This window comes from Polyodon spathula, chromosome 17 (assembly GCF_017654505.1).
Source record: "Polyodon spathula isolate WHYD16114869_AA chromosome 17, ASM1765450v1, whole genome shotgun sequence".
Lineage (NCBI taxonomy): Eukaryota > Metazoa > Chordata > Actinopteri > Acipenseriformes > Polyodontidae > Polyodon > Polyodon spathula.
The window spans coordinates 36,065,788-36,130,715 of NC_054550.1; the positions used below are offsets into that span (position 1 = coordinate 36,065,788).

General features: G+C 44.5%; 2 protein-coding genes across 2 annotated transcripts; one reads left to right on the forward strand and one right to left on the reverse strand.

Moving 5' to 3' along the window:
* The first annotated feature begins 5,435 nt into the window (after nucleotides 1-5,435).
* LOC121330006 (ena/VASP-like protein) lies at nucleotides 5,436-47,516 on the forward strand. Its single transcript, XM_041276192.1, has 14 exons — nucleotides 5,436-5,688; nucleotides 26,094-26,262; nucleotides 26,786-26,963; nucleotides 35,095-35,158; nucleotides 38,207-38,271; nucleotides 39,402-39,482; nucleotides 40,561-40,712; nucleotides 40,999-41,111; nucleotides 43,119-43,179; nucleotides 43,491-43,551; nucleotides 44,435-44,495; nucleotides 45,758-45,824; nucleotides 46,707-46,764; nucleotides 47,381-47,516. Exons 1-14 carry the CDS (start codon nucleotides 5,666-5,668, stop codon nucleotides 47,416-47,418), a joined length of 1,191 nt encoding a protein of 396 aa, XP_041132126.1. The 5' UTR covers nucleotides 5,436-5,665; the 3' UTR covers nucleotides 47,419-47,516.
* Nucleotides 47,517-51,054: 3,538 nt separating this feature from the next.
* LOC121329567 (sphingolipid delta(4)-desaturase/C4-monooxygenase DES2-like) lies at nucleotides 51,055-63,410 on the reverse strand. The gene is made up of 3 exons (XM_041275212.1): nucleotides 63,210-63,410; nucleotides 59,805-60,547; nucleotides 51,055-51,564 (listed from the first exon to the last, which is right to left on the reverse strand). The coding sequence occupies exons 1-3, from the start codon at nucleotides 63,286-63,288 to the stop codon at nucleotides 51,421-51,423; spliced, it is 966 nt and encodes a 321-aa protein (XP_041131146.1). The 5' UTR covers nucleotides 63,289-63,410; the 3' UTR covers nucleotides 51,055-51,420.
* Nucleotides 63,411-64,928: the final 1,518 nt, after the last annotated feature.

The following is a 64,928-nucleotide window of genomic DNA, read 5'->3' on the forward strand; positions in this document are numbered from 1 at the left end:
AATGGTACGCTGTGGTTATTTTCTATTGAATAAAGAAAACAAAACTATTAGGCAGCAGAAGTGTTTTTAAATGATGTTGGACTTGGAAGAGATTGCCTTGCTTGGGAATTGTCGTATATTGAGCTTGTCACTGGAGATCACCTTGGCTTTTTTACAGATTGAAACGACAGTGCACACAAAGCATGGCCTCGCAGGCTTGAGACTGAATGACTGTGGCATGAGTCTGTCTCAGTGCTGTAAAGCAAACACAAAGTCTTTTACAAGGTTGGGAACATTTAGCACCAGGGTCGATCCGACTGAGATTCTTTGGCTGAACGAAAGGAAAACTAGTTACTGGGAAGTAAGTCATTTTACAGCTCCTAAAAAACTCATGGGGTAGTTCTACAGCCAAGAGGAAATTCACTATTCTATAATGAAATGAACTGCTGTGCTGTACATTGGGCTTCTCATTTTCAGTTTAACTGATAAAACACCCCCAGTACAAAAACAATGAAATCGGTTTATATCCAGTAAACATGCAAAAGCACTGGACATGGTGACTCAGTTCACGTGGACTTGAAGGTGTCATTGGATTATCTGGACGTGCTAATCTAGTTTTGCCTGATGGATGGTTTGTCGTTAGTCCCTGGGCAACAAACCCAAGGCATTGCCAAGGTTTAGTTGCATTGATTTGAAATGAATTGTGAATTCACATTGAAGCACAACACAGGGTGAAAGCCACGTCCGCTTGAAAGTAACTTTAATAAGCGATAGAATGTGCGATTCCCTTCCATGTTTAAATCTGCCTGCATAGAAAGAACCTGCAATAATAATGCTGTGATTCATTCCACTCATTCATTTTTTGCAATAACCATGTATTCTTCACAAGCGTGCACACCGCCCCCCAGATACTGAATCAGCAGTGACTTCAGCAGGGCCCTATTCTTCACGCTTCAGTTCCACGGTTTCCAAGGTTACCGCTGAGTCAGCCAACCAGGGTGGATGTTTCATCTTGCTGGCATTAACTGGCTATGGCACCTTTCAGGGTGGAAGTGGGTCAGGCATGCCCCCCCAGGGCAAAACCCCCCTCAAGATGGAAAAAGGCATCCAATGTAAAAGACAGGGTTAAGGGTTGAGCGTTTCATTGTGTAATTAAGCAAGCGTTCTGTTCAGTCCTGTGCCAGGCGATGCCTGTGAGACACTGCAAAGCAACACTTATGTGCAGGGCGGCCCATGCTTATTTATAGCACACGCACGGTCCCTTCATTCCTTTGTCTTAAACAAACCTGGACAGGAGCAGCGCATTGATCAGGTGTATTGTAGATTTATTGCTGTTTTCCTGTTTGAGTCCTGAATGAGCTGTTGTGGTAATATGATAGCTGTGATTAACATTTACACAGTGAAGAGCTGCTCTTTATTGCTATGTGTGATTTTTGCCCTGACAGCGACGTGCATTTAGACTGAAGTGAGATGAATGTGGGGGTGGAGCTACAGTTATTAGCTGCTGTCTGTGTCTGTGCCTGGCCAACTTTCAAACAGCCTTGTAACGCTGCGCTCTGGCCTTTCATGAAGACCTGCTCTAATGTTTAAGGCTTTGGTAACACTGCATATGAACTGGCTGGCATTCCAATGCTCAGAAGACACTCGCTCCTCCTAACCCCTCCTCCGAACTCCCTGGGCACGCTGTGTTCTTATTGTCAGACACGTCACAGAGTCAAGGCTGCGCTGCATATCATTATTGTATCAGGGGACCTGGCGTTCGTTTGGATATTTCAGACGGCAGCTATATTTCAATATGCACTAGACTGTTGTTTCCAATGAAATTCAAGTCGTTTCTTCAGGAGGAGAAGGGTGATTGTTCATTATGACATCACAGTGGTAACCCATGGCAGCAGGTTAACACATGTGCAATTCATGTTCTTATCTCTGCTGCAGGTGATAGATAACATGTTTAATCACATCAAATGTATGACCACAAATAATACAACAAATACAATGAACCAACCCTCCAAACTACACTGAGTTACAAAAAATAAAAATTATCCCCTGTGCTGTTTAGTTCAGGGCTGCCGTAGTGACTGTTTTAAACAGACTTTCAGCTTTTAAAGTAAGTGTTGTGCTGTGTGTTGTGTCTCAATTGCACGCCCGGCCCATGTATCTCCAGATCCTCCAGCAGGGTGGAGAGTCGCGCTTCAGTTTTGTGGTTGCAGGTGTTTCTCTTCAGTCACAGAGAGGTGTCTATTGTGGGCACTTTGTGCCGTTGTGTGTTTTGCTGCTTGTTTTGCATGTGGGTTTCTCTGCACAGTTCGTGGTAATTCAGTTTCTTTGAGCTACACAGAGGCACTTAATGAACTTATGTTGAGTTTCACTTTTTGTTTTTGTTACAAACTGCTTTGTTGCTTGAAGAGAATCAGACATGCAAACCAATATTAGCACCTACACTAGTGTCCTGTCATGAAGAGGTTAAACTGCTATACCAAGACCTCAAACACACTTATTGTCGATGTGTTTAAATGGTTGCATTACAACCTTATTTGGCGACTGCTATTTTTGACACATTGAGCCAGACTCTCAAAGCGATGCTGTGGCTCTTCAGTCATCTTGAGTTGTTTCTGATTAAACAGGGTTTCTCTCCCCCTCGTCATGCCGATTTGGAGTAAATACCTTTGAGAACTTGGCTCGTTGTGTCAGGGCTGTGTGCCGCGCGGTGAGAGAACAGCTCTTTAACATTGTGTCAGGGCTGTGTGCCGCGCGGTGAGAGAACAGCCCTTTAAGGATGTGAACAGTATGTGAGCGGTGCATCTCCACCCAGCTGGTATTTTATTCCTGGAACATGATGTTTCTAGTTTGATGTAAACTAACTGCTAGTGTACAATTTCGTTTCGGCTTAACAGCAAGAGCCACTTTTGATTAGAACGCTAGCAGGTGTCTAGCCTAACTGTATAGCATGTAGAGCAGATGTGGTTCTCACATGTGCCCGTATGTATAACTGCTGTGTAGCATTGTATTATAACATGTTCTCATGAGAGCTGAGTGTGTGTCTGTATATATGTATATATATATATATATATATATATATATATATATATATATATATATATATTATATATATCAGAATATTTTCCATTAAAAAAATAACACTGTAATCTTTATTGTGTCCCAATGCTGTTTGTTTTGTTTTACACCTGGTAAACACATACAGCTGTGTGTGTGTGTTTGTGTGTGTGTGTGTGTGTGCGTGTGTGTTCTGTATAGCAGTTGTCTCCAGTCAGTATTATTTTCATAGTCATTAAATCAGGGTCTCCTGTGAGATATCAAAGCTTTTAATTTAAATCCCAGTAAAGCTGGAATGTTAGTTAGGACCCTTGTGCATTTGTGCGTCTAATAAAATTGTTAGGGTTACTTATAATGTCATTTCTAAATGGAGCACCATGTGACCTCATTAAACTTAAAAAAAGAATCGCTTAACGTTAAAGAAACAAACAAAAGGACTATTCCCTCTGTAAGCAGACTACTGGATTACTCCATAGATTCATAATCAGCGAAGCAGCTTTCAATGTGCGCTGTCCTCGTCTGCTCTTGAAGCTGCCACACTGAGGGGAGAGGCTGTACCGTCTCGAAGCTGCCACACTGAGGGGAGAGGCTGTACCGTCTCGAAGCTGCAACACTGAGAGGAGAGGCTGTTCTGTCTCGAAGCTGCCACACTGAGGGGAGAGGCTGTACCGTCTCGAAGCTGCAACACTGAGGGGAGAGGCTGTACCGTCTCGAAGCTGCAACACTGAGGGGAGAGGCTTTACCTTCTCGAAGCTGCCACACTGAAGGGAGAGGCTGTACCGTCTCGAAGCTGCCACACTGAGGGGAGAGGCTGTACCGTCTCGAAGCTGCATCACTGAGGGGAGAGGCTGTACCGTCTCGAAGCTGCCACACTGAGGGGAGAGGCTGTACCGTCTCGAAGCTGCCACACTGAGAGGAGAGGCTGTACCGCCTCTTTGAACCTGCCTGTGCCGCTGGCACGCACATGCATGACTGTCATGTTAACTCTAAAGCAGCACAAAGGTTAATCGCAGATTTAATTTCTTAAAGAAGCTTCCTAACCTCTTACTTGTATCTTTAAAGACTGCACCAGATCTTCATTTTCTGTTTCTGGCTTTGTTTTGAAGACCAGCACCCTTTGCTTGCACACATTTCTTTAATAAACACATTTCAGTAGAAAGAAATCTGTACGCTGCACAGTCAGATTTGCTGTCTTTACATGATGTTTTCACATGAAAATTGCAGCTAGTTTTCCTGTGTTAGCAGTACTACAGGAGTGCAGTTCTGCACTTTCACTGGAGCGCTTTGAAATATAATCATACCTTCTAAACACCCCTGATCTCAGTCTGTGCACTTTAAAGAGTTCAGACAGTCACTATTTGCCACATTTTTGCAGTTTCTGGATCTGTTTAGTGTTGCTGTTGATATTGAAATGCTGCAGTAAGTCTAAATAGAGCTCAGCATTCAAGGCGTGACTCGTTAGTGTCCCTGGTTTTGGTATGAAGTCTCTGAACTTGGGAATGGTGACAGAGCTCCAGGGTCACTGGCCTGGCTCTGCTGAAGAAAGTGTCCCGGGATGATCTGTGACGTGTTCAAAGAGAACGTGGCTCTCACTTTGAATTCCAGCACGTCACACTGGAAGATGAAACATTATTTATATTCCTATATAGATCTGTGGATATGCTCTATATAGTTGTATAATTTTAGTAGAATGGTAATGCGTACGTTCAAACAGGAAAACCTGTTTCCCTTCATCATTGCTCTTGATGTGACATTAAGGATTATTGTGTTGGTGTACCATCTCTTTTTCTGCTGTTTCTCCTCCTCTTCATTCAGCGCATGTGTGTATCTGGTAATTACAATGAGAAGCAGGTCTCTGTTTGTAAATGATATTGCTCTCTTTCTCCTCCTCTTCATTCAGTGCTTGTGTGTGTCTGGTAATTACAATGAGAAGCAGGTCTGTTTGTAAAGGATATTGCTCTCTTTCTCCTCCTGTTCATTCAGTGCATGTGTGTGTCTGGTATTTACAATGAGAAGCAGGTCTCTGTTTGTAAATGATATTGCTCTCTTTCTCCTCCTCTTCATTCAGTGCATGTGTGTGCCTGGTAATTACAATGAGAAGCAGGTCTCTGTTTGTAAATGATATTGCTCTCTTTCTCCTCCTCTTCATTCAGTGCATGTGTGTGCCTGGTAATTACAATGAGAAGCAGGTCTCTTTGTAAAGGATATAGCTCTCTTTCTCCTCCTCTTCATTCAGTGCATGTGTGTGCCTGGTAATTACAATGAGAAGCAGGTCTCTGTTTGTAAATGATATTGCTGTAGTGCAGGCTGTGCAGCAGACCTTCACTCCTCTGAATGGATGAGCACCTCGCTGCTTTAATGGGACTGGGCTGGCATGGTCACATGGTGTGCAGGCCGCCTCTCTCCTGCCTCAGCTGCTGCTGTCTGCACACTGCCGGCTGAGCTGCGGAGCACTGTACTGCAGGCCAGCATTACCACATTCTACCTTTCTGGAGATTTGGGATAAATATGCAATATGAATTCATGCCATTTACTCACAGCCTGAGCGCTAACCGCATGCCTTTTCTTCAACTGTTTGCGTTCTAATTTCCAAAGGGGATTTTGTCCTTCTCTTTTTTTTTTTTGCCAGACCATGTATTCGTTTGATGAATTCAGGTAAGCTTGTATATATACATTTTTTTTCTGTTTTGTTTAAAATGGTAACTGCCTGATGTTATTTTCCATTGTGTTGTCGTGTGCAGTATAACATAGGATCTGCTACCATAGAGAGATGTGTCTTTTAGAAAGAGCTTTTAATGGAACAATGGATTTTGTCAGCATTTCTGTTTACCTGCATTGTTTTTTTTTTGTGGCACAACCCCAGCAGCTGCAGACAGGCCACAGGGTGCATGTATTTGGCAAGCATTTCTGAAGGGGTTGTTTTTAAAGGGCTAATATAATTACAGAATGAATCAGCATCTGCAGAGAGGATTCAGCGCTGCAGCTTGTTATTGTCCTCATTAAGCTGAACGATTAGCTGTGCACACAGAGGAGTGACAGCAGTAACATGAATGAATCTTTGTGCAGGCAATGATTGTTCAGTACAGCATCATCTTTAAATAAGTAAATGTGGGTTATTTTCTGGTGCATGGAAAACTGAAATATTTGAGAACAAGAACACAGCCCCCATTCACAAGCACTGACTGCAAAGAAAATGCAAGTGCATCTATTGCTCAGATGCAAGGTAGTAGAGTACGTGTTTTCTATGCATGAGGCTGCTTGAGTTAATACAACGGTGTTTGATCCCTAATCTGAACTGACATCAGATGTACTGTAACAGGAGTAGATAGAAATGTGATCAGAAAACAAGCCAGGTGTGTGCTGTGTTGGTTTCCATCGCTGTTTACTGGTGAGGCAGACGATGTGGCCTGATGAAGAAGCAGAAAACACTGTGCTGGATAAAAGCAGCCCCCAGTCTGACACTGCGATGCAGTGTTACTGAGCACACCTCACTGCTCTCACTCACTGCATCCCATCAGAAAACACTGTGCTGGATAAAAGCAGCCCCCAGTCTGACACTGCGATGCAGTGTTACTGAGCACACCTCACTGCTGTCACTCACTGCATCCCATCAGAAAACACTGTGCTGGATAAAAGCAGCCCCCAGTCTGACACTGTGATGCAGTGTTACTGAGCACACCTCACTGCTGTCACTCACTGCATCCCATCAGAAAACACTGTGCTGGATAAAAGCAGCCCCCAGTCTGACACTGCGATGCAGTGTTACTGAGCACACCTCACTGCTGTCACTCACTGCATCCCATCAGAAAACATTGTGCTGGATAAAAGCAGCCCCCAGTCTGGCACTGCGATGCAGTGTTACTGAGCACACCTCACTGCTGTCACTCACTGCATCCCATCTCATTTAGTTTTATTTCTCCTCCCGTGTTCAGTGAGGGGCGGACTGACTGGAGGAGGATTTCAATGAAATGATTGCTCGTCTCCGCTCGCTCTTCTCTTTCGTACCCGGGGGATCTCAGCCCCTGACCTTGGAAGCTGTGTATAGACCTGTGGATAGATCAGCTTAGAGACAGCTGCCATTGACTGTATGGTCTTTCCCCTTGAAGCCAGGCTCGCGCAGGGCTCGCAGTTATTTATCAGGGGAAGTGCTGGTTGATGAATGCATTGTGGTTGCCTGCCCCTACCCAGACCTGTGAGCATGCTGCAAAGGAAGTCATCTTGGAAATGCAAGCGTATCCCTTTAAGGATTACACTGTATAATAGAAGCACACTGTAGATGGGAGTGGGGGATGATTTTTTTTTCTGGTGTAGAGCTCACACCTGTGAAATTGTAAATACTGTTATTTTCAGGGGTGTCTTGAAGGTCAATCCAGACATTCCCATAAACGTTTTAACAATGTTGATTCATAGTCCAGAAATTGAAATTCTGGTTTTAGACCCTCCCAGTCCCAGTGAAACAGCCCAGGTTTTAAAACCGTGTCACTACTAAACGGCTTCCTTTCTTTAGTGTATGTGTAAAATGTGCCTGTGCAAACGGTTTGCAAACTTGTGTTTTCAATAGAAGAATTGCACAATAGCCAGACACTGCCAGCTGGGGGTGTTTCTTAATAGGCAGATTGCTGGAAGTCGAGAGTAATTCAGCAGTAAGCAATAAATCTGCACCGCACATACGCTTGCTGATTGCATTCTATGGCTTTGAGGGTACAGCCAGTGGAGGGAATGTGCTTATTAAGATGTTTTGTGTATTGTATTGATGCAGTGTGTATTGCAGCTGAATTGATTATGGAGTGTTTTGTCTTTACTCCAAACTCCAGTCTGGGGCAGTAATAATTCCTCCTGTTGGAATGCACAGAATGGCTGCCTTGCTTTATTGATTCTGAGATCTCTATCTGTGTGGTGAATGCATACACGCAATCTGTGAGAGCCTGAGAGCGCTCAGGAATAGAGCTGTCATCTATCTGTGTTTATAATACATACACGCAATCTGTGAGAGCCTGAGAGCGCTCAGGAATAGAGCTGTCATCTATCTGTGTTTATAATACATACACGCAATCCGTGAGAGCCTGAAAGCGCTCAGGAATAGAGCTGTCATCTATCTGTGTTTATAATACATACACGCAATCCGTGAGAGCCTGAGAGCGCTCAGGAATAGAGCTGTCATCTATCTGTGTTTATAATACATACACGCAATCTGTGAGAGCCTGAGAGCGCTCAGGAATACAACTATCATGGTATTTATCTAGAGGCCAATGCCTGTCGGTCCTGTGGATTCCAGTACAGGACTGTGACACCGGTCCTGTTGATTCCAGTGCAGGACTGTAACGCCGGTCCTGTTGATTCCAGTGCAGGACTGTAACGCCGGTCCTGTTGATTCCAGTGCAGGACTGTAACGCCGGTCCTGTTGATTCCAGTGCAGGACTGTAACGCCGGTCCTGTTGATTCCAGTGCAGGACTGTAACGCAGGTCCTGTTGATTCCAGTGCAGGACTGTAACGCAGGTCCTGTTGATTCCACTGTAACGCAGGTCCTGTTGATTCCAGTGTAGAGGACTGTAACGCCGGTCCTGTTGATTCCAGTGCAGGACTGTAACGCCGGTCCTGTTGATTCCAGTGTAGAGGACTGTAACGCCGGTCCTGTTGATTCCAGTGCAGGACTGTAACGCCGGTCCTGTTGATTCCAGTGCAGGACTGTAACGCAGGTCCTGTTGATTCCAGTGCAGGACTGTAACGCCGGTCCTGTTGATTCCAGTGTAGAGGACTGTAACGCCGGTCCTGTTGATTCCAGTGCAGGACTGTAACGCCGGTCCTGTTGATTCCAGTGCAGGACTGTAACGCCGGTCCTGTTGATTCCAGTGTACAGGACTGTAACGCCGGTCCTGTTGATTCCAGTGCAGGACTGTAACGCAGGTCCTGTTGATTCCAGTGCAGGACTGTAACGCAGGTCCTGTTGATTCCAGTGCAGGACTGTAACGCAGGTCCTGTTGATTCCAGTGCAGGACTGTAACGCAGGTCCTGTTGATTCCAGTGCAGGACTGTAACGCAGGTCCTGTTGATTCCAGTGCAGGACTGTAACGCAGGTCCTGTTGATTCCAGTGCAGGACTGTAACGCAGGTCCTGTTGATTCCAGTGCAGGACTGTAACGCAGGTCCTGTTGATTCCAGTGTACAGGACTGTAACGCCGGTCCTGTTGATTCCAGTGCAGGACTGTAACGCCGGTCCTGTTGATTCCAGTGTACAGGACTGTAACGCCGGTCCTGTTGATTCCAGTGCAGGACTGTAACGCAGGTCCTGTTGATTCCAGTGCAGGACTGTAACGCCGGTCCTGTTGATTCCAGTGCAGGACTGTAACGCAGGTCCTGTTGATTCCGGTGCAGGACTGTAATGCAGGTCCTGTTGATTCCAGTGCAGGACTGCAACGTTTGTTGAGGCTGAAGACTTCCTACTCTACCACGACAAGCATGGCCTGTGGAGGGAAAAGATATGAAGTCAGTGGAGAGGGGGTGGGGGCAGTATGGCTCACAGCCCCCAGCCACCATCTTCTGTCTCAGCTTCTGCTGTCACCAGGAGGTGCAAGGTGGAGGCGCACTCTGCCCAGGGGCTCCGTGCAGCAGACACTGTCAAGCCCTGCGTGTCAAATTCTGGCACATTGCGTGGCTTGTCTACCTTTACACATTAGAATAATTCTCATGTGGCCAGAAAATAGTCTTTCATTGTTTACTTTTTTTTAGCATCAGTGTCTGAGTTCGGCGCTGCTTGTTCAGAGGCTCCAGCTCGAGGAGGGTCACTAAAGAAAACTGACGGATTGTTTCTTAAGATTTGTTCTTTGCACCGGTAAATGGTCCTCATTGGATTTGTGGAAGTAGCTTATAACTGTGGTCTGATCTCATGCAGAGACTACTGTTTCATCTTTTTAAGGCTCAGGTTTCAATGAAATCACCTTGAAATAAGTGGATGCATACTTCTAAAGCAGATGACTGAAATAGAAAGAATCAAATAACCTCTTTCTAGTTTGCAATCAGCAAACGCGAATGGGCATAGAGTTTATCAAGAAAATATTGACATGCATGAAAAATCTGTACTTGTGAATCGGAGCAATCAGAGTGTCTGAAGAGGCTTGATGCGATTGATGAATTCAATGCCAGACTGATTACACCATGTAACTTTTTTTTTTTTTTTGGTTCCTGGGTAGTAAGTGTTATTTCCTAATTGCTTATGCCTCAAAAGTATAGAAAATGGCTATTATTCCCCACAAACTTTGCTTTTGTGACCAGGACAGTGATATTTCTAAACCTTCTAAATCTTTTGTAGTCATTTTTGTATTACTTTAGTATAAATACATGTTAATTTGGATTCATATGTTGTTTTTTTCTGACTTTATGTGAACGAAAAGACACAAATTTGCCCGTTTTCCCATTGGAAATAGTGATATTTTGAAATATCACTGTCCTGGTCACAAAAGCAAAGTTTGTGGGGAATAATAGCCATTTTCTATACTTCTGAGGCATAAGCAATTAGGAAATAACACTTACTACCCAGGAACAAAAATTGTGTTACATAGTGTTATGTGTTTCCAACTCTTAGGACATCCGTGCGTATGTCGGTACACATTAGAGGGGTCTCTTCTTCATGCTCTTTTGAAAATGTGTTACATCGAGGTCCTGAGATCATTTATCACGTGATCCTGACACTTTTCTATTTTTTTCCACTGCCCTTAATGAGCCCTGGTAGATTTTACTGCGTGCATGCATTGTTCATCGTCCCTGCAATTTAGCTTCGTAATTGCACAGTTTCCCTGTAAATTAAAATAGAAAGGAAGCAGCACTTGCTGTGGAGCGACGTGGAGATTCCATCAGCGTCTCCGTGTTACAGCTGCCTTCTAATTTAAACTGTCTCCTGTCAGAGTTTACAGGCCTTCCAAAGGGGAGCGCAGTCCTGGGTAATTCAGGTTTAAAACTGGAACAAGTTAATGATCATCTGGAAGTCCTCACCATAATCCTAAATCTCACAGCAAAAACAAATTCTCTTCCCACACAACCAGAGATTTGTTTCACTGAAATGAGTACTGGCCTAAATAAAAGCTTTAAGCCACTGTTTTCTCTGTGTGTTTGTTTCTATATTTGTTTGATATAATGTCTTGTGTTCTGGCACAGTTTGCCCTGTGATTTCTAACTCTGAAGTGTGCTGAGTGCTTGTACTTTTCTGAAATAATTTTTCTTGAGGGAAAGAAATAGTGACTGGGACAGTGATGCAAAATAGACAAGTCCTGGGGCATTGTTTGTTTCAGAGGACGGGACCTTCAACAGACCCCCTAACACCTTGGGTGCCCGAGGGCCGGAGAGTGGCTCTTCAGAGGGCCCCTCACTGAGCTGCCCACTCCTCTACTGAGACTGGGCTCAACCCTGCTTCTCTACAGCCATCTGACAAGGTATTGCCTTGGATGCAGATATTAAAGAGCGAAGGGCTTTTGTCAAAGAACAGGATTAGAGTCTTAGTCAGATTCCTTTTAGCTCAGACCTGAGTTTACCCTAGACAGAACAGGGCCTCTTTCCAGTGAACCAGCGTTCCAATAATGTTCACATAACAGCCCATAATATTCTGTTTATATGAGCGAAGGTCACATAGCCTTTTCCTCTACGGCCACGTTCATTGTGTAGTCAAGTCCCTATAAAATGTGCCCTTAGTAAAACCATCGCAAAGTGTAGGAAAGCGCAGTGAAAGCTTGGTAAAGCACAGATAATTGTAAAAGGCATTGTGCACGGGGGCAGATTTTAACATGTGACACTGTTTAAATGATTGCATGTGTCTTAAGGAATCAAGTTCCGTGGTCATAAGCTTGTGAGTCATTCCGGTAGTCATAGCTCTATATAGCAGCCCAGGAGAGCATGTCTAAAGGCTGCTGTATAACTGCTAAAGGTTATCCACAGTCATAGCTCTATATAGCAGCCCAGGAGAGCATGTCTAAAGGCTGCTGTATAACTGCTAAAGGTTATCCACAGTCATAGCTCTATATAGTAGCCCAGGAGAGCATGTCTAAAGGCTGCTGTATAACTGCTAAAGGTTATCCACAGTCATAGCTCTATATAGCAGCCCAGGAGATCATGTCTAAAGGCTGCTGTATAACTGCTAAAGGGTGTGACTTGTAAAGGAGAAGCTATTTTATCTTTTACATTCCAAATGGCAGAAATGAACCTTGCGTGATGTGCTTGGGTGAGCTATGCGGGAGATGTGGCCCGTGGTATTTTTATTGTGGTGCGGGGGCGATGGCTGCATGGATATATTCTTTACAGGCAGTTTCCACTCCACTGTTGCTAAAGTCTCACCGTGTAGCTCAGCCGGGTATCAGAGGCTGTGCAGGTTGTCCACTTAATTGGGATCAGAGGACACAGACAATGTTTTTGTGCCACTGCAGAGCACTGAAAACAATAGGACTGCGTGCCAGGCTTGATCTGAACACACCAGAGCGTCCTAGCACGGTGAGGACAGATTTACAATGGAACGTGAGCCTTCAGTCAACCTCTGTAAAAACAATGACATTGCAGACAGCCAGGCTGACTGGAAAGCACAGCAAACTGTGATAAAGCACAGTGATAGCATAGGCAAGCATTGCAAAGTCCAGAGGGGTATGGTAAAGCATATAACAAAAAAAAAAACATGGCAAACCAGGGTAAAGTGTTGTAAATGCAGAGTCTAGCCATGGGAAAAACATGAGTGCAGTCAACTTGTATAAGGCGTGCTGAGACTGGGACTCAGTGAAGAAGTTAGTGGTTACAGGTGAAGCAGGTGTAAGCACTGACAGGGCTCACTGACCCACCGGAGCAGCAGAGGGAGCTACTGAGTCAAACACAGCACACTCCATTAGTGGATCAGAAAGCTGTTCTGATACTATCTGAACCCCATTATTCATGAGTACTGATGCACTGAGGCAGTTTTTTTGTTTTTTTTGGATGTCATACTGTTTATTATAATGTCAACCAATAGAAGGATTCTATGAGAACAGGTGCACATCGAGTTAGTGATTTTTCCATGGTTGGCCAGACTGCAGAAATATTTCATTTATTTAAAAAATATCAGATTGCTTCCGGACTAGAAACATTGCATTTACGTGTGTGTATTAATGTTAGGAGGATCATATTTTCAAAGCTCAAAACCGGGACACATGGTCAAATAATCGATCAGACTAATTCAACCATTTCAATACAGGCTAATGGTTCTTTTAAATAGCCATCCTCTATCTTGCCAGCTCACTAATTTCAGGGTGTGTAATTCGTGGCAAATATTATTGTGTTCAACATTATACGTATAGCTCCTGTATTGTTATTATTATTATTGTTATTAATGAATAGTGAATTGTGCAGATCGTTCTGGCATTTTTCTTTCTTGCTTTATTATACTCCCGGTTTCAGGACGGCTCTGTTTCTTGACAGTTTTGCTGTGGTTTAACCTGGTGGATTGAGAGGCTCACCCTCTCACTGCTCTGCCTGCTGAGCAGCTACGAAACTCCTGTACTGCACATAACTGTGGACGGATATGGAATATAGATGAAAGCGCATGGCACTGAGGAATAAGCACGTACAGTGTGTCTGAGTTAATCACTTTATAACAATAATACCCTAGTATCTTGTAAAAAAATGTTTTTACTGCAGGTGGCATAAAGCAAGTTCTATAGGAAGCGTTAACAAAATGTGTCTGAAAACCATAGGGGCAGCTCCTGATAAAGGGGCTTGATTCTCTCCACACTGAAAGGGACTGGGGCAGGGTTACAGCTACAGATTGCTCTGTTTCTCTGTGGAAAGCATCTTGTTTGCAAGGCTTTTTTTTTTTTTTAAGTTTAGTCCTCAATATCCCCCTCACAGACCCATATCGGGGATCCCCAAATATTCTTTCCAATAAAAAAACCCAAACAACTGCTACTCTCAGTTTCATCCGTACAGTCGGTTGGGGGGGCGGGGGAGGCGGGGGGGTATACCCAGGTATGTTAAGGTAGGGAGTTCCGATACAGTGGGAAAGCATTCACCGCAGTGACTCATGAAGAGGGACCCATTGGCTGGCATGCTGGAAATTCTTCAGCTGAAATTCCAAAAGCAGCTTCTTGTGGTATATGGCACTAACTTACAATCATTACCAGGTGTGATAATTAAACAAAAACAATGATCAAGTGAGGGCTTTTCAGCCCGTGGACTACACTCTCACGGTATATGTTTTTTTTTTTTTTACCATTTCAATTGTGCTCTTTGATGCATCTTGGGTCAGGTGATCCCTGAAGCCGTTTGCTCGATCAAGAACCTGTTTGCTGGGATATGTTTTCATTGGGGCAGCATGTTTCCAGGCTGATGCAATTAGAACCCCTTGCTGGAAGCAGACAGGAATCTGCTGCAGGAACATGCATGCATAGAAAAGTCTTGCTCTTTTAAAAACTAGTGTTTCAGTTTGCTGCTGGCCAGGATCAAGGGCAGTAGATAAGGGTTGTTTTGCTAAATATTTCTGGCAGCCCCATCAAAGCAAGTTCTCTGTTCAGCTTCCTTCGCATGTATTTCTGAACCTGTGCTGCTTCCCACAGCAGCTAACTCTGCCGTGTATTCGCAAAGCAAAGTGAAGTGCAAAAGTTAATAGAAAAAAATATATGTGTAAAAGGATTAGGCCCTGAGTTTAACAGATTCCCCTTGAGCTGTACACATATTTTTTTTTACCGCATCTGTAACTCACAACACATTGAGAACAGAACCCAGCGACCTGCACCGCACACCATCTCCCAGCGAGATCAAGGGCAACTGCATATACAAGCCTGAATTAGCTAAAGCATTTCAGATCGACATAAATAATACATTTTTACTTAAACATTGCACTGAGAGTTGCTGCGGTGTCGCCATCTGACACCAAGCGCACAAAGCGGAGAACCCAGATGAATTCCTTACAGTTGTGTCAGAGTAGAAGGCAGGTGGAAATGCACTGGGGACAAGCAAGCCGCAGTCAGATTGAAGCTAACCCGAGGGACAGAGTCATAGAAAACCACAATGATTGAGGGTTTAATTAAGTCTGCAGATCTAATAGGACTGTTTTAAAGCATCAGCTGAGTTCAGACCCCTCTAGTGTTCTGCAGTTCAGTGGAGAGACGGGGCGAGAGATACGCAGAGAATCTGATTTATTATTGAACGTCTGCGACAACGTGATCTGGCTGTGGAGGCGAGGCAGGTCCTCTGTCAGTAGACTCACCAGAATCACAATGAAGCTGTCATCCACAGACATTGCTAGTAGACCATCTGCAGTAGCTGCCTGAAACCAGTATGGTTCTTTGTAAGCGTGCAACCTGGAATATACACACGGCGTGCGTGTGTGCGAACTGTATAACGCGAATCAAATCCGAGCACTCTGTAACTGGCCAGGTTATTAATTCAGTAAGGGGTTCAGCATTTGCCTCTGTTTTATCCAGCGGCTTTATCAAAGACACATCATTCATTATTCATTTTCCTAGCTTTGGCTGCATAGCAGAATTACTGATTGTGTAGTCTGCCAAGATAATGTAGTTTACTTAGAGGATAATTGATGTGTGAGCAAGCACAAGCCAGGGCCCATTTTAGATCCTTAATATATTACATTGCATTGATAAAGGGGATTAGATACTGTATAATCATATTGATTTTATATATCATTCTGCATATTGTAGCAGTTCTGAATGCTAAACTCACTATTAATCCAATACATTGTGTGATAAAAACAAACAAAAAAAGCATGTTTTCTGAACCTTGTTTAAGTTTTTTTAAAACAATTTTGAACAGTGGTGCATAATGCACATTTAGGAAAACAACGCATTTCAAATCTAAATAAATCTGCTTTTAGCCAGCTGCTCCAGCTCAGTGAAATGGTGGCGTGGCTCTTTGTGCAGCGCTGTCATTGTCCTTGTTTTTAAGGTGAAAGGGAGGATGTTCCTGCATGTTCCAGTAACCCTGCAGCCCTGTTCAGTGTGAGTGCACTGCTCTGTCTGATCTCACTGTTCCCAGGAGAGCCCTGCACCTTTCAGTGTCCTGTTTCAGTTCACAGAGCAGTTCTAGCGTTTCCAGGAATGTTTCTTCCATGTCAGCTTCCCACATCAGGCTTAATGCAGTGGCATTTAACAGTGTGGAGAAATGACACATGAACCTTTGTGCACATTCACTATTTTTTTTAATAGATTTTAACCCTTTATCTTTTTTTCCTGTAGCATGAGTTTCCAGTGTTCTCTTCCCTACTGTTTTGTCACGATCTCTCGCACTGTAATTCGTGCACTTGGATTGTGCAATGCAAGCCAGCTTCAGGCTTGATATGATTTATTGAAGAGGTGATATTTACAAACTGTACAAACTGCAGTGTCTCTGGCGAGGTCTCTACGCATGGCGCTCGTCATTCTGCTGTGTCTCTGGCGAGGGCTCTATCGTTCTGCTGTGTCTCTGGCGAGGTCTCTACGCATGGCGCTTTTTGTTCTGCTGTGTCTCTGGGGAGGTCTCTACGCATGGCGCTTGTTGTTCTGCTGTGTCTCTGGGGAGGTCTCTACGCATGGCGCTCGTCGTTCTGCTGTGTCTCTGGCGAGGGCTCTATCGTTCTGCTGTGTCTCTGGCGAGGGCTCTATCGTTCTGCTGTGTCTCTGGCGAGGTCTCTACGCATGGCACTTGTTGTTCTGCTGTGTCTCTGGCGAGGTCTCTACGCATGGCGCTTGTTGTTCTGCTGTGTCTCTGGCGAGGTCTCTACGCATGGCGCTTGTTGTTCTGCTGTGTCTCTGGCGAGGTCTCTACGCATGGCGCTCGTCGTTCTGCTGTGTCTCTGGGGAGGTCTCTACGCATGGCACTTGTCGTTCTGCTGTGTCTCTGGCGAGGTCTCTACGCATGGCGCTGTTCTGTTGTTCTGCTGTGTCTCTGGCGAGGTCTCTACGCATGGCGCTCGTCGTTCTGGCTCTGGCGATCGTTCTGCTGTGTCTCTGGCGAGGTCTCTACGCATGGCACTTGTTGTTCTGCTGTGTCTCTGGCGAGGTCTCTACGCATGGCGCTTGTTGTTCTGCTGTGTCTCTGGGGAGGTCTCTACGCATGGCGCTCGTTGTTCTGCTGTGTCTCTGGCGAGGTCTCTACGCATGGCGCTCGTCATTCTGCTGTGTCTCTGGCGAGGGCTCTATCGTTCTGCTGTGTCTCTGGCGAGGTCTCTACGCATGGCGCTTGTCGTTCTGCTGTGTCTCTGGCGAGGTCTCTACGCATGGCGCTTGTTGTTCTGCTGTGTCTCTGGCGAGGTCTCTACGCATGGCGCTTGTTGTTGTTCTGCTGTGTCTCTGGCGAGGTCTCTACGCATGGCGCTCGTCGTTCTGCTGTGTCTCTGGGGAGGTCTCTACGCATGGCGCTTGTTGTTCTGCTGTGTCTCTGGGGAGGTCTCTACGCATGGCGCTTGTTGTTCTGCTGTGTCTCTGGGGAGGTCTCTACGCATGGCGCTTGTCGTTCTCGTGTGGTTTTGCATCCTCTTGTAATGAACCGTATGACTGATTGCACATTGAGTTTGTTGCTGCTGCTGCTAATTGAACAGGAATCAGTGAAGCTGCTCGAACCCCCTTGTGGTAGATGTTGCCAGACTCCAGAGCGGATTTGAAGACGCAGTATTATCCGGTTCCAGGTCAGAACAGAGACTGTGGCTTTGTAAGCTCATGCTGAGTCCAGGATTATTTGATTTGATCTTTATGGAAGTAAAGCTGCTAAGTGTGCGAGGTCACGTGCCATTGTGAAGACTACACCGTCTGCATTCATGAATTATCCATGAAATAAGCACGTTGTGTAATACCAGGAGGCATGCTTTGCTGGGTCTGCTCTTTGTGATCTTTAGGAACGTTGACAGGTTGTCTTCTGGCAGCAGACATGTCAAGATCACTAGCACTCGAATTCATGCACTTGGATTCTGCAATGCACGCCAATGCCAGGGTTAATGGGACTTAATGCAGTGGCATTTACCAGTCTGGAGAAATGACACATTAACCTTTATGCAAATTGCCATCATCCATGCAGAAATAAAAATTAAAGAAGAATGTGTAATGCGTCACAGCGTGTCTGCATCTGTTTAAAAGGGTTTACTCGTGCTTCACTAATGTTAGGGTTTCTAATTGGGTCATGTATGCAAACGTGGGTGAGTTCACTAGAGTTATGGAACAATCCAATGTCACTCACACCCGGTGGACTTCAGTGAAAAAACAGCCTCTGTAAGCAATGTGGAGACTGCATGTAGGGTTAGAGATATTATTTGAGTCATTGAAATAGATTTTATTAGAAGACATCAACACATGCAGGCCTAAGCACTGGAAACATACAGCAGGCTTTTAAAATACATGAACTAATGCCAAAGATGACAGCGGATTTATTTATACTTAGGGTTCAGAATGGCTGGATGTGGTATGCCAGGAATACAACAGTAAAACAGACAGAGAGGTGTTTTTCAAAGAAAGCTGGAGAGTGGGATAGTTGGTAGAAATGTGCAATTTATTTGCTAAAATAATTCAAACATTATTTTCTGCTAGATATATCTTACAGCATTCTGTGTCTGTGGATATAATTGTTACTTTCATAGTTCCTTCAGGAGAGAAGAGAAAGCCACACAGCAGAGTTGTAATATGGAGGGAGGCAGCTAGAATCGTTGTCTGTCTGCAGAAAGGAGGGCTTGTTTCAGTCCTGGTGAAATCCATTGCTATTTGTCATCCTGTGAGTCTTGCTGTATGCAGTGAGGTACAGTGCTGTGATTCTGCAGATAGAGCTGGAGGTCACAATTATTAATAGTCCAGCAACCTCAGGCTACCCAGAAAACTGCAAAGTCCTGTCTGCTCTGTGAACAACCAGGGAAAGGAATTGAAGCAGACAAACAGGCTCACTTTGTGCAGCAGGGCTCGTGTGAGTTTCTAAACCCAGGACTGGGTGCAGCAGGGCTCGTGTGAGTTTCTAAACCCAGGACTGGGTGCAGCAGGGCTCGTGTGAGTTTCTAAACCCAGGACTGGGTGCAGCAGGGCTCGTGTGAGTTTCTAAACCCAGGACTGGGTGCAGCAGGGCTCGTGTGAGTTTCTAAACCCAGGACTGGGTGCAGCAGGGCTCGTGTGAGTTTCTAAACCCAGGACTGGGTGCAGCAGGGCTCGTGTGAGTTTCTAAACCCAGGACTGGGTGCAGCAGGGCTCGTGTGAGCTAAACCCAGGACTGGGTGCAGCAGTGAGTTTCTAAACCCAGGACTGGGTGCAGCAGGGCTCGTGTGGGTTTCTAACCCTTTCCTTTGAGATTTGGGCTCATGAAAGAGTGTTGAAGTTAAGAGACATGCAATGAAGCTTGAGCCGTTCGAATGAGCAAAGGGTGTTTAACACGCTTCTTCAACCTGTAGTTTTGTTTTTTAACCATGACATGTTTCCTGTTGTGTTTCCTGTCTTTTAATAATACATTTATTTTAACAAAGTAAAGCAAGGCTGCAATAGCCACATCCTTCCAGTACGCTCAAGGTCTGCCCCTGCTTATACTTCTCTATAGCTTTATCTATCTATCTATCTATCTATCTATATATATATATATATATATATATATATATCTGTTACACAAACACCGAGTGTTCCCCTTCTAGAGGAAGCATTTGCCAGCGGTACAGGGCACAATGGCACCTTGGTAAGTAACATTGTTACTGCAGTCGAGATTTCACAGCATGCTGTTTCTTTTTTTTACTTTTTACTGTTGTGCAGCCTGTAAGCTTCCGGTAAAATAATAAAAAAAGTGCCTGTGCATTATTGATCATAACAATGAAAGAAGTTGTCTTATCTTGATATGACTAACTGAAGGTCATTATCAGACAATATTGACTGATTCTGAAAGTGGGTATTATTACAGACTTTATTATATTATTATAACATGTATTGTTTTTATAATTCTCATATCTAATGGTCCTATTATTAAGCATCCCTGTGAGTGGAGCTTGTGTAAATATGCAAATCTGATGCCGTGGGTATTTTATTGGTCCTAATGGTTGGTTCATGGCTGTGTTCTATGATTCTCTCTGTAAAGTTCAATTGCAGGTGAATGCATGAAAATGAACCATTTCACTGTTTTAATAGTGCTAAGGAATGTGTTTTCATGTCCACATGTTTACATACCCTTCGATCTGATGCGTCATTTCCTCTTGGATTATGTGTGGCTGCCCCAAACTCCACAAAGCAAGTCAACTAAACATTATGAAAGAGACTTGCAGCTTCCCACTCACCTGTCTTCAGTCTATCAGCTCAGAGATCAGCTGGGGCTTCTCTGTGTGGTGAACTCTCTCTGTGGTGGTTGACTGAGTGGTACAATGTAAAGCCTATCTGCTCTAATGATAAGAATTGTATCTTAGCATAGACCAAAGTTCACTCTTCATTCCCTACCTCCAATACTACCACTGCTGTGGTTCCCATCACTTTAAGATCCATTCTGCTCCAGATATTTACTCTAACCAGGTTCTAAATTACTGAACAGAGCAGGATAATGTAGGAGTGGTCTGGAAGGAGAACCAGGGTAGAGAAGCACAGTGCTGTTAGACCCGACAGCCTGTTTCTGTTCAGACAGTGGCATAGCCACAGGCACTGACTCACACTAGCTCCAGAACCATCATTCAGGTCGTTGGTGCAAATGCAGGTGTTTTTTTGTTTTGTTTTGCATGATTGAATCTTTGTTCCTCTACTGGGTGACATTTAACCCTTTCAGTGAAGGATGCAAAATCAAGTTATATAATTATAAAAGGAACACCTTTATTGAGCACACATGAGAACAGGACAATGTTTGCTTTTCACATGTGTTTCTACGCTAGACTGGGACCTGGGAGTCCCATGAAGATCCAACGTGATTTCCCACGGCATGCGTTGATAACATACGGCACTCGGAGAAGGTGGGACCTTGAGAACTGAAACTCAAATGAAGAGCAGAGCTGTGTTTAACACCATGGAAGAGAGATGGCTCTGGCACAGTCCAGCTTTATAGATAGGAGGAGGGAGAAAAAACCTTTCAGTACCGGGGGGGTCAAAGCTGGTTCCACTCCTGCTCTTTGTTCCAACCCTGTTCTAAATTGAACCAATTGAACCTCCATCCAGACCCTGCAGTAGTTCATTATCTCATTTTACCTATGAAACCTGGAGTGGAATAGCCCCGAGGACCGGGATTGAGCCCCCCTGTTTAGTAGCTTCTTTGCTTGATCTGTTGTAATGAACATTTTATGTTGAATAAAACACCAGGGCATTGCGGGTGTAGTTGTGTTGCATGTATTTGCATAGAGGGGAGATCACATTGCTGTTAATTAGGAGTGACTGTGTTCACCTGGAGCCTGCGTTCTTCTTGCAGAGAAGTTCTGGTGGATCTTAACGTATACTGTAGGAAACTTTTTGAGGGGTCAGTTGTGTCAATGCCTTTGTTATTTTGATGCTGTGTTTTTAAGTTCTTCAAAGTTCTTCAACCTGTCAGCCCTAATACATCTTTCCCTGTAAGCATTCACTGTATAAAGTTCCATTAAGTTTTAATCTCCGGGCTCGGTTACTGAATGAATACACCTGTTTCCTAATAGGTGTCGGGTTAGGGTTTTTAACAGGAAGCTTTTTCCCTGCGATGCTCTGTTATCATCAATGCCAAGTTTATCATGACCTTGAAGTTAACTGTGTGTTAATACATCATCATCATATATATATATATATATATATAATATATATATATATATATATATATATATATATATATATGTGTGTGTGTGTGTGTGTGTGTGTGTGTGTGTGTGTATAGCATTTTATTCACACCCTGGTCCTGTGTCAAGTTACTACAGCAAATGCACAGTAAAGTATATCAAAAACATACAACCAGGTGAAAGCACATTCAAGTAAAAGCATTGTAAAAGCAACCTTGCAAATTCTACAGGGCTCAACACCAGGTCTCCCCCACGAGCCACCCCCATAGCTCCGCTCTGAATGCAGCGTGAGGTCCACTGTGTAACCCTACTGGGTTTACAGGAATGGGATGAGATAAAAGCGTTCTCCACAGGCTGCCTGCTCCTTGGGGAATCCCTCTTCCAGGACTGTGTGTCAGTCTCCTGCATGTGATCTGCACCCTCAAAAACAATCATAGCAAAAACATCATGTATCAGAGAGCAAAACAAGAATCACTTTTAAAATTGAGTAACTAAATCACTCTGGGCATTCATAATTGCAAAAATATGCCTAGCTGTTCTGCTATATGCGATCGGTTTTCTGATGTGTTTTCCCATCAGAGTCCTATTAATAAACATGGCAAGCCAGGGTGAATGATGGTAAATGTACAGTATAACCATGTGGGAAAACTGCAAAAATACTGCGGTCAACGTTTCTAAGGGGAGGGCTGAATGACCAGTCCAGTGCGGATGGAGCTTTGCTGCAGGGTGTATAGATTTGGTATCAGAATGGGTGTCAAGGATCTTATTTACATAATCAATGAGTCAGTGTGTGCTGCTGCAGCGTGTATGGTTTCCTGCCTGCTGTTCAGTGTATCTTTACTCCCCGAGGTGCATCTGGGTTCCAGCAGCCTCGAAGCTCGCCGAGCTGGGTGCTGTTTGTTCTTAGTCGTGCCGTGTGGTTTACAGGGTCCGCATTTAAGATTTAATTCAGCTGAGCAACAGTCAAGAATATCAAGAGACCAATATTTTTTTTTGATCAAAATCTGTTCCCAAAATTCACTACACTATATACAGTGTATACAGCGCACACTCGCGAATTCACTGCAGTAAATACAATACAGTGTCCAGTCTCTCAAATTCACTGCATTTATACAATGAATACAGCGTCCAGTCTCTCAAATTCACTGGATTTATACAATACAGCGTACAGCGTCCAGTCTCTCAAATTCACTGCATTTATACAATACAGCGTACAGCGTACAGTCTCTCAAATTCACTGCATTTATACAATGAATACAGCGTCCAGTCTCTCAAATTCACTGCATTTATACAATACAGCGTACAGCGTCCAGTCTCTCAAATTCACTGCATTTATACAATGAATACAGCGTCCAGTCTCTCAAATTCACTGGATTTATACAATACAGCGTACAGCGTCCAGTCTCTCAAATTCACTGCATTTATACAATACAGCGTACAGCGTACAGTCTCTCAAATTCACTGCATTTATACAATGAATACAGCGTCCAGTCTCTCAAATTCACTGCATTTATACAATACAGCGTACAGCGTCCAGTCTCTCAAATTCACTGCATTTATACAATGAATACAGCGTCCAGTCTCTCAAATTCACTGCATTTATACAATACAGCGTACAGCGTCCAGTCTCTCAAATTCACTGCATTTATACAATGAATACAGCGTCCAGTCTCTCAAATTCACTGCATTTATACAATGCGTATAGCATCCAGTCTCTCAAATTCACTGCATTTATACAATACAGCATACAGCGTCCAGTCTCTCAAATTCACTGCATTTAACAATGAATACAGCGTCCAGTCTCTCAAATTCACTGCATTTATACAATGACTCCAGCGTACAGTCTCTCAAATTCACTGCATTTATACAATGAATACAGCGTCCAGTCTCTCAAATTCACTGCATTTATACAATGACTACAGCGTCCAGTCTCTCAAATTCACTGCATTTATACAATGAATACAGCGTCCAGTCTCTCAAATTCACTGCATTTATACAATGAATACAGCGTCCAGTCTCTCAAATTCACTGCATTTATACAATGAATACAGCGTCCAGTCTCTCAAATTCACTGCATTTATACAATGAATACAGCGTCCAGTCTCTCAAATTCACTGCATTTATACAATGAATACAGCATACACTCTTGCAAACGCCCTCGTGAAACTATCCTCAGCATTTTTCTAGCTCTGCTTTTTTCTGTGTTGTTGCCTAAATTCAACATTCTATGATCAAAGCATATGTAGCTGCCTTATAATTGTAAAACTGTTTGGAATGCAGTTTTATTCTGATCAATGGCTAAATTTGATTTCTAACTGCATTTTCTGTGCCCTTCCGTTTTAAAAAAAACTTTTTTCAGAAAGCATGCCCACGCAATTGAGCAAAGCCAAAGCTTTCAAAACTCTCAGTTAACAAATTGTTTGTTTCCATTCTGATTCCAGAACAGTTTGAATCCGTTCATGCAGTAAACACTGCGCATTCCTTCCTCTTCAGATTCAGAACGGTTTGATTCTGTGCATGCAGTAAACACTGCACATTCCTTCCTCTTCACATTCAGAACGGTTTGATTCTGTGCATGCAGTAAACACTGCGTATTCCTTCCTCTTCAGATTCAGAACGGTTTGATTCTGTGCATGCAGTAAACACTGCGCATTCCTTCCTCTTCAGATTCAGAACGGTTTGATTCTGTGCATGCAGTAAACACTGCGCATTCCTTCCTCTTCAGATTCAGAACGGTTTGATTCTGTGCATGCAGTAAACACTGCGCATTCCTTCCTCTTCAGATTCAGAACGGTTTGATTCTGTGCATGCAGTAAACACTGCGCATTCCTTCCTCTTCAGATTCAGAACGGTTTGATTCTGTGCATGCAGTAAACACTGCGCATTCCTTCCTCTTCAGATTCAGAACGGTTTGATTCTGTGCATGCAGTAAACACTGCGCATTCCTTCCTCTTCAGATTCAGAACGGTTTGATTCCGTTCATGCAGTAAACACTGCGTATTCCTTCCTCTTCTGTTGCTTCTAAAGTTTTTTTTTTTCCTTCTGCTTCCTTCTGTGAATGTATTTCAGACTGCCCTGCTTGCCAAGTGACAGCTCAGTCTGTTTTTGCACTTCTTATTAGTGCATTGGTCAATTTTGGTCAAAATTGGTTAATTTGCTCTCCACGCTGCCCTGGCTGCTCTCCACGCTGCCCTGGCTGCTCTCCACGCTGCACTGTCAGCTCTCCACGCTGCCCTGGCTGCTCTCCACGCTGCACTGTCAGCTCTCCACACTGCGCTGGCAGTAGGGTCCTGTTACCCTTCTGGGTAAGCTGTGGTTGTTTATGTGATGACCTGAAGTGTATGATGGTCTTGTGTAAGACAGCCCTGGTGACAGAGATCCACAGTTTAACCACAGAACTGGATTGAGTTTCTCTTGGCAGCTCTGGGAGCTGCTGCACGTTTACATGTAAAAACCCATATGTGTGTTTTATGGTACGCTGGATGTTTATTGTAAATCATGAATGTTAGGTGGGTGTTTCGGATAAGTGCAGATTTCTTTTTTTCTGAAATTGTATCTACAAGAAGCTGACTTGTCAGAAATTCTAAGGATGGTTTTTAAACATTTTAGAAACTTTCTTCTCAAGCTGTTAAAAAAACACTAACAAAGAAACTGCTGAAATAGTTGGAATTCAACTGCAATTGCTAAAAACATGTAGCTTAACCCCCACGCTGTGAATAAAGCACAGTGTAGAAGAAAGCTTTGTCATGCAGATCTGTCAGTAACCTACTAATGGTTTGGAGGTTCAATCCAGGAGCCCAGAGTAGAAAAGCTTCATATTTCATTGGCTCTCCATTATAGACCTGGGCTTGAGCAATGTCTCCAGAGTGGAAAACCAGAGAGCTTTTAATCTCATCTCATTACCGACATGGGACAGAGTCTGTAACAGCAGCACATCACACAACACTGCCTGTTACACAGAGCATCGGGAAGTCATGGAAGGCATTGTGAAGCATTGTAACGCGTGGGCTAGTGAGGTACAGGTAACAATAAGTCTCAAAACACTTGGGCTTGTCCAATGGGAATTCCCTGCAGCAGGTCCAGGGAGCACCATTTTACAAAGGGGTTATCCTTTATTTACATGCTGTCTGTTATTATCGTGTGCTACACAAAAGCTCTTCCAGTTTTCTTGTACAGGATTAATGAAGGTGTAAGACATGGTATAACGAAACATCCTAGTCTAGCTTTTAATAGGGGTATGTAAATCAAGTGATGACTGATGGTTAATCAGCATGTATAGAATAGCTTGCGCTCAGGCTGTTGTGATGCTTTGCTTTATTTTTGTTCTGGTAATATAATACTGACGGGCCGTGTCTCATGCTCTCCTTCCTCTCCGTTCCTCTCTCCTCTCTTCTCTCTCCAGTGAGCAGAGTATTTGCCAGGCTCGGGCCTCTGTCATGGTGTACGATGATACCAGTAAGAAATGGGTGCCAATCAAACCGGGCCAGCAGGGGTTCAGCCGGATCAACATCTACCACAACACAGCCAACAACACCTTCCGCGTGGTGGGGGTCAAGCTGCAGGACCAACAAGTGAGCACTGGGGCACAAGGGCGCCCTCTACTGAGGGGGTTTAGAAATACTACGAGGAACTGAATAAGCAATGACCCTTTTCCCAATAAGTCCGTCTCAGTGTCCACTAGTCTGCAAAACATTTCGACCACAAGTCTTTCTCAATGTCTTGAATTCTGCAAATGTTTTGACTAGAAGTCTTTCTCAATGTCTGCAGTTCTAGTCAAAACATTTGCAAAAGTATTTCGACATTAAGACATAGAGAAAGTCTTCTAGCCAAACTATGTTTCAATACTTATTACATTTCTGTTAATAAATTCAGTACTATTGAGAGTTTAATAGTTCTGGATGTTATTTTCAGGGACACTTCATTTGTTGTGTTTCTACTAGCTAACTACTATTTCATGATAAGTTGTTTTTTTTTTTTTTTTGCACTATGGTCCTAATAGTTTAAATGTAGCTACTTTAGTAGAATGCATGTCTTGAACCTCTAGGTGTGATGCATGTTACACAGACTCACCTTCCCTTTCCCTCCTCATTCCAGGTTGTTATAAACTATTCCATTGTGAAAGGACTGAAGTACAACCAGGCGACCCCCACCTTCCATCAGTGGCGTGACGCGAGGCAGGTGTACGGGCTGAACTTTGCCAGCAAGGAGGAGGCCACCACCTTCTCCAATGCCATGCTGTTTGCTCTCAATGTGCTGAGCACACAGGATGGAGGTAACAGCATCACAGCTTTACAGTGTAAAGATCAGGGCACTGCAGATGCTATGAGGTGTGCTAAAATAAATAAAACCCTATAATATAGATAGATAGATAGATAGATAGATAGATAGATTCAACATATATTCCTGAGCCCAGGACCACTGAGAATGGTTGCAAACAGAATAACATAGTAAGAGGAATGTAAGAAAATCTAGTAAATGGCATCTGAAGAGAGTTGCACCTGTAGGCTTGCCTGCTCTCTAGCTCCTGTTTCTGAGCGGCTCGAGCTGGATGAAGATGTGACCCCACTGGTTCCTGAGTTGACTGTGCTTGCCGAAGCCGAATCTAACCCAGCAGGGTTATTTATCAATCAGTATCATGTAGTGCTTTACTATTCCCAGTACACTGCTGCATAGATTTTGGTATCTGGCTCTCCAAAAAGGTTTGTCACAGTGCCCTCTTCTGGTATTGCGTGGCAGTGACAGCAGATTTCCCAGTGTGGAAGATTCTGCAGTTTGACTCTGAAGGTGGAGTGATGAGAAAGCGGTGGAGTTCTCGGCAGAAAGAATCACTTTAACATCATCTTCTTCTTTAGCTCTTTAAAGTGCCTTTTCACGCAGCGTTAAAGACTTTCCCATTAGTCTTAACTACAGTCTGTGGATATACAGGGTGTTGAAAGTAGCCTTCAGCTGCTGCCAGTCAGTAATGTGAGAACTGGCTAATGGATCTTAATAAGGCTAGTTAGCAGTGATCTCAATCACCAGCTCCCTTCATACATGCGTGCCTGTGTACAGCTCTCATTGATAGGAGCCTGGTTCCTCTGTTCTATTGAAGCTCCATTAATGCGAGGCACTGTGCTGCACTCCCAGGCACTGTCACAGCGGGCTGCTTGCAGAGTGTCATTCTTACAGGGATTGAAACACACAGTACCTCTCTCTGTGAAGTTTCTTTCGTAAGTTTCTTATTTTCTTTTTATTCATTTTTCAGCCTGGAACAGGCTCATGGTTCATGCTTGATAAATTCAATGGTTCTTTTATTTTATTGCTTGATTAGTTTGCAAGCCTGCTTGAGATTAACTCAACTGAAGCAGGTCAGATTCATTGAAGCTGACATCATTGGCAATGGTTTTTCATTGATGAAACCATTGTATCATTTCTTTTTCGTTGGCTCTAAAATGGCTTCGGATTTGCGAGACAACTCCTTCAAATACAGTAGCAATGGCGCAACGCCCCTGAATATTGAGCCGCTGCTCAGTGGGTGTGTTGGATGTGTTTACCCAGGGAAAGCTGCCCTGTGTTTCATGATTTCAGATAACCAGGTTTCGGTTTCCCTTCAGTAATACACATTTCCCAGGCCAGTCCTGTGATCCCCGGCCCATTCCACACTGACGTGAGGAGTGACAGGCAGAGCTGCTGGTTCTCAGGCTGCACTGGAGGCTGGGGACTGGAGGCAGGAGAACTCTTCTCCTGTTTCACCCCTCCGCTGGCTCTGCCCGCCATGATGCACATATGGTGGAGGGGCTCAGATGTCAGCCTGCCTGTCACTGCAGAGTCTCCGAGTCCTTGGCAGCACCGCTGTAGAGAAGGGGAATGCTGCTGGCCTGCCTGTGCTGCCCAGGATTCCCCTGCCTGTTAGAAATCGGTTCAGAAGCTGCTTCCACCCGATGAGCTCTTCAGCCCCGGACTCCGGGGAGTCCTTCAGCACAAATGCAGAGCATTACCTGCTGCCGTGTCTCTGCAGGCTCAAGCTGAGAAAATAACCTGGCTTGCTTTGTTTAAAAAGAATAAAATTACAAACGGAGAAGATGCCTGGACAACAGGCCAAGAGGGCCCATGCTAGAGGAATCATCTCCACCACCATCAACCTCAGCAGTAAGTGCAGAATATATTCCTCTGCAAAGAGAAGATTTAATCTTGATCTGTGTGCATTCACTGTGTCTCTGTAGATACACTATATATACATATAGTGTGCTGTACATGCATAGCTTTCCTCTTTCCGTTCTTGTGCAGTCCGTAGTCGTTTTACTCGACTGTCTTATAACTCAGCTGCACACCCACTTATGAATGTGTTTAGGTTGTATTTGTCAACAATCAACCATATTTGTTTAACATCAGTATAATTGTCTTCATGCACATCCATATGCATTCATGAATATGTATGATGAAATAGATTAAAAAATCTAGTGCACAGCTCTTGTCCAGCAGGTTCTCACAATAGCCATAGTGAAAGGACACCTCAAGTTACTGCCATATGCATCACCTAGCAGAGATTGCACTGTTCCACTAGAAAACCATTGTAACCACTAGAAATAAACCATGACAGTTCATCTGCACAGACAGGCTCACAGTGCACTAAAGCACTGTGGAAACTCACTACGATCAGTCCTCGAAGTCCAATGTGCTGTCTCTGGACTGTCTCTGGAGTAAGGACTCCAGGAGCAGGAAGCTACTGTGAGCATGCATGCACTGCAGTTTAGAGATAACCTTGTTATCATTCGACTGCATTCTCGTTCATTTCGACCCGGAGAGAGTGGTGTAATCTAGTTACTACTGTGATTTAAGGATGCATCATCTTCTTAATTAGGAATGCAAGTCATTAAGAAATGTGAAAGCCGAGTGTGTGTCCCTGTTAGTGATGTGGATTGCAGGTGGTGCTTTTCCTGTATGAAACATATCGCGCAGGCAAACATGTTGAAACATATACAGACAACAGGCACAGTCAATCAAGCCCAGTCAAAACACTGGCATGAAGGAATGTGATGATTTAAATAAGCACGGAAGTGCTTCCCATTGTTATCAGAGTGGGGCACGAGGCATTCACATGGATCAGAAGTGCTTCCCATTTTAAAGGCTAATTCACCAGCTAGACATATCAGCAGATGGAGAGTTTACTGGACTAGGTTTGTCTTGGTTGTGCACACAAACCCATGATTTGAGATTAATTAGGATTCCAGCAGAACGTGTGAATAACCTGGACTGCATTGCCTGTTCAGATAACAGGGCTTTGAGCAGTGTGGGCGAAGGAGAGAGGGGATCTTTCCAGATTTACTGCTGGCTTGAATAAAGCTCAGATTTTAGCTAAAGAGCCACTGATCTCTCTCTCTCTCTCTCTGTCTGTCTCTTTCTCTCTCTCTTTCTCTCTGTCTCTCTCACTCAGTTCAGTGAACTCAATGTATGAATGTATGTGAAGTGTCACTAATAAAATCAAATCAAATCAAACACCAAGTTAAAAAGACGGCACCCCTTGCTAATGTTGTTTTTGTTTTACTCAGTGAATTGTGATGGAACATAACATGCATATAGGGGTCTTTTAAGCTTCAGTTACTTTTGCAGAGTTCAGTAGAAAGCAGCCAGGAAGTCTTTCATGTGAGTTAGAGCCAAGTGCAGAGAAGACTCTGGTGTGGAACACTGCAGCACGCAGTTCCATGCCATGCACTATGCATTATATATAGAGAGGCATAACCCCTGTTCACAAAGAGCAATATGAGCGTGACTCCATGGCATCTCATTCTCATTAAACTGACAGGGCCGGTGGTCAGTAGCCTATTCTCCATATTGGAAGAGGACCTCTAGGGTCAGATGAAGTTACTTTTGGTGCGAGCTCTTGTTTCAGCTCAGTCCTGGTCAGTGTAGCAGAGGGGACGGGGGAGGGACTGCAAACACACAGCCCTCTCAAATAACCTGCTTTATCCTGAGAGCATGGCATTGTTCTTGTATCTATAGAAGCCACAAGTGAACTTACCACAGTACTGCATGTACCAGTAAAATATATTTTAAAATCTACAAACAAATCATGCTTTGCTTATTGCAGTACAACGTGGATAAGAATTGCAAAGCTTAGTAAAGTGTAGTGAAAGCAGGGTAAAGCACAGGAGACTGTGGTCCAGCACAGAGGTGGTGGATATGATAAAGCACAGGACAGCGTGGTCACTGAGAAGACTGTGTCTCTGTGATGAAGGACCTCCACTGAAATATTTAACGCGGGCAGGGAGGTATTAGTTCCAGGCAGCGGAACCTGATCCCAGCTCAGAGGCTCATGTGGTTTGTAATGACGAGTCAGGTGTATAGAGCTCTGTGTAGGGTAGGGGAGCACTGAGCACACAATGGTCAGCAGGGAGTGGGTATGTCAATGTTTCTGCCTTTGCCACTGCAGCCGCTTCTTCCTCTGCAGAATGTCCTGTAGGTAACTAACTGCTTTCCCTTCTCATACCTGCATTGAAACATTTCAGTCTGTCTGTGCTGTTAGCTGCCTTGCTCTGTACTGTCAGTAGAAAATGTAATTTTGTATTTTATTATATGCTAGCTTTTGCAATTTCCCTTCATGTATTCACAGCTCCTGTGTTATACTTACTGTACCTTCATGCTTTTCAATTTCCCTTCATGTATTCACAGCTCCTTACTGTACCTTCATGCTTTTCAATTTCCCTTCATGTATTCACAGCTCCTTACTGTACCTTCATGCTATTACATTTCCCTTCATGTATTCACAGCTCCTGTGTTATACTTACTGTACCTTCATGCTTTTGAGTACCGGAGTTGAAAATCAATTGTTGATTTTATGCTGCTTTCTGTTTGAAGAGTTTGATACAAATGTATCATTGCTGAAATGGTTTGAAGCAGGTTCAGATACAGAAGGTGTGGCAGGATTTAGCTTTCCTTGTGTTCTTTATAAAGTCTCTTTGTGTACCGTGTGGATGAATAGAAGAGGGCTAGATGCCCAGATTCTGAAGCTCTGTTCATTCATTACATAATCGATGGAGGATGAAGAGTTAAACAAACAGCAGCAGTTAATATCCTGTTTGGATGCACATGGCATTGAGGAGTATAATTTGTTTCATTCAAATTCATTTTCAGAGGTATATAAGCCATGTAATGAGTGTTCTCATCGCACTGCAGGCTGGTATAGAAGATATCTCTGTTTCTGCTTTACCAGGGAAGTCTCGTTTGTTTCATTCCGTTCTGTTCTAAGCCGGCTGTGTTTCAGAGAGCAGCTTGTTGCATTTCACACTGAGGTTTGTTCATTTTTTTGTAGTGGTAAAGAATTCTTGTTTTTTGTTTCCAGTTTTATAAACACAACAGCCCCAAGTTAAAACAGGTGAGACTTGAAACCGCTCTGAAATAAACACTCGTTATTCTTTTGATTATAATTTAATGAGGCTCTGGGAAGCTGCTCCTTTACTGTGACTCATTTCTCTGAGTCTCTGAGAGAACAGCGAGGCGCTTGTATCTGCAGCAGCGATGTTTGCTGGTGATGCCTTTGAATACAGTTAAACTGCATTTGAGATGGAAAAGAAAGAGCCAGCCATTCGCTTATAAAAATGTGCCATTGTAAAAGCATAAAGTGCAGTAAAGCACAGTGAAAATATGGTAAAGCATAGGAAAGCAGTGTAATGTCCAGAGACATATGATAATTAATATTAAAAAGCATTGCAAACCATGGCAAATGATGGTAAATGCATACTATACCCCAGTAAAGCATGGAGGAAAACTGTGAAATGACCTTGCAAATTTACTGTGTCAACTTCTAAAGGGTGACAAATATGTTTCCATTCTCTTTCTCTATTGCTGAGCTTCATTTGAATTGGACACTATACAGTATGTAGCTGTAACATTCAGAGGGGGACCAAACGACATCGGCTCTTAGGAGTTTTTTCAGAAGCAGCACATTGGTAAATAACTATAACAGCAGAAACAGTAACAGGCGATTGTAGAAACACATTAAACAGGGTGTGAAACGGGTAAGTAATGAGACATGTGCATGAGATGAAGTGTCTCTTTAAATGCAGCAGGTTCCAGTGAGCGGGCTGCAGTGTGGGGTTGTGCTTGTTTTAAATGCAGCAGGTTCCAGTGAGCAGGCTGCAGTGCGGGGTTATGCTTGTTTTAAATGCAGCAGGTTCCAGTGAGCAGGCTGCAGTGCAGGGTTATGCTTGTTTTAAATGCAGCAGGTTCCAGTGAGCGGGCTGCAGTGCGGGGTTGTGCTTGTTTTAAATGCAGCAGGTTCCAGTGAGCAGGCTGCAGTGCGGGGTTATGCTTGTTTTAAATGCAGCAGGTTCCAGTGAGCGGGCTGCAGTGCGGGGTTGTGCTTGTTTTAAATGCAGCAGGTTCCAGTGAGCGGGCTGCAGTGTGGGGTTGTGCTTGTTTTAAATGCAGCAGGTTCCAGTGAGCGGGCTGCAGTGTGGGGTTATGCTTGTTTTAAATGCAGCAGGTTCCAGTGAGCGGGCTGCAGTGTGGGGTTGTGCTTGTTTTAAATGCAGCAGGTTCCAGTGAGCGGGCTGCAGTGTGGGGTTGTGCTTGTTTTAAATGCAGCAAGTTCCAGTGAGTGGGCTGCAGTGCGGGGGTTGGGGTGCTTGTTTTAAATGCAGCAGGTTCCAGTGAGCGGGCTGCAGTGCAGGTTCCAGTGGGGTTGTGCTTGTTTTAAATGCAGCAGGTTCCAGTGAGCGGGCTGCAGTGTGGGGTTATGCTTGTTTTAAATGCAGCAGGTTCCAGTGAGCGGGCTGCAGTGTGGGGTTATGCTTGTTTTAAATGGAATGCAGCATCCTTAGTGCAAGGAGTACAGACTCTGAGGTTGAGCAGTGATCTTGCTGTGGTGATAAGAAGCTTGGAGCTTTAACATAGCTGATATGATCCGTGCAGCACTGAAGGTACTAAAGAATAGGACATTTAATTACCTTCCCCGGGGACAGAATGGGCACTTTAAAACATCCACAGAGAAAATGGCTTGAAACCAGATATAGATGATATCTTCAGGGATAAGGAACTGGCATGGAAGGCAGCCAGAAACACAGAGTATGCATCTCCCTGGATCTGAACCAACTGCCTCTAGCTGGAAGAGGTAATCCTGACTAATAGAGATGTATAGAGAAGTGGGGTCCAGAATACTCTGATGTCCCGATCACTGTGCTGTTAGCTGATTAACACTGAGCAGTGATATTCAGCAGATTGATTAGAATACTCCCATCGCTGTGCTGTTAGCTGATTAACACTGAGCAGATTGATCTGAACTGTGCTGCTCTGTGTATTGAGAAGGTTTCCACGGAGTGTCACGTGGGAGGCAGGAGGTCCTGTAAACTGAGAGGGATGGTTCTGAACAGCTGACGCCACGGACACCAGCATGTTACTTATCAAGTATGGGAGTCTCTAGAGCTACCGTGAGCATCACAAGACCACCAGCAGATCAGGGATATCAATTAGCAGGCTGTGTTTAAAAAGCTGGGGCCGTGGGGGACAAGCCCCCTGCTTTAGTGGCGGTGAAAGTGAATGAAGGAATTGATATCGTCTAGAACGTTCAGTGTGTGTTGCCTGTAAGCTGAATGCTTTAAACTCTTTTACCCTGAATGAGCAGTTAAGCTGACAGCCTAGGCTATGAATCTCCCCGCCACTTACACCTTCTGACAGCCGCAGGCTTCTAAAGGCCCTGTGTGTTTACGCAAGCATTCTGGTTCCACCTCCTTTTGAGTCATTTTGCTGAAATGCATGGATATTGATGGGATTGTTCTGCTTTGAAAGCTGATTTGTACAGGCCTGTGTCCTTTGTATCTAATGTGTTACTTTCCAGGGTACTAATCTGTTACTTTCCTTGTGTATTTATTGTGTGATCTTTGTATTCTGGCTTCCAAACAGATTTCCCTTTATAAACAAGGTGAAGTCAGCTCCTATGTAATAAAGATACCATGGCGCTGTACAGTCTCAGGGGACCGGGCCCTGTACTGGCCCCATAGTGTAGTGTGAGAGGTTTACAGTTTAATGTTGTATCTGCATGTATGTGCTTTTCTATGCTAAGTGCTCTGACATCTTTAATGGTCCTAAAGCAGTAAATGTGCTCGGAATTATGGGACCTCTAACAGTTAGGTTTTAAACTCTCTGTTTTAATAATTAGCTACAAGGTTCTGCCTTCTTCAGATAGCATGGTAGAAACATCCAGGTAGACTGATTCTGTAGTTTAAGTTTGGATTTTTGAAAGGGACTTACAGGTGAGTGTTCTAAGAACACTGAGACCCAGAGAATTCTGAGGTGAAGTTCCAAACCTAAAATAATGCATTGTCTTCCAGGTTCGATAGATAGATAGATAGATAGATAGATAGATATAGATATAGATATAGATATAGATATAACTGTATCCCAGTATATATCTCTTGCTCTTCTCCCAGGTCCAGCTGTCCAACGCCAAGTCCAGAATGGGCCCTCTTCAGACGATATGGAAGTGCAGAGAAGGTGAGATGAGCTGCCTCACTAATACACAACGCTCTCGCCCTGCCACCTGGTCCCTGGTGCTCGGAATCAAGGGATAACGCTGTGTCTGTTGTTATCAACTGAGTGGAGCGCAAGCTAAGGGACCTCACATTGGCTTCTGTGTTTCATTGCTGGCTGGTTTATCCTTATAAAATGACCCATAGTAAAAGCAAACTTAAGTGTGATAAAGCACAGTGAAAGCATGCTGAAGCACAGCTAAGTGTGATAAAGCACAGTGAAAGCATGCTAGAGCACAGCTAAGTGTGATAAAGCACAGTGAAAGCATGCTAGAGCACAGCTAAGTGTGATAAAGCACAGTGAAAGCATGCTAGAGCACAGCTAAGTGTGATAAAGCACAGTGAAATGGAAGCTGTGTAAAGTAAGGTAGGAAGCACTTTTTTTACACAGAGTTATACATGCATGGCATAGCTGACTAGGTGATGTAATCAGATCTAAAACACAACATAAAAAGACTAGATTGTGTGCTTTTAAATGAGTTCCCCCAGTCGGGGAGAACGGTGCTAACAAGGGACAAGCCTTGATGGGCTGAACGGCCTTTTCTTGTGTAAATCTGCTGTGAGACAGGAAGTGAAACGCTTTAGATATCCTGTTGTGCGGGTGAGCTGGGATGTGCCGTGCAGTCGAGACAGAGCTGCATTATAAGGGATATCTCTCATTTCAATCAGCTTTCCCCCAGTCCCTTACTAAATCAGGAGCTGTGTGCCACTCATCACTTATTTCAAATCATGCAACTGCGTTGTGTGGTCATTGAAGCCAATCAGTTAACAGACAGTTATGATGAAGCAACAGCGCAAATTCATCACAGACTTTGTATTTAAAAAAGCAGCCCCAGTTCTGATGTTTTTCCCTTTGTAGGGTGCTGGTAGTCAAATACTTTTTAATAACAGTATTGACAGGATTAACAGCCCCACCCATCTCTGACTGACTGGGCTCAGGTTGGCCTCTCTAAGTGGAGAAGTTTCACCCAGACACACCTAGGAAGTGCCGCAAGAAAACGGACACACAGAGAGAAGCAATCACTGAATTACTGTGATCCTGCTGTCATCGCACTGCTTCACATTGGACTGAACAGAGCTGCTCTCAATAACTATCAATGGAGTTCCTCTCAATAACTATCAATACAGAGCTCCCCTCCATAACTATCAATACACACCTCTCAATAACTATCAATACACTCCTCTCAATAACTATCAATACACTCCTCTCAATAACTATCAATACAGAGCTCCTCTCAATAACTATCAATACAGAGCTCCTCTCAATAACTATCAATACAGAGCTCCTCTCAATAACTATCAATACACACCTCTCAATAACTATCAGTACACACCTCTCAATAACTATCAATACACACCTCTCAATAACTATCAATACAGAGCTCCTCTCAATAACTATCAATACACACCTCTCAATAACTATCAATACAGAGCTCCTCTCAATAACTATCAATACACACCTCTCAATAACTATCAATACAGAGCTCCTCTCAATAACTATCAATACACACCTCTCAATAACTATCAATACAGAGCTCCTCTCAATAACTATCAATACACACCTCTCAATAACTATCAATACAGAGCTCCTCTCAATAACTATCAATACACACCTCTCAATAACTATCAATACAGAGCTCCTCTCAATAACTATCAATACACACCTCTCAATAACTATCAATACAGAGCTCCTCTCAATAACTATCAATACAGAGCTCCTCTCAATAACTATCAATACAGAGCTCCTCTCAATAACTATCAATACACACCTCTCAATAACTATCAATACAGAGCTCCTCTCAATAACTATCAATACACACCTCTCAGTAACTATCAATACAGAGCTCCTCTCAATAACTATCAATACACACCTCTCAATAACTATCAATACAGAGCTCCTCTCAATAACTATCAATACACACCTCTCAATAACTATCAATACAGAGCTCCTCTCAATAACTATCAATACAGAGCTCCTCTCAATAACTATCAATACAGAGCTCCTCTCAATAACTATCAATACACACCTCTCAATAACTATCAATACAGAGCTCCTCTCAATAACTATCAATACACACCTCTCAATAACTATCAATACAGAGCTCCTCTCAATAACTATCAATACACACCTCTCAATAACTATCAATACAGAGCTCCTCTCAATAACTATCAATACAGAGCTCCTCTCAATAACTATCAATACAGAGCTCCTCTCAATAACTATCAATACACACCTCTCAATAACTATCAATACAGAGCTCCTCTCAATAACTATCAATACACACCTCTCAATAACTATCAATACAGAGCTCCTCTCAATAACTATCAATATCAATACACACCTCTCAATAACTATCAATACAGAGCTCCTCTCAATAACTATCAATACACACCTCTCAATAACTATCAATACAGAGCTCCTCTCAATAACTATCAATACACACCTCTCAATAACTATCAATACAGAGCTCCTCTCAATAACTATCAATACACACCTCTCAATAACTATCAATACACACCTCTCAATAACTATCAATACAGAGCTCCTCTCAATAACTATCAATACACACCTCTCAATAACTATCAATACAGAGCTCCTCTCAATAACTATCAATACACACCTCTCAATAACTATCAATACAGAGCTCCTCTCAATAACTATCAATACAGAGCACCTCTCAATAACTATCAATACACAGCTCCTCTCAATAACTATCAATGCAGAGCACCTCTCAATAACTATCAATACACACCTCTCAATAACTATCAATACAGAGCTCCTCTCAATAACTATCAGTACACACCTCTCAATAACTATCAATACACACCTCTCAATAACTATCAATGCAGAGCTCCTCTCAATAACTATCAATGCAGAGCTCCTCTCATATCCACGTATGGAAGAGAAGTCTAGCTGGGACAGAAAAACCTGGTCACACCTTTTCCGGATTGTGCCTTTTAGTCAGTGCAGCGGTTTAACTTAACTTCATTTCGGATTTCTTATTTCTTAAAGGCAGGTGATGGAGCAGCAGCAACTGCAGGCACAGGTGGAGAGGGACCGACGAGCTTCCACATCAGGTAGGAGCACAGCTCCCAGGGCTCCCCAGGGGGGAGAGGGGGAGAGATGAGAGGGGTGGGGAGGGGGCAGGGACTGCAGTCAATCAGTATGCTACCCTGGTCTGGATCAGATGGAACCCATCCCCCTTTGCAGTATCTAGCAGCTGCCCTTTAAATTGCCCTGTGGTAAAGCTCTGAGTGTGAATGGCTCTCCAGAGTCATCTCCACAGCCTGAGATGTGGGTGGATTTGTGGAGGATGAGCCCCTTGGCTGGATTCCTTTGATTCTGTTTTGCCTTTCTCTTTGATTAATTTACCTGTTGATTTTGTTTTGCGCAATAAGCATCTTTATTTTTGTGTGTGTGTGTGTGTGTGTGTGTTGTATGGTCTATATACTATATATATAATATATATATATATATATATATATATATATATATATATATATATATATATATCCACCATCTATTGCCTTTTTGTATTCCTGTTTTAGCTTCTTTTTTTGTATTCTGTTTCTTCTGTCCTCATGACGTTGTGCTCACATTTTATTTCTTTCTCTGTTGACTGTTTCTCTGTCTTTTTAGTTGCCACCCTTCAGATCAAGGTGTCCCCTTCCCCCTCTCAGTGTCACTCCCCGCCTCCCGAGTACAGCCACTGCAGGACCGGGGCCGCCCCGCCCCCCTCCTACGCTAAAGTCACCTCTCACTCCTCGTCCCACAACCAGGACAGTGATATCTGCTGCAGCAGCTTCCAGCCCGCAGCCCGGGCCACCGATCCCCCACACAGGTGCGCTCCGTCTGCCTATCAGCTCAGCACCTCCCTGGCCTCCGCCTTCTCCCCGGTGCAGCCCGGAGTGGGAACCTTGTCTCACAATGTCAGACAGGACCCCATGTCCCCTCCGCTGAGAGCCTCCCACGCTCCCCTGCTGCCCACCAAGCCTGGCGCCTGGTCATCGCTGCCCCCCTCTCCCCCTGTGGTGAGGGTACTGCCTCCCATGAAGCCAGCGGGCCCCCAGCCCGTCCTCCCGGTGGCTCTGCCCCTGATCCCACTCCAGAATAGCATGGCTACAGGCCCCTCCGAGCAGCTAGGGCCCCTGGAGGATTACTTTCTGAACCATCTCTGCTCCTCCTCCGCCCGGCAGCTCTTTAAAAGCACCGACGGCTCCTTTGAGACCGCCCGCCTGTCCCAGTTCCCCTCCTTCCTGTACCAGCCCAGCCCCCCCTTCGCCTCCTCGCCCCCCTCTTACACCACTGTGTCGGAGGGGGTCCTGCCCAAGAAGACCTCCCCTCTGCCTCCTCTGACAGCTGCCATTTTCCACAGCAGTAAGTACCTCCACTCCACAGGGTGCGCTGCAGCGTAGGTGCTGACCTCCAACTCCAGGGAGGGGCGGGACTCGCTCTTGCTTTGACCCTGCTGTGATCTAAACCATGCTCCTGATCCTGTCTTTAACTCCTGCGCCCCTCCACCGGGGGTTCAGTAGGGGTGGGCCCGGTTGAGACTGAGTTGAAGAGGTCAGCACTTCTGCATGGCAGCGTGCCCCCCAGCACTGACCCAGACGCAGGTTCTGGTGTTTAGATAACAGCCTTGTATCTGAGCTGCCCCCAGACTTTATCCTTACCGACATCTGACCCATTTCACTCTTCCATGCATATTTTTTTAATACTTGCAGTGAATATGTATCTTTGTGCATTTTTTATATCATCTGTTCTTTTTCTTTGTCTTTTTTTTTTAACATGAATGCATCCTACTTTCTATCCCTCTGTAATGATAAACCTTTGCATTCCTGATGCCAAACCTTGTTTTCAAAATGTGTTTGAGTCAGGAGTGTGGAGCTGCCATGTAAAACAGTCAGCAGTTTTTGATTTAGCTGCTTGTTAAATTGTTCAGCTATGTTGAGGAGCTTCCTGGCCTTGTCAAGTAATATAGTAATAAGAGAGGAAGACGTGCCCCTTACACATAGTATAGCCCTGAACACAAATCCTTCAAGATAATGTGGAACACAATAATCCCATCAATCGTACCTGCTATGCACTGCCATTCGTTATGTAGGGTTCAGTGTTATAGTTAGCATGGTTTTAAATAAATACATCTTTTTATCAGTAGCTCATGCAGAAACTGGATTTGACATTGAAGTTTTCCATCTGGACAGTGTGCTGATTTCGGGGTGCGGGGGTGTCTGGAATAACCACTGCCTCCTGTGCTGAGTGGCTGTGTATGACTGACCCCCTCACTGTTCTCATGCAGGTCCTCCTCTCCCGCTCGGACACCCCACGGCTGCCCCCCTCTCTCTGACCCCTCTCTCAGGGGGGAGCTCCCCCTCCCCCTCCCCCCCGCCGGGCCCGGGGGGAGGGGGGAGCTGGGAATCCCCCGCCCCCCCCTCCGCTGCCGGCTGGGGGTGATGACAGTCCGGGGGCGGGGCTGGCCGCAGCGCTGGCTGGAGCCAAACTACGCAGAGTGCAGAGGGTGAGCTCTTTAGCTGCTGAGCGCAGCCAGCTTAACCAGGACCCAGATGGAAACTATGTTATTTGCTCAAATATATGCTATATTTTTTCATTCTTTGTATTCAGTTTTTTTCAATATATTATAAATGATATCGTTTAGGGTGCTGGCTATGAATCAAGCTAGTTTTAATCAGTCATGTATCCTCTGATTTGCATGTCATATGAAAGTTGCTTGTACCAGACTGCAATGACATCACAATGACATCACATGGCAATGAACTGTGCCGTGCTGGCTCTCGCCCCGCTAGTCTGAAGACAGTTCCGGAGGCTCCAGCCCCAGTGGCGGCTCGAAGAACGAGGCCAATCGAACGAGTGGAGGAGGGGGGCTGATGCAGGAGATGAACGCCCTGCTCGCACGAAGGTTAGAGTAAGACAACAGGGGCTTTTTACTTACTTTCTTAGCTTTACTTTGCATGCTTAACAAGAAACATTATATTCATGCAAACCGACAAGCACTGTGCTCCTAAACCAGACAGCTGGTTCAGACAACTTGCTCTGCAACCAGCTGTGCAAAGAAGTCTTGAATTGAACAACTAGGGGAGCATCTCCTATATACAATGTAGATATGTGTGTATTTAGGCACACACTGTATATAGAAGGATAGTGGCATTGCAGCTGCATGTTAGGGGGTAATAATGGAACCTCTTAAGGACAGTTACAACTTCTTAAATGGAATAGTTTTGCATTGCACCACGAAGGAAAGTCCCTGATCAAATATCAAATAGCTACAGTAATATAGTGTATGTATATTTACTAACTGGAGAGCCATCTGCTGGTGAAAAACTGTAGTGTCAGTTCCAGCACTCAGCCACCAGATTCTCCTCCTGTGTGCTCATGTTACACAGTGTTCCGTCCTTCTAAAGACGCATTACATGAAAACAAATCTTTAAACGCAAGTGAACACTGCAGTATGTATTGAGCTACTGTAACGATGCTGTGAATCACAGTGTTGGATCACAGAGCTGTTCTGTGTGTGTGACTGCTGTAATGATGCTGTGAATCACAGTGTTGGATCACAGAGCTGTTCTGTGTGTGTGACTGCTGTAATGATGCTGTGAATCACAGTGTTGGATCACAGAGCTGTTGTGTGTGTGTGACTCTGCTGTAATGAAGTTCTGAATCAGTGTTGGATCACGGAGCTGTTCTGTGTGTGTGACTGCTGTAATGATGCTGTGAATCACAGTGTTGGATCACAGCTGTTCTGTGTGTGTGACTCTGCTGTAATGATGCTGTGAATCACAGTGTTGGATCACAGAGCTGTTGTGTGTGTGTGACTCTGCTGTAATGAAGTTCTGAATCAGTGTTGGATCACGGAGCTGTTCTGTGTGTGTGATTGCTGTAATGATGCTGTGAATCACAGTGTTGGATCACAGAGCTGTTGTGTGTGTGTGACTCTGCTGTAATGATGTTCTGAATCAGTGTTGGATCACAGAGCTGTTCTGTGTGTGTGACTGCTGTAATGATGCTGTGAATCATAGTGTTGGATCACAGCTGTTCTGTGTGTGTGACTCTGCTGTAATGATGTTCTGAATCAGTGTTGGATCACAGAGCTGTTCTGTGTGTGTGACTGCTGTAATGATGCTGTGAATCACAGTGTTGGATCACAGAGCTGTTCTGTGTGTGTGACTGCTGTAATGATGCTGTGAATCATAGTGTTGGATCACAGAGCTGTTCTGTGTGTGTGACTCTGCTGTAATGATGTTCTGAATCAGTGTTGGATCACAGAGCTGTTGTGTGTGTGTGACTGCTGTAATGATGCTGTGAATCACAGTGTTGGATCACAGAGCTGTTCTGTGTGTGTGACTCTGCTGTAATGATGTTCTGAATCAGTGTTGGATCACAGAGCTGTTCTGTGTGTGTGACTCTGTTGTAATGATGCTGTGAATCACAGTGTTGGATCACAGAGCTGTTCTGTGTGTGTGACTCTGCTGTAATGATGTTCTGAATCAGTGTTGGATCACAGAGCTGTTCTATGTGTGTGACTCTGCTGTAATGATGCTGTGAATCACAGTGTTGGATCACAGAGCTGTTCTGTGTGTGTGACTCTGCTGTAATGATGCTGTGAATCACAGTGTTGGATCACAGAGCTGCTCTGTGTGTGTGACTGCTGTAATGATGTTCTGAATCAGTGTTGGATCACAGAGCTGTTCTATGTGTGTGACTCTGCTGTAATGATGCTGTGAATCACAGTGTTGGATCACAGAGCTGTTCTGTGTGTGTGACTCTGCTGTAATGATGCTGTGAATCACAGTGTTGGATCACAGAGCTGTTCTGTGTGTGTGACTCCCAGCTGTCTGTTCTGTGTGGGACTGTTTGACAGTCTGCAGGTCTGTAAGTGAACATAAACTATACATCTTGTTTTTAACAGAAGGAAAGCAGCTACACAGACTGACAAACCAAGTGAAAAGAAAGAGGAAGAAGGCCAAAGTGTGAGTGATTAACTTTCAGATATCAATTCATTTCAGATATCAACTCCACTTTGTGCACTTACTAATATCAAAGGGCATTAATATCACCATATTCTTCCGAGGAGTAACAGAACTAGAAATAAACATGAGCGAGTTTATTCATTTGACCTAAACAGTGATGAAAATTGTACTTTTAAAGACAAAAGGGTTAGGGTTATATTGTGCACAAGATTTACACACAAGTACATTGTGACTATGCATAATACCATTGTAATGATGCCCTCCAAGCTCCCAGTGCTGCGTTGTGCTAACTCCAAGTCTTGGTTTTGCAGGAGGATCCCAGCCCCTCTCCTTCCCCCATTACTCGTGGACCTGGCCAGCAGAACTCTACAGGTAATGAGCCGCTGATTCTACACACGCTGCTGTGTGAAGCAGAGCTGCCCCAGGCTGATATCCAGAGTTCACAGCAGTGCCTCACTGCTGTCCTGACCAGGCTGATATCCAGAGTTCACAGCAGTGCTTCACTGCTGTCCTGACCAGGCTGCCCCAGGCGGGTATCCAGAGTTCACAGCAGTGCTTCACTGCTGTTCTGACCAGGCTGCCCCAAGCTGGTATCCAGAGTTCACAGCAGTGCTTCACTGCTGTCCTGACCAGGCTGCCCCAGGCTGGTATCCAGAGTTCACAGCAGTGCTTCACTGCTGTCCTGACCAGGCTGCCCCAGGCGAGTATCCAGAGTTCACAGCAGTGATTCACTGCTGTCCTGACCAGGCTGCCCCAGGCTGGTATCCAGAGTTCACAGCAGTGCTTCACTGCTGTTCTGACCAGGCTGCCCCAGGCTGGTATCCAGAGTTCACAGCTGTGCTTCACTGCTGTCCTGACCAGGCTGCCCCAGGCTGGTATCCAGAGTTCACAGCAGTGCTTCACTGCTGTCCTGACCAGGCTGCCCCAGGCGAGTATCCAGAGTTCACAGCAGTGCTTCACTGCTGTCCTGACCAGGCTGCCCCAGGCTGGTATCCAGAGTTCACAGCAGTGCTTCACTGCTGTCCTGACCAGGCTGCTCCAGGCTGGTATCCAGAGTTCACAGCAGTGATTCACTGCTGTCCTGACCAGGCTGCCCCAGGCTGGTATCCAGAGTTCACAGCAGTGCTTCACTGCTGTCCTGACCAGGCTGCCCCAGGCTGGTATCCAGAGTTCACAGCAGGGCTTTCGTCAGATCTGCTTTGGGAATCTGGGCTTTTTGTCAGTTCTAACATTTTTTCTGCTGTGTTCCCCACAGATCCTCTGAAGAAGCCATGGGATCGAGCCAGCTCTGCAGACAGGTCTTCACTGGTATCAAGGTGAGGCGGGGTAACCTCACTGCTGACAGCACTCATCTTCACAATGAGGAGCCAGCGCACATCGTGAAGCAGTGCTGTAGCCATCGCATGAGACTCAAGTGTTTTTCCATTAGCAGAAATTTAGTCGCTGCAGGTAGTGCACAATACAAAACAGCAGAGGGCAGCAAAGTTCCATATGTGCAACAGGCTGTGTGCTTAATTTGCTGCTTCCAAACTGGTTTCTATGCAAAGCCCTTCAGTAAAACCTGCCTCGGATCAAACCCACAGAACCAGAGAAACCACTCTGATAACTGATCCTCTACATCAGCCTTTATTAAAAAAAAAGTAAGCTGGGCCTAGGGGTTACACTGGCTCTTAAACTGTGTGTATATATATCTGGCCATATGGTAAAGACAATTCATCCACACCTTCACAACCATGTAAATCTATAAGTTCCGACTCGGTTTCTTATCGTTTTACAAAGATAATGTGCTAGGATAGTTTAAATGTCTCATAATGCTTAAGAGTTGATGAGCACACGTTGATGTCTGGTGCAGCGCTATAGTTTATAGATTTGTCCGTACTGGCAGATAACACTATGTAACACAATTTTTGTTCCTGGGTAGTAAGTGTTATTTCCTAATTGCTTATTTATGATTATAAATTTACAGTATAATCATAAATCTCTAAAAACTATTCACTTCTAAATCTTTTGTAGTCATTTTGTATTACTTTAGTATAAATACATGTTACTTTGGAGTCATATGTTGTTTTTTTCTGACTTTATGTGAACGAAAAGACACACATTTGCCCGTTTTCCCATTGGAAATAGTGATATTTTGAAATATCACTGTCCTGGTCACAAAAGCAAAGTTTGTGGGGAATAATAGCCATTTTCGATACTTTTGAGGCATAAGCAATTAGGAAATAACACTTACTACCCAGGAACAAAAAAATGTGTTACACGGTGTAATGGATTATTTATCCAGGTTTACTCTAACCCACGGTACACAGCCTGTCTGTGTTACTGCTTACCCAGCCAGTGCAGTGGGCTGACCAGAGTCTGTGTTTTACTGCTTACCCAGCCAGTGCAGTGGGCTGACCAGAGTCTGTGTTTTACTGCTTACCCAGCCAGTGCAGTGGGCTGACCAGAGTCTGTGTTTTACTGCTTACCCAGCCAGTGCAGTGGGCTGGTCGGAGTCTGTGTTTTACTGCTTACCCAGCCAGTGCAGTGGGCTGACCGGAAGAGTATAATTGCTTTTTTTCTCTTCTGTCTCTCTCAGGGTTAAACCAGTAAGCAGCAGCAATGATATGGCCACAGATGCCTTAGATTTTGACCGAATGAAGCAGGTAAGAAGAGCTCATTTTCATAGGTGACAACCAGATCCCCCAGTGAGGAGGTTTATAGAAGGGTTTTTACATTGCAGTGTGGGAAAGTGTTTCCTCCACTTGTGGTTAGAGATACAGAAATCACATATGATGGGAGAGAGGTGTCACTTGCACAATGGGAGCTATGTACTGTAACTCATAGCCCACTGTGCAAACAGTACTGCAGTAATTCAACTGTGGGGCTTCTGGGATACAAAGCCCACAACCTTTAGAGATGTCAGATAATTTCAAACTGTCAGGAACTGGCACAGGAATCACAAGATCTTTCAGGGTTCTTTTATTTTTTTAAGTCACCCTGAACCTATTGGACACTTCTTCACACAGAGAGTGGTGAGGGGATGGAATGGGTTACCTAGTCATGTTGCTGAAGGAGACTCTTCTTCACACAGAGAGTGGTGAGGGGATGGAATGGGTTACCTAGTCATGTTGTTGAAGGAGACTCTTCTTCACACAGAGAGTGGGGAGGGGATGGAATGGGTTATCTAGTCATGTTGTTGAAGGAGACTCTTCTTCACACAGAGAGTGGGGAGGGGATGAAATGGGTTACCTAGTCATGTTGTTGATGCTGAATCCTGGGATCCTTTAAGACTTTTTTTTAAGAAGTTTTTAGATCAATCAGCTGCTAGGAATAGCTGGCTTGAATAGCCTCCTGTCATTTGTTAGTTTTCTGCTGATCTGATGAGGCTGAATTTCACAAGCTCTGCTGGCTTCAGTAGGACGGGTTGAGGCTGAATAGCAGCAGATTATTTAGACTCCAGGATCCCAGCCTTCCAGTAAATAGGAAAGGATTTTACACTATCTTGTTGGAAACACTTGTGTTGATCTTTGTGTTTTGTGCACCAGGAGATCCTGGAAGAAGTTGTACGCGAGTTGCACAAGGTGAAGGACGAGATCATTGATGGTAAGGGCTCTGGAGACTCAGTATCCATTACATCATTCAAAAGAACATGAAATTGTGTTTAGAATATTCAACTAGCCTACCAGCTCATCACAATCAGTCTTCCACCTCCAGTCTTAATTGATGCCTCGTGAATATTATAGATTACATTCTTCCCGTGCCAAGAACAGTGGAATTATTCTGCTGGGTACTTCATTATGTAACTGAGCACACAGCTATTGATCAAACACTTAAAGACCTGCTTGGAAATAAACTTAGCACTCCCCTTTTAAATAATGAAGGATCTGATTGCAAATTGAAAGAGCCTCTGGTTCAGGTGCAGTCACCCTTGACCTGTCCAGACCATGGGCTTCATTGTTAATGAATGAATGAAACCCCCGACGAGGTCCTGAAGCAGCTACAGGGCTGCAGTGCTACCCCTGCTCTACTGAATATTACTGGCCTCAATACTGGCTGCTAGAGACAGCTAGTGATACTCGGAGAACATGTGCCTCCGCACAGCACTGGGTAGCAGAACCGCTGTGCACATGCTGTTTGTATAATTATGCTTTCTGACCTGGAGATTAGAAGTTACTTATCGTGTTTGTTCTGTTTTTTTTTTTCCTGCTTGTTTTTGCAGCCATTAGACAAGAACTCAGTAGAATCAGCACAACATAATACCTGTGGAAGCACGGGGGAGTGGAGGAGAGCCGAGTGGAGAGGAGGCTGCAGGAGGATGTCTGCACTGTGTCTGTGTTAGCTGAGTGGAGAGGGGGGTGGAGAGGAGGCTGCAGGAGGATGTCTGCACTGTGTCTGTGTTAGCTGAGTGGAGAGGGGGGTGGAGAGGAGGCTGCAGGAGGTTGTCTGCACTGTGTGTTAGCTGAGTGGAGAGGGGGGTGGAGAGGAGGCTGCAGGAGGATGTCTGCACTGTGTCTGTGTTAGCTGAGTGGAGAGGGGGGTGGAGAGGAGGCTGCAGGAGGATTGTCTGCACTGTGTCTGTGTTAGCTGAGTGGAGAGAGGAGTGGAGAGGAGGCTGCAGGAGGTTGTCTGCACTGTGTCTGTGTTAGCTGAGTGGAGAGGGGGGTGGAGAGGATGCTGCAGGAGGATGTCTGCACTGTGTCTGTGTTAGCTGAGTGGAGAGGGGGGTGGAGAGGAGGCTGCAGGAGGATGTCTGCACTGTGTCTGTGTTAGCTGAGTGGAGAGGGGGGTGGAGAGGAGGCTGCAGGAGGATGTCTGCACTGTGTCTGTGTTAGCTGAGTGGAGAGGGGGGTGGAGAGGAGGCTGCAGGAGGATGTCTGCACTGTGTCTGTGTTAGCTGAGTGGAGAGGGGGTGGAGAGGAGGCTGCAGGAGGTTGTCTGCACTGTGTCTGTGTTAGCTGAGTGGAGAGGGGGGTGGAGAGGAGGCTGCAGGAGGTTGTCTGCACTGTGTGTTAGCTGAGTGGAGAGGGGGGTGGAGAGGAGGCTGCAGGAGGATGTCTGCACTGTGTCTGTGTTAGCTGAGTGGAGAGGGGGGTGGAGAGGAGGCTGCAGGAGGTTGTCTGCACTGTGTCTGTGTTAGCTGAGTGGAGAGGGGGTGGAGAGGAGGCTGCAGGAGGTTGTCTGCACTGTGTGTTAGCTGAGTGGAGAGGGGGTGGAGAGGAGGCTGCAGGAGGATGTCTGCACTGTGTCTGTGTTAGCTGAGTGGAGAGGGGGGTGGAGAGGAGGCTGCAGGAGGATGTCTGTACTGTGTCTGTGTTAGCTGAGTGGAGAGGGGGGTGGAGAGGAGGCTGCAGGAGGTTGTCTGCACTGTGTGTTAGCTGAGTGGAGAGGGGGTGGAGAGGAGGCTGCAGGAGGTTGTCTGCACTGTGTGTTAGCTGAGTGGAGAGGGGGGTGGAGAGGAGGCTGCAGGAGGATGTCTGTACTGTGTCTGTGTTAGCTGAGTGGAGAGGGGGGTGGTGGCTCGGAAATGATTCTGTACATTTTAGAGACTTGACCCAAACTGCAGCTTGATACTTTCAGTCTGCAGAATGCTCTTAAATATGTTTTGAAGTTATAAAAAATGTTTTTCTAGAATGTTTTTTTGCACACCATTTTGTGTCAGTCTTTTATATTTTGTATCTGTGCTTTGTTTTGTTTTTGGTTGAAAGCACATACACTTTGCTTTATAGTTACATGACCTCGGTATCATTCGTACAGTTTGATTTTTGGTTTAAAAACAATTTTTTTATTATTTTTGTTTTTTTTATCCTTTGCCAACACCAATGTTTGAAATCACTGTGGAAAAAAATGAGTTTGAACCTGAACTAGTTGTGGAAGAATAGAAAAGATGCTCTTTGAATATTTCAACCTTATGAACGGTACATCAGAACACCAGAGTATTTGTGATCATGTTGTTAATAAAATGTTTACTGGCTGCAAGGATTGGGTGAAGTATTATTTGTTTGTTAGTTTTTTTTCCCTTTTGATCAAGTGCTTCCTGGTAAAAATAAATAAATAAATAATAATAATTTAAAACAATCTTCACTGCTTTTTAAATCCATTTAAAATAAAACTGTGAACAGAGTCATCTTGTTCTCATTTGTTATGCAAACATTCAGGAGAAACAATGTGTGGGCTGATCCTAAATCATGCTAGCTGTGTTAACTAGCTGCAAAGAGCATTACAACAGTTACTCCTAGCAACACAGAAGACAGGGCTGGGAAAATGCATGCACTGTTCAAACTAGCTCCATGCTTTATTTGCTCAGTCGTACCTAGTAATAAGTGCACACAGATGCACACACCTAGAGGGGAAGAGCATGCATGAGGAACGCCTGCACCACATCACGTTGCTCTGTGTGACTGGGTTGTCCCTTGCACAGTTGTGTGACCCGCATCCCTGCCTTGTGTTCTGTGTCAGAACCTGCAGATCGGACACTGTACATCAGGGGTGGCCAAACACAGTCCTGCAGGGCCATTCTACCCAAAGTTTAACAGGTAAATGAGACAGTAACTACTCCACGGTCTGGGAGGAGGAATACTTCTTTCCATGAAAGCATTTAGAACAGGGTTGGAACTCGGAACAAAGGCCAGGAGTGGAAGGGACGCTGGCCACGTCTGCTCTATACGATAAAGGGCGCTCGCTTGGCAGGTGCTTCAATATCCAAGATGGCACAGGTGACCAAGAGGTGACAACGACAGCAAAGAGCCACTGCTGCATTCCTCTTATTAACAGTAAACAACCCCTGGACTTCACCCAGAACCCTGCCCAGCCCCGGGCAGGTACAGGCTTGTGCTGCCAGGTGGTTCATCCAGTATGTTGCTTCACATACAGAATGCACTTCTCCATGTCTTTGTTTTAATTCTTCCTGAACTGTAACCCATTGGTTACTGTTTACTTCAAAGGCGAATATTTTGCAGCATTTCTGGAAATGAAAGGATTTTCTTAACAAAGAGCTGCGCGGTTTGGTTTCCAACATCAACCCTAAAGAGTCTGCAGTTGACACAGTATCTTAGGCGACAGCCAACCTTCTTCATGTGACATAAACACCTGGGCCAGCTCAGCTATCCTGGCTACTGAAAGAAACACCGCTATCCTGGCTATTGAAAGAGACCCGCTATCCTGGCTATTGAATGAAAGCTCTGCTATCCTGGCTATTGAATGACCCCATGCAACTGCTGTTACACTACCAGTGCTGTGCAATAGGCTTGCACCTTGCTCGTACCTCATTCTCAAATGTTCTCAGTCAGATCGGTCTGTCTGTTCCAGTTTAGCTGTTATCATTTGCGTACAAAGAGGCAGTAAAATAGGTCGACCCTGAGCGCTGGGATGAAACCTGTTGCACTGTGAAAGAGTCGTAACAAACCCTGACTAGGTACTGCTGCTGTCCTTTGCCTCTGTGCAATGACTGTTTGTCTGCAGATGATAACATTATTCAAATCCCCCATGCAAAATGTCCACTTGCAGACAGACCATGTAAATAAAGCACTTGACTGAGTCACATGAACTTCAAAATATTCCTCATTCCTTTTTAATGTTTTACACGGTATAGTACATGCACCGCGCTTTCCGATGCTTATTTTACAATGCCCATCCTTACATGTGTCTAATTCAACTCACTGTCACCTCACCCATCCCACTGTTAATTCAGCCAGGTCTTCAAAACACAGCAATTTGCAGTGTTTTTTGTGAATGAAATATAAACTATTGGACCTGAAGAAGCTGCCCCAGTGGTTTGAATCCGGATTGGAGCAGGAAGTCACACTTGGGTATGTAAAGATAAACTTTCATAACCTGTATCACTGTGTGCATGTGCGTGTCCGTGTGCATGTGTTGATAAAGGAAAGATCTAGGAAATATAACAGAATTTTTTATTTACATGAACCAGTGCTGCAATATCGCAGTTGACAGAAAGAAAACAAAGGATTTTATTTTTTAAACTGTCAGCTGGACCAGCCTTTTAATACAGAGTCCAGTGCATGCACTGTTCAAAACAGCTTCAGGGTTTATTTTACAGAGAAGTGCAAAGTGATCTTGTGTTGTGCAGATTTGCACAGCTGCTGTTAACACACGTGCAGAGTCACCAGTGTGCCACATTGCAAAACCATTTTCTCGTGCATTTGTTTCTTCTTGTAATTTTGTAAAAGCAAAATAAAACTAAATATAAATCTATAACAAATCCTGCCTGTCCACAGAGATGCAAACACAGGGAATGTAACTGTGTCAGTCCTCTTTCACCAGCTTGTATGTGCGTTTGACCCTGGCATACGGGCCGATGGCATCATCGAAGACAAAGTCCCACAGAACCCGCATCCAGGACGTGTGCTGTGGCAGGTCGTCATAGAACTCGGCTGCCATCTTCTTCACCTGAAAGGAACAAGAGCTTTGTCAAAGACTGTAAAGCTGGAACAGATATGAAATTCTAAACTCTTCATGCAGTGAGCACCACAGGACTGCACCGCATGCCTGTGGCTAGCCTAGGGACTTACAGAAAGCAGGTTTCAAAAGCTTTGTCCCTCCGGCTACAACTGCCTTTGTAAACAAACTGGGCCGTCAACAAACAGGCTTTGTAGTGTGACACAGCTGATCACACCTGAGCTCCCTGTGCTGGGTTTGGATTGGGGGGTGTTTGAGTCTCTGCTGTGTGACACGGCTGATCACACCTGAGCTCCCTGTGCTGGGTTTGGATTGGGGGGTGTTTGAGTCTCTGCTGTGTGACACAGCTGATCACACCTGAGCTCCCTGTGCTGGGTTTGGATTGGGGGGTGTTTGAGTTTGTGCTCAAACAGACAGCTTCAATTCAGATGCATGACGTTGTCTTGGAAACAATGAATCCAGTAAATAAAGAATGCATCCCTTTTTTTAAACATTAACTGAGTTTTATTATACTTTTATTCCTAAGTAATTAGGAAACAGTCAGAGAGTGTAATACCATCACAGATAGACCACGTGTTAAACTGGGAGCTCCAGGCAACAGAGAGAGAGAGAGAGAGAGAGAGATCAAAGTTTTCACTCAATTGCTTAAAGCATTCTCCCAATCTCAAAGCACTGATCACAATCTCACACTCACTTAACGTGCCAGCAACCTGCATTACTGGCTCATAATGCGGAAGCTTAGCTCAATACCTAGAGTATAGTGTATTTCCCTCTTTCATCTATTGTAAAAGCAAGTTATTGGTCCAAATTGCAGGCGAGTGCTGTATCTTGGCCAGCTTGTAACACTGTGTAGGTGGATGTGTTAACTGTGGCTACTAACCAACAAGACTTATCGTTTATTAAGTATAATCCAAATAAAACCAATCAAAGAAAAACGTTTCTTGCTGCATAGCGGCAGCTTAAAGACGGATTATAAAGATGAGAATGCAGAATGGATTCGTGACTGTAGATTCGTAAACTCTGCGTTTTCATTGTCACTGCTGTTCAACTACATTCCCCTCAGCTCTCTTTCGTGTTCATTCACAGAAACCAGAAAGGGTCTTTTTAATATAGAATGAGTTTTGAATTCCACACTCTAGAATAGTAACATTATGCATTTGGAATTCAGTTATAGAATGAGTTTTGAATTCCACACTCTAGAATAGTAACATTATGCATTTGGAATACAGTTATAGATTGTAAACACAACCTTTGGCCAAGGCTTGTTCTCTTTTTCAGCACTTCTATTATTTACAGAAATGAAACAAGAGCAAACAAACCCACCCCCCCCCCACCCCCCAACTCCCCCAGCGTGCTAAACCAAACTTATGTTTTTGTTCTAACAAGCACAAATACTACGGTTCACACACACACACACACACACACACAAACACCCACACCCACTCACACACACACACAAACACCCACTCTCACACACACACACAAACACCCACTCCCACACTTACACACACACACTCACACCCACACCCACAAACCCACACCCACAAACACCAGCACACACACACACACACACAACACACCCCCCCCACACACACACCCACACCCACACACACACACACCCACACACACACACACACACACACACACACACCCCCCCCCCCCACACACACACACACACACACACACACACACACACACACACACACACACCCCCAGCCCACAAAAGCCATGTTTTCACATTCATTTGAAATGAACAGAACCCAATCCCTGGCAACCATCACCAACACATTAGACATGCTGCTAAATGTCCACAAGGATCTGTTTTTTTGGTTTAATTTTAATAAGATATGTAAAGAAAATCCTATACACTAGCTATAGACAAATATATACAAATAAAAATACATACACTAGCTATAGACAAATATATACAAATAAAAATACATACACTAGCTATAGACAAATACATACAAATAAAAATACATACACTAGCTATAGACAAATACATACAAATAAAAATACATACACTAGCTATAGACAAATACATACAAATAGAAATACACACACTAGCTTTCGAGACCAGAAAAAAGTGGATATTGAAGACAAAGCACATTCCTCAGGAAATTAAAAATCAATTCAGATTGAACTATCAACTAGATACTCTGGAAACATAACATCCTCAGGTAGAAAACCAGTTTGCCTGAAATGTAACCTGGCAGTGACACATACCAGCTCCAACTTCGTTTACTGTGCCGCCCTCTGCAAGTTGCCCTGTCATGCTGATTGGCATACAAGAGCAGCTTTGCCAATCATTCCCTTAATACACAAATATTTTTTCATTTCCTTCATAAAAATGAGCAGCAATCTTTTTTTTTTCTTAGAAAACACTGAATATTTGGCATTAGTAAGAGTTTCTGCCAGCTGTGCAGATAGCCATGCAAAACCTTTTCAAAGGAAAGCAGCTACAGTGCCTGACAATGAAGACAGGGGTAGCAGACAACATTTACACAGGTTCAAGCATTATGTAGAATGAATTACGCAACCTGGTTGGAGCTGGTTGTTGCGTGTGTCTCTCAACTCTTTAATGGCACTGACCTCCACTGTTTTAATAGAGTGAACAGGGCTCTGCCACATACAGCACAGTAGCCATTGCACACTATTGTGTGTTTAATAGTTAAGGGTTTATCACTAGCTTAGACTTGGGAGGGGTGATGAATGCCAGTATCGAGGAGTGCCTTGCAGAAAACTGTGGATAATAAGCAGTGCAGATCTCAAACACACACACTGTGGATAATAAGCAGTGAAGATCTCAAACACACACACTGTGGATAATAAGCAGTGAAGATCTCAAACACACACACTGTGGATAATAAGCAGTGAAGATCTCAAACACACACACTGTGGATAATAAGCAGTGCAGATCTCAAACACACACACTGTGGATAATAAGCAGTGAAGATCTCAAACACACACACTGTGGATAATAAGCAGTGAAGATCTCAAACACACACACTGTGGATAATAAGCAGTGCAGATCTCAAACACACACACTGTGGATAATAAGCAGTGCAGATCTCAAACACACACACTGTGGATAATAAGCAGTGCAGATCTCAAACACACACACTGTGGATAATAAGCAGTGAAGATCTCAAACACACACTGTGGATAATAAGCAGTGAAGACCTCAAACACACACACTGTGGATAATAAGCAGTGAAGACCTCAAACACACACACTGTGGATAATAAGCAGTGAAGATCTCAAACACACACACTGTGGATAATAAGCAGTGAAGATCTCAAACACACACACTGTGGATAATAAGCAGTGAAGATCTCAAACACACACACTGTGGATAATAAGCAGTGAAGATTTCAAACACACACACTGTGGATAATAAGCAGTGAAGGATCTTGAAGTGAAGGAGCTGTGAGCTGCTCTGACTCATTTGAGAGGTGCAATGCATTCTTGTTCCTCTTTTTGTAGTTTAGTGCTTTCAGCACCTCTCCACTTCCTTCAACAAACCAGAAATAAACACACCTAGATAAATACATTGCAGGCATGGGCACATGCTTTAGTTCATCATTAACACTGTACATTTACAATGGGATTCGGGCATATTGTTTGATGAGATTTCTTAATGGATCTGTAGCGTGCGTGAAAGTCACTGTTACACACAGGACTTCCAGTTTATTATTATTCTTAACTACACTGAACAAAATATAAACGCAACATGCAACAGTTTAAAAGATTTTACAGTTACAGTTCATATAAGGAAATCAGTCAATTGAAATAAATTCCCCTAAGGCCCTAATCTATGGATTTCACATGACTGGGAATACAGATATGCATCTGTTGGTCACAGATACCTTAAACAAAAAAAAGGTAGGAGCATGGATCAGAAAACCAGTCAGTATCTGGTGTGACCACCATTTGCCTCATGCAGCGCGACACATCTCCTTCGCATAGAGTTGATCAGGCTGTTGATTGTGGCCTGTGGAACGTTGTCCCACTCCTCTTCAATGGCTGTGTGAAGTTGCTGGATATTGGTGGGAACTGGAACACACTGTCGTTCGTACACGTCGATCCAGAGCACCCCAAACATGCTCAGTGGGTGACATGTCTGGGGAGTATGCAGGCCATGGAAGAATTGGGATGTTTTCAGCTTCCAGGAATTGTGTACAGATCCTTGCAACATGGGGCCGTGCATTATCATGCTGAAACATGAGGTACTGGCGGTGGATGAATGGCACGACAATGAGCCTCAGGATCTCATCACGGTATCTGGAATCAACTCCCCAGTAATGTTGTTGAAGCTGACACCCCGGGATCCTTCAAGAAGCTGCTTGATGAGATTTTGGGATCAATAAGCTACTAACAACCAAACGAGCAAGATGGGCCGAATGGCCTCCTCTCGTTTGTAAACTTTCTTATGTTCTTATGTTCTTATCTCTGTGCATTCAAACTGCCATCGATAAAATGCAATTGTGTTCGTTGTCCGTAGCTTATGCCTGCCCATACCATAACCCCACCGCCACCATGGGGCTCTCTGTTCACAACGTTGACATCAGCAAACCGCTCGCCCACACGATGCCACACACGCTGTCTGCCATCTGCCCGGTACAGTTGAAACCGGGATTCATCCGTGAAGAGCACACTTCTCCAGCGTGCCAGTGGCCATCGAAGGTGAGCATTTGCAGTCAGTACGACGCCGAACTGCAGTCAGGTCAAGACCCTGGTGAGGACGACGAGCACACAGATGAGCTTCCCTGAGACGGTTTCTGACAGTTTGTGCAGAAATTCTTTGGTTGTGCAAACCCACAGTTTCATCAGCTGTCCGGGTGGCTGCAGTCAGCATGCCAATTGCACGCTCTCTCAAAACTTGAGACATCTGTGGCATTGTGTTTTGTGACAAAACTGCACATTTTAGAGTGGCCTTTTATTGTCCCCAGCACAAGGTGCACCTGTGTAGTGATCATGCTGTTCAATCAGCTTCTTGATATGCCACACCTGTCAGGTGGATGGATTATCTTGGCAAAGGAGAAATGCTCACTATCAGGGATATAAACAAATTTGTGCACAAAATTTGAGAGAAATAAGCTTTTTGTGCGAATGGAAAATTTCTGGGATCTTTTATTTCAGCTCATGAAACATGGGACCAACACTTTACATGTTGCGTTTATATTTTTGTTCAGTGTATTTACTACTCGCTGGACTGGCTGGACTGGCTGGACTGGCTGGACTGGCTGGACTGGCTCTCATGAAACCGCTGGACTGGCTGGACTGGCTCTCATGAAACCGCTGGACTGGCTGGACTGGCTGGACTGGCTCTCATGAAACCGCTGGACTGGCTGGACTGGCTGGACTGGCTCTCATGAAACCGCTGGACTGGCTGGACTGGCTGGACTGGCTCTCATGAAACCGCTGGACTGGCTGGACTGGCTCTCATGAAACCGCTGGACTGGCTGGACTGGCTGGACTGGCTCTCATGAAACCGCTGGACTGGCTGGACTGGCTCTCATGAAACCGCTGGACTGGCTGGACTGGCTGGACTCATGAAACCGCTGGACTGGCTGGACTGGCTGGACTGGCTCTCATGAAACCGCTGGACTGGCTGGACTGGCTCTCATGAAACCGCTGGACTGGCTGGACTGGCTGGACTGGCTCTCGTGAAACCGCTGGACTGGCTGGACTGGCTGGACTGGCTCTCATGAAACCGCTGGACTGGCTGGACTGGCTGGACTGGCTCTCATGAAACCGCTGGACTGGCTGGACTGGCTCTCATGAAACCGCTGGACTGGCTGGACTGGCTGGACTGGCTCTCATGAAACCGCTGGACTGGCTGGACTGGCTCTCATGAAACCGCTGGACTGGCTGGACTGGCTGGACTGGCTGGACTGGCTGTTGCCGTAGTGTGTGCTGATGCACGTCTGATCAGCACCAGGCCAATAGAAATCCACATTAGGAGAAGTGCTAAAGGCTCATATATTACAGTGAGGCCAAGTCTTAATTGGTTCCCACCACTTCTATCTCAGTCCAGTATTAGCATGAAGTAGATAACAGCGATGCTCATGTAATATAACACATTATATACAGAGCCCTGGCCAGTGCTTCCTTGCTGTTTTTCTTGGATTTGCTAAACAATTGTGAGAGAGAAGGTCTCAGAGAAGGTGTGTGAGAAAAGGGTTTGCTTGTGGAAAACTCCCTGGAGAACTTCTACTGAATTCTAGTATATATATATATATATATATATATATATATATATATATATATATATATAAAACAACAGACCATGATCTTGACCATAGAGAAGATGTGTGAGAAGGCTTATCTTGTGGGAAACTCCCTGGTGAGAGGGGGCAGGTTTATGACATGCTGTATTGCAGGAGCTCACAGCTTCTCAAAGATCCCTGCTCTTTCACAGTTGTTGCAGCGTTCCAGTTGGGAAATGTGATGCTTCTGTTCCTTCAACCAGTTTGTTCAGATTCTCAGGTGGTGAGGAATCGGGCTTTTACTCGTTGGGCTTGTTTCACAAACACTCCTCTTAATCACTCAGCCAAACTGAACCTGTGCAGTGGTGGGTGGAGGACAGGATAGTGTCCCTTTTTTTTAGAACCAAATACACTTAAAAGCAGGGCAGACGTTTTTTTTTTTTTTTTTTTTTTTTAAGTGGTGGAATTTTGACACAATTACACAATTGTAACCAATGACAACATGCAAGAACACACGTGTTACAGTGTGTGTTAGGTAAGTGAGCCGCTCCAAGCAGCTCAGAGAAAGAACACACTTAACAGCACACTGCGCTCCACTCCTCCTGAGCAGCTCAGTGAAAGAACACATTTAACAGACACTGCGCTCCACTCCTCCTGAGCAGCTCAGTGAAACACACCTACAGCACACTGCGCTCCACTCCTCCTGAGCAGCTCAGTGAAACACACCCAACAGCACACTGCGCTCCACTCCTCCTGAGCAGCTCAGTGAAACACACCTAACAGCACACTGCGCTCCACTCCTCCTGAGCAGCTCAGTGAAACACACCTAACAGCACACTGCGCTCCACTCCTCCTGAGCAGCTCAGTGAAACACACCTACAGCACACTGCGCTCCACTCCTCCTGAGCAGCTCAGTGAAACACACCTAACAGCACACTGCGCTCCACTCCTCCTGAGCAGCTCAGTGAAACACACCTAACAGCACACTGCGCTCCACTCCTCCTGAGCAGCTCAGTGAAACACACCTACAGCACACTGCGCTCCACTCCTCCTGAGCAGCTCAGTGAAACACACCTAACAGCACACTGCGCTCCACTCCTCCTGAGCAGCTCAGTGAAACACACCTAACAGCACACTGCGCTCCACTCCTCCTGAGCAGCTCAGTGAAACACACTTAACAGCACACTGCGCTCCACTCCTCCTGAGCAGCTCAGTGAAACACACCTAACAGCACACTGCGCTCCACTCCTCCTGAGCAGCTCAGTGAAACACACTTAACAACACACTGCGCTCCACTCCTCCTGAGCAGCTCAGTGAAACACACCTACAGCACACTGCGCTCCACTCCTCCTGAGCAGCTCAAAGCTGCAGAGCAGATTTCATCAGTGATCCGAGTGAGCGGAAAAATTCTCACTCTGAGCCGCTCAGTTACCACACCCAGTATATGAGTAGCTGTATAAAAGAATTCTCCACAGAGGAATCTATGCATTTACATGAATGTACCCTTTCGTCTCTAGAACTACTGAAGGAAACGTATACGTTTCAACTGGAACTCTATTAGCAATATTTTCACTGAATCGTTTTTTATGGAATTTAGTAACATCAAAATAACGATCACCGAAGACAATGAGAAAGAATTCTAAAGAAAGGTTTGTCAAGGAATATATTCAACTTCTTTCGGTATTTCTAAATGTAGCACTGCTGAGTGTTTTATAGTTATGGATGACCTCTGAAGCTTTGCTAGCGTGCTTATGAGTTATTTGGGCAATGGAGGTTAAGCTCCAGACCCTGACTGAGTGCACCTGTGTAAATTCTCTTGCTGTAATGTTCTGATGTTGCTGTGTCTTTATCCATAAACACACTCTATTGTCTGCAGAAACATGCAGCAGTACACTCACCTAACAGAGCTACAGTGCAATCAGATCACTGGGTTTATCAGTGTGGCTGTGGAGCGTTGTCTAGGAGTCTCCCTGCACACACACACACACACACACGCAAATGTATTGAAATGGTACTTACCAATGGCAGCTTGCTGCCCGGAATGCTGGGGAAATCGTGGTGCTCCATGTGGTAGCCCACATTAAAGGTAATGTAGTTCAGAGGTCCGTAGTAGGAATAGGTTTCATATCCCTTGGAAAACATGTAATGCTCTGCGATGAAGTGCCCTGAGATGGGATGCAATCCCATGCCGAGAATGGAACCAGCCACCAGGTACACCACTGGCTTCAGACCCCACAGGTAGTAGATGATGAAGTCGGCCATGAACTGGACCACGGCATTGGAGATCTCCAGTCTGGTGATGGGCTTGGGGTTGACGTAGAGCGGCCTCAGGGCGTAGAAGAGGGGCTGGAGGAACAGCCAGACAAGCTTGCGGGCCGGGCTGCAGAAGAACCAGCCCTCCCAGTCAGTGGCGATGTCCACGTCCAGCCCGTCGCCCCCCAGGTAGCGGTGGTGGTCGATGTGGTACTTCTTGAAGGAGGCGGAGTAGGGCATGCCGATGGGCAGGTTGGCGAACATGGCAAACCAGCGGTTCCAGCGAGCCTGCTTGTTGCCGAAGGCCACGTTGTGGGAGATGTCGTGGATGGCCAGCGTCATGGAGTGGTTGACGCAGCCTCCGAAGGCATAGGCCCAGAACAGGACCCACTTCCAGGACAGATCCTTCACCAGGTAGCAGGCCAGCAGCTGTGTGAACACCATGCCCGACACGATCCACTTCAGATGGGGGTCGGCTCCCATCAGGGACTTGATCTCCGGGTGCTTGGCTATTGAGAAACACAGGCGTGTGATGGACATTCATTCTGAATTGTATCCCACTTTGCCTACATGCAGTATTACTGACTGGGAATACAGTGGAACTAAGAGCTGTACAAGCAATTCTAGATGCTTCACACACAGAGACTCATTGTACTGATAGTTAGAAAAGAGGGTTCCTAATCCAGTCATTCAGTAATAGTGTAATGTAACACAATGTATTGTCTTCCTTTAAAGAAATCTCTGTTGTATAAAGCAGAGTAACAGGTTTAGTTACTTTGACTCGCTCTAAACAAGCACTACCATCAGCGGGTATGTTGACACATGGCTCAGCGGCTGTGTAGAAGAGCATGGTGCTGCCCTTGCTTTTTATTATCTCAACACACTTTGATTTCTGCACAACACACATTTTATATACATATACACACACACACACACACACACACACACACACACACACACACGGAAACAAGGGCAGGCTCCCTGAACTGCCCCCAGCAGCCAGTGCTGGGCATCAACACATACCTCAAGGTTAAACTAGGAATCAATTCACAGATTTTTACATATCCCTGTCACAACTAATAACGCATTAGCGCATGTCAATCTTACTGTCACACAGTTCAACAGAGCTGAAAATGTGTTTTAATAAGTATGTACTGCTGCCTGCCAGCCCCCACCCTGTGCTGCTTCTCTGCTGTCTCTCTTAATGCTCTGCTCTTTCCATGTGTAAAGCTGAAGGAGTCCCTTATTGTAATACTGTCATTCAGACCAACAATGTTACACTTAGCATTCGACTATACAAACAAAAAACTTAACCTTAAATATTCGAGGTTTCCTCTGTACTTTGCCTGGTTAACGTTTGCTGTGTGAATGCCTGACAGTTTATTAGGAATGTGTTCAGAGAATTGTAAAAATCACGCCCTTGCTAACCTTCACCACCACTGTCAACAACACTTAAATATAAACAGAAAGGCAGGGCCCAGTTAGAACATCAACGCTCCATATGCACCCAAACAACAGCTCTTTCACTGCGCCTGGAAAAGATCATTCATACAGTAGGGACTGCCACTTAAAATAGCACAGGCTTGTCATGTGATCAGTTCTGCAGTAAACTGATCATATAAGACCTAGAGCAGTTAGATATATTCGAGTTTGCATCACGAGAGCGGAGAGTCAGTGAGCCTCAGGGAGCGCTGGATATGGATGCCGAATAAGGACATGTTGCTTTAGTCTTAGTGTTGGGGCAGTAATATATATATATATATATATATATATATATATATATATATATATATATATATATATATATATATATATTATATATATCCTCCCAGGATATATATAACCTTAGGGTTATATAATCTAAGGGTTTCTCCTTAGATTCATTTATAAAATATATGGCGCCAAAAATAATTTGACATGTTTGTATTTAAAACAAACACTTCTAGTGATCACACCATCAGAAATCTGCAAATACATTCACCGAGTGATCTGTGCTGTTAAAGGGGATGTAATCCATATTAACCAAAAATCATCAAAGCTGCTTCTGCAGAGCAAACATTTCAATAAGAAGTGACAAGTGATCCTTTGATAAAGGCTTGGTTACAGTTATCTCATGAAGTGGGCTATGGAAAAGCACAGGGACTCCTCCCCTCACACCACTCCCCTGCGCTCCTCACCCTTGAACATAGCCCTGTGTAAAGGGGTCCAGGTACCCTTGCTTTTTAATAATGCAGCACTGCACAGCAATGCCAGGCTCATGACAGGGTGGCAGTGTGTAAAGGAGCCCAGGTGCCCTTGCTTTTTAATAATGCAGCACTGCACAGCAATGCTAGACTCATGACAGGGTGGCAGTGTGTAAAGGAGCCCAGGTACCCTTGCTTTTTAATAATGCAGCACTGCACAGCAATGCCAGGCTCATGACAGGGTGGCAGTGTGTAAAGGAGCTCAGGTGCCCTTGCTTTTTAATAATGCAGCACTGCACAGCAATGCCAGGCTCATGACAGGGTGGCAGTGTGTAAAGGAGCCCAGGTGCCCTTGCTTTTTAATAATGCAGCACTGCACAGCAATGCCAGGCTCATGACAGGGTGGCAGTGTGTAAAGGAGCCCAGGTGCCCTTGCTTTTTAATAATGCAGCACTGCACAGCAATGCCAGGCTCATGACAGGGTGGCAGTGTGTAAAGGAGCCCAAGTGCCCTTGCTTTTTAATAATGCAGCACTGCACAGCAATGCCAGGCTCATGACAGGCTAATAGAATAGCTGCCACTGGGTATTTTTGGTTTGAAGGCATGACCCAGGCACAGACTTTACCATCTTCCAAATCAGCCACTATTCATTTGTTTAAAGCATGAGAAGCAGCGATGGACGTGGTAAATGAAAACGTGACGATTATAGAAGACACGGGCTACTCAAACAAAAGCAAACTGTTCTGAGGAATAACCTGGGTCATTTGATATATAAACATTACAATAATAATAATAAAACTACACACACACACACTGTAAACAAGTTAGAAACATACACCTGTAACTTAGAGTTTGCAGTACACACATAGATTTGATAAATTATTATTTATTGGAAGACAAAAACATACTGTATGGTCGTTAAAACAAAACATAAATCACACACTCAAAAGATTAAAAAAAAAAAAAAAAAACAGTTGTCCATGCGTACCTAAGATTTCCTTCCTTCTCGACGTGTGCGGTTGGTCGGTGTAGACCCACTCGAAGTCCGCTCTTCCAGACTGGCCCATTGTGACTCCTCTGCCCGGCACCGGCACCTGACGGCTTTAACAGACACAGAGCAGAGCACGACAGCGGCGCTATCCGGAGCCCTTCGACACACCTCTTTCTACTACAGAAGAATCAGGTGGAAGGTGTTGTAATTGAAAACTCCACCCTGTGTGCTACCCTTCCTGCTCTGCAAGTAATATTATAGAAATAAATCTCTAACACATCACTGCAGTATACCGCCTGTGTATTTAGTTGCCGTGTTTTGGTTAAATTCACTCCGATTAATACTTTTCATAGAATTATATATTATATACTGGTAGCAACAAAACAATGCAATACACAGTTATTATTAGTTTTGCATAAGTATTGTGACACGTTTCACCCGAATGCGCACTTTGCACAGGGTGCTTGTGAGCACCTGTTTATTTTAGTACACAAGTTACGGACTACCTGTTGGGACAGCCCCGCCTAGTGCAATCGCGTTACAGTGTTACAGCCCCGCCTAGTGCAATCGCGTTACAGTGTTACAGCACCACCTAGTGGCTATTCGGTATTACTACACTATCCATTCAATAGAAATCAAGCTGTTCATATTCGAAAATCATAGCGACCGTGACGCTTCTTACATGACATGACAAGTACATAATACTGCAACAACAGCTTCTAACACAGTCAGCAAAGTACCAATATGTGGGTGAAATGTATTCAATTTGTGGAACACAAACGCATTTTTTTCTGAAAGCATAAAATAACTTAATTATAGTCAGTAGTTAGGTTATTTTAACTGTGTATATGTAATATATATATATATATATATATATATATATATATTATATAATGATATATAATATATATATATTATACAACGTTGCTGTTGTATTTCGTTCAAAGCCACATCTTTAAAGCCACACAGCGTTGATAAATAAACACACACACACACACACACACACACACAGACTGAGGCATTAGCCACGTCTAAAGAGTGTTTTGCATTCACTTTAGTGTCTAGGTATAGGGTTACTACAGTAGTTACAGCACCGCGTACAGACACGTGTTTCACCACGGAGGCGGTGTGTTCAGTATGTGTGGGTTGCTATAGAAACTCCTTTGCATGCGGTGTAGGGTGTTAGGGGAAGGGAAGGATGGTCTCGTCTAGCCTGCTCTGCACACACAGTACAATGCATTGTTTCCGTTCAGTATTTTACTGCAATGTATTAATGTTTGCGACACACCTTAAAAAACAAACCAGGTCTTGATTTTCCACTGTGGACAAATCTCAGACAAACTCAAATGGAGATTACGTGCTACAAAAGCTGTGCAGTTTATTGTGTGAAATGGTACCAGACAGTCCGGGTCATGTTATGTTGTTATATTACTGGTCAGTGCAGGTCTAACACAAATCAAAAATACCACAACAGATTTATTTATTTATTTATTTATTTTTTGGTTTTACAAGTTCTGATACTTTTGTTTTTTCACTATTCAGCCGTGTTAACAAAACTACCGTGTGAAAATATCAAAATATATACATACAGAATATGTTTAATATATCAATAATAATAATAATAATAATAATAATAATAATAATAATAATAATAATAATAATAATAATTCTTTTTTAATTACCATTACAATGTCAACATTAAAGAAATTTGCCAGT

What these genes read in the sequence shown, in the direction of transcription:
- LOC121330006 (XM_041276192.1), top strand. Translation starts at nt 5,666, where the DNA reads ATGTATTCGTTTGATGAATTCAG. An exon ending in TCAAGCTGCAGGACCAACAA is followed by an intron (nt 26,263 to 26,785) that starts GTGAGCACTGGG and finishes TCCTCATTCCAG; the next exon opens with GTTGTTATAAACTATTCCAT. An exon ending in AGCCCCCCCTTCGCCTCCTC is followed by an intron (nt 39,483 to 40,560) that starts GCCCCCCTCTTA and finishes CTCAGGGGGGAG; the next exon opens with CTCCCCCTCCCCCTCCCCCC.
- LOC121329567 (XM_041275212.1), bottom strand. Translation starts at nt 63,288, where the DNA reads ATGGGCCAGTCTGGAAGAGCGGACTTCGAGTGGGTCTACACCGACCAA. An exon ending in GAGAAGGAAGGAAATCTTAG is followed by an intron (nt 60,548 to 63,209) that starts GTACGCATGGAC and finishes GTTTCTCAATAG; the next exon opens with CCAAGCACCCGGAGATCAAG. An exon ending in CGGGCAGCAAGCTGCCATTG is followed by an intron (nt 51,565 to 59,804) that starts GTAAGTACCATT and finishes TGTTCCTTTCAG; the next exon opens with GTGAAGAAGATGGCAGCCGA.